Source organism: Meriones unguiculatus, chromosome 20 (genome assembly GCF_030254825.1).
Source record: "Meriones unguiculatus strain TT.TT164.6M chromosome 20, Bangor_MerUng_6.1, whole genome shotgun sequence".
Lineage (NCBI taxonomy): Eukaryota > Metazoa > Chordata > Mammalia > Rodentia > Muridae > Meriones > Meriones unguiculatus.
The window spans coordinates 41,320,339-41,392,427 of NC_083367.1; positions in this window are offsets into that span (position 1 = coordinate 41,320,339).

Consider the following 72,089-nt stretch of genomic DNA (forward strand, 5'->3'; position numbering starts at 1 on the left):
AGATATGTGCCTTGTATCCCTGATCTCTCCAATACTTTAAACATGAATGGATGTTGGATTTTGTCAAATGCTTTTTCAGCATCTAGGGAGATTATCATGTGTTTTTTTTTTTCTTTCATTTTGTTAATATGGTGGATCACATTGATGGATATCCGTATATTGAACCACCCTTGCATACCTGGGATGAAGCCTACTTGGTCATAGTGGATAATATCTTTGATGTGTTCTTGGATTCGGTTTGCAAGTATTTTATTAAGTATTTTTGCATCAATGTTCATAAGGGAGATTGGCCTGAAATTCTCTTTCTTTGTTGCGTCTTTGTGAGGTTTAGGTACCAAGGTGACTGTGGCTTCATAGAATGAGTTTGGTAATGTTCCTTCTGTTTCTATTTTGTGGAATAGTTTGAAGAGAATTGGTGTTAGCTCTTCTTTGAAGGTCTGGTAGAATTCTGCGCTGAAGCCATCTGGTCCTGGGCTTTTTCTGGATGGGAGACTTTTGATGACCACTTCTATTTCTTTGGGGGATATAGGACTATTTAGTTGAATTACCTGGTCCTGATTCAGCTTTGGGAGGTCAAATCAATCAAGAAAATTCCATTTCATTTAGATTTTCAAATTTTGTGGCATATAGACTTTTGAAGTAAGTCCTAATGATTGTTTGGATGTCCTCAGTGTCTGTAGTTATATCCCCCTTTTCATTTCTGATTTTGTTGATTTGGGTGGTGTCTCTCTGCCTTTTAGTTAGCTTGGCTAAGAGTTTGTCTATCTTGTTGATTTTCTCAAAGAACCAGCTCTTGGTTTCATTGATTCTTTGAATTGTTTTATTTGTTTCCAATTGATTGATTTCAGCCCTGAGTTTGATTATTTCCAGCCGTCTACTCCTTCTTGGTGTGTCTGCTTCTTGTTTTTCTAAGGTTTTTAATGGTTTTAAGTGAACCATTAAAAACCCTAGAATTTCCTGTACCCTGGGGTTATCTCTCGACTGAAAATTCCAGTCTCTGATAGTGTGGTGCACACGGGTCAGTCTGGGACCGTGACCAGAGACACTGGCTTGTGGCTTTGGGCTGGGGCTGGGGCTGGGGCTGGCGGCCAGCAGCCAAGCATCTGGCGGAACTGGTATCTCTTCCGCGGTTTAGCCAGGTGAGTTAAAAGCTGATTGAATCCCCCACCGTGGGTTATCCTCTTACCTGGGAAACACAATGACTGTGTTTTATGGCCATGAGTTCTGATTACTGGTCACTGTGCTGATCCTGCTGCTGCTCAGAATGAGAGACCTCCCGGCGCCGCCATCTTGCCCCGTCTCCCCAGACATGTTCTTCTCTGGGTCGAAAGTGGCTGACCCTGAGTGCAGTGCTTAGCCTCACATCCTGAGCGTAACATTTTTAGCTTTTTATGGTATCCAACCATGCTTGGGGAGACTGTTGTCCTACTTCAATGGCTGTAAAGGCCTGAATGATCATGGCTGCATCACACTGTTGTGAGACTCTAATCTTGCATATATACCACAGGCAAACCAAGGAGACCAACACCAGAAGGCCTGCTAACGCTCCCATGCCCGCCCATTCCTTCAGATGATTCATGGCTGCAGCAATCCATGATGATAATCCTGTGGCTAGTCCTGAGTCCACTCTGGTAGAATTTACCGTGACAATGGCCACTCTCAGCTGCTCCATCGTAGTATCAAATTCTCCAGTCCAGTTACCTAAAATATAGCTAGACAATTGTTTAGACAGATTTGCAGCATAGGAAAAATTCTCATGTTGTATGCTAGTGACTCAAAGTCCAGCATACTTCCATTGACAGCCAAGTTGAGCGATTTGCCATATCATATCAATTTGCTCCTGCACGAGGTCAATCTTCTGATTGAACACCATCAAGCCTCCTTTTAGTTGAGCATTATTTCCTCTTTGTACATCTAAGGCATGAGCTACATTGGCTAAAAGATTATTCAGGGTCTGAGCAGTCTGCACAGTATGACTCATGGCTAATGCCGCCTGAACCCCATTTTTTAATTGGATTACTTGGTTTTTTAATGTTTAACTTCTTCAGTTCTTTATTTATTCTGGATATTAGCCATGTGTCAGAGGTAAGATTGGTGAGAATCTTTTCCCAGTCTGTTGGCTGTCATTTTGTTTTGATGACAGTATTCTTTGTTTTACAGATGCTTTTCAATTTTATGAGGTCCCATTTATTAATTGTTGATCTTAGAATCTGCGTTGTGGGCGTTCTGTTCAGGAAGTTGTCTCCTGTAATTCTGGTGAAAGTAATTGAAGAAGATATCAGGAGATGGAAAGATATTTCATGCTCATGGCTTGGCAGGATTAACATGGTGAAAATGGCATCCTACTAAAAGCAATTTACAGATTCAATGCAATTCCCATCAAAATGCCAACACATTTTTTACAGACATTGAAAGAATAATTATTAATTTCATAAGCAAAACCCAAAACCCTAAATAGCTAAAACAATTCTGTAGAATAAAAGATATCCTGGAGGTATCTCTATCCCCGATCTCAAGCTGTGCTATAGAGCAACAGTAATAAAAATGTCATGATACTGGCATAGAAACAGACTGATGTATCAATGGGATTGAATTGAAGGCTCAGAAATAAACCCACACACCTAAGGAAACTTACTTTTTGACAAAGAAGTAAAAAACTATACAATGGAGAAAATCAGCATCTTCAACAATTGGTCTAACTGGATGTCTACATGTAGAAAAATGCAAATTGATCCATATTTATCACACTGCATCCAACAATTTTATTATAAACTAATCATTATTAGCTTCCATGCTCTGTTTATATGAGCAGTAGGCTGAATTTGATCTATAGTGCAACTTCTCCAGGTGGCCTACTAATTCAAAGCATGAATATGTGAAGAAATATGTAAAAATCAATAAAACTTTCTTTCTTATTAGTTGATTTTTTAAATTTCAGTTTATTTTATCTAAACAGCAAGGGTGTCCCCTTCCTCCTCTCTCCCAGTTCTCCCATTCCTTTTCTTTTCCCTTCCCTTGTCCCTTTCCCCCCAGAATAGGGGATCCTACTTCCCCCTTATCAACCCTTCCCAGCACATCAAGTAACATCAGGACTGAGCATATCATCTCCCCTGAGGCAAGGGAGTCCTGCCAGATGGAAGTGATCCAAAAGCAGGCAATAGAGTTCCTGTTAGAAACAGCTGCCTTCCCCACTCCACTCACCAGGCATCCCACATGAAGACCAAGTGCCCGTTGGCCATATAGGGGACCGGGTCCAGATCATGCATGCTCCTTAGTTGATGTCTCAATCTCTGTAAGCCCCCCATGGGTCTGGGTTAGTGGCCTCCCTTGCTCTTCTTGTGAGGTTCCTGGCCCCTCCTGGTCCTTCCATCTTTCCCCCAATACTTCCACAGGATCCCAGAACTCAGCCACAGGCTTGGCTGCATGTGCCAGTATTCTTTTCAATATCCCACTGCCTGGCTGAAGCCTCCCAGACAACAGTCACGTAAGGCTCCTGTCTGCAAGCACAGCACAGCATCATTAATAGTGTTAGGGTCTGGCTCTCTTACTTGGGGTCCCATATTGGGCAAATTATTGGCTGGGTATTTCCTCAAACTTTGTTCCCTCTTTATACCTGCATTTCTTGTAGGCAGAGTAATTTTTGGCTCAAAGGTTTTGTCTGTCCTGGATAAAAGGTGGTTACTTGAGTCTTCATGTGTCCCCCCCCCCATGTAAGGAGTCTCAGCTAGAGTCACACCCATATCTTCCCAGGTGCCTACCCTGTCGCAGTCCTCCATCTTGACAAAGACATGTCTCCCCTCAGCTTCCCTTCTTGTTCCTAACCCTCTCACCTCCCACCTCAGTTCTCCCCACATCTGATTCCCATATTTGTTTCCCTTTCCTGACCAGTTCCCTCTCTTCATCTACTTCTGCTGCCTATTTTATTTTCCCTTCTGAGTGACATCCCAGCACCCTCCCTTTGGGCACTCCTTGTTACTTATCTTCTTTGGTTATGTGGATTATTCTATGTTATTATGAATGATAGGTCTAATATCCACTTATAAGTGAGTACATACCCTGTGCGTCTTTCTGGATCTAGGTTACCTTACTCAGGATGATCTTTTCTAGTTCCATCCATTTCCTTGCAAATTTCATGGTTTCTTTGTTTTTAAAAGCTGAGTATTATTTTATTATGTAAATTTTATACAATTTCTGTATCCATTATTTGGTTGAGGAACATCTAGGTTTTTTCCAGTTTCTGGCTATTACAAATGAAGCTTCCCTGAACATATTTGAGCAAATGCCCTTTTTGTTTGGTAGAGCATCTTTTGGGTATATACCCAGGTGTGGTATAGCTGAGCCTTTAGGCAGAATTCCTCTCAATTTTCTGAGAAAGCACGAGATTGATTTAGAGGGAGTTTGTGCAAGTTTGCACTCCCACTAACAATAGAGGAGGGTTCCCCTTTCTCCACATTCTCTCCAGCATGTGTTGTCATTTGAGTTTTTCATCTTAGTCATTTTGATTTGCATTTCTTTGATGACTAAGAACACGGAGCATTTCTTTACGTGCTTCTCAACCATTTGATACTCTTTCTGTTATGAATTCTTGGTTTAGCACTGTACCCCATTTTTAATTAGATTATTTGATTTGTTGATACTTAATTTCTTAAGTTCTTTGTATGTTTTGGCTATTAGCTCTCTGTCAGATGTAGGATTTGTGAAAATCTTTTCCAGTCTGTAGGCTGCTATGTTATTTCTATTGACAATGTTCTTTGGCATACAGTAGCTTCTCAGTTTCATGAGATCTCTTTTATTAATCGTAGATCTCAGAGCCTGTGCTGTTGATGTTCTGTTCAGGAAGTTGTCTTCTATGTCAATGGGTTCCAGACTTTTCCCAAATTTACCTTCTAATAAATTTAGAGTCTTTGTCAAGGTCTTTGGTCCCCGTAGACTTGAGGTTGGTAGGGGATGATAAAAACGGGTGTGTTTGCATTTTTCTTTTTTTTATTTTTTATTTTTTTATCAGTTACATTTTATTAACTCTGTATCCCAGCCATGTCCCGATCCCTCATTCCCTCCCAGTCCCTCCCTCCCTCCCTCATCTCCACCGTGCCCCTTTCCAAGTCCACTGATGGACCTCCTTCCCATTCATCTGATCCTGTTTTATCAGGTATCTTCAGGACTGGCTGCAAAGCCCTCCTCTGTGGCCTAACAGGACTGCTCCTCCCTTCGGGGGTGGGGAGACCAAAGAGCCAGTCATTGAGTTACTGTTAGAAATAGTCCTTGTTCCCCTCACTTTGGGAAATTGGTTACTGAGCTACCACAGGCTACGTCTGAGTGGAGGTTCTAGGTTATATCCATACATGGTCCTTGGTTGAATGTCAGTCTCAGAAAAGACCCTGTGCCCAGATATATTTGGTCCTTGTGGAGCTCCTATCCTTTCCCTATCAGACTAACTCCCCTTCTTTCTTATGATTCCCTGTACTCTGCCAAAGGTTTGGTCATGAGTCTTTGCTTTGAAAACACTGCTAGTTAGAGTCTTTCAGATGCGCTCAGTAGACTCCTGTCATACGTTCAATGCACATCCCATCTGTCTTTCTAAACGAGGATTGATCATCTTACCCCATGTCCACTCAATTGATTATCTTTTTTAGGTGTATAGATTTCATTATGTTTATCATATCTTATAGGTAGCATTTTTCTACATGCAGACATGCCGTTAGATCAGCAACATTTGCAGAAGATGCTTTATTTTTTCCATTGTATGGTTTCGGCTTCTTTATCAAAAATCAAATGCCTGTAGGAGTATGGGTTTATTTCTGGTTCTTCAGTTTGGTTCCATTGATAATCCTGTCTGCTTCTTTGCCAATACAATAAAGTTTTTATTATAATTGCTCTGTAGTATAGCTTGAACTCAGGGATGTTGATACCACCAGAAGTTCTTTTATTGAACAGAATTGTTTTGGGTGCCCTGGATCTTTTATTTTCCCATATGAAGTTAATGGTTGTTCTTTCCAAGACTGTAAAGAACTGTGTTGGAATTTTAGTGGGAATTGTGTTTAATATGTGGATGGCTCTTGGTAGGTTGTCCAATTTTACTAAGTTATTCTTACCGATCAATGAGAAGTGGAGATCTTTCCATCTTCAAAATCTTCAATTTCTTTCTTCAAAGACTTGAAGTTATTGCCATACAGGCCCTTCACTTGCTTGGTTAGACATCAAGATACTCAGTATTATATGTGGCTATTGTGAAGGGTGTTGTTTCCTGATTTCTTTCTCAGCCCTTTTGTCACTTGTCTAAAATAGGGCTACAGACTTTTCTGCTTTAATTTTGTATCCAGACACATTGCTGAAAGTGTTTATCAGCCATAGAAGTTCTCTGGTAGAATCTTGGGGGTCACTTATGTATCATCTGTTAATAGCAATACTTTGAGTTCTCTTCCAATGTTTATACCCTTGATCTCCTTTAGTTGTTTTATCACTCTAACTAGAACTTCACATAATCTATTGAAGAGATACAGTGAAATTCATTGGCCTTGTGTTGTCCCTGATTTTAGTTGGATTGCTTTGAGTTTCTCTCCATTTAACTTGATGTTGGCTATTGGCTTACTCTATATTGCCTTTATTGTGTTTAGGTATGTATCCTTGATTTCTCCAAGGCTTTAAACATGAAAATGTGTGGGATTTTGTCAAAGGCCTTTCAGCATCTAATTAAATGCTGAAAATAATCTGGCCATGTGTCGTTGTTGTTTTCTTTCAGTTAGTTTATATGATGTATTATATTGATGGATTTTCATATGCTGAACCATCCCTGCATTCCTGGGATGAGGCCTAGTGGATCATGGTGGATGATATTTTTGATGTGTTCCCGGATTTTGTTTGTAAGAATTTTATTGAATTGTTTTCTGTGTCAATGTTCATTAGGAAGGTTGGTCTGAAATTCTTTTTAATTCTCTTTAATTGGGTTTAGGTATTTTATTGTGGTTTAGGTATCAGGGTGACTGTGGCCTCATAGAATGAATTTGGCAATGTTCCTTCTGTTTCTATTTTGTAGAATAGTTTGAGGAGTATTGGTAATTAATTCTTCTTTGGAAGTCTGGTAGAATTCTGTGCTAAAACTACCTTGCCCAGGGCTCTTTTTTGTTGGGATGACTTGATGACTGCTTCTATAACCTTAGGTTTATTTAAATTATTAACTTGATCTTGACTTAACTTTGGTAAGTGGTTACCAATTAAGAAAATCTTCCATTTCATTTAGATTTTCCAATTTTGTGGCATAAAGGTTTTTGAAGTAAGACCTAATGATTCTTTGGAATTTTTTGGTGTCTGCTGTTGTATTCCACTTTTCATTTGTGATTTTACTAATTTGGATACCCTCCCCCAGTCTTTTAGTTAATTTTGCTAAGGGTTTGTCTATACTGTTGATTTTCTCAAAAAGCCAACTCTTGGTTTGTTCTCTTTGTTTCAAGGTTATTGATTTCAGCTGAGTTTGATTATTTCCTGCCGTCAACTCCTCTTGGGTATTTGTTTCTTATTTTTCTCAAACTTACAGGTTATCTGTTAAGTTTCTAGCATGAGTTCTCCTCACTTTCTTTGTAAAGGCAGTCAGTGCTATGAACTTTCCTTTTAGCACTGCCCCATGATTTAGCACTGCCCCATGATTTTGGGTGTGCTGTGCCTTCATTTTCCCTGAATTCTAGAATGTCTTTAATTCTTTCTTTATTTTCTCCCTAAGCCAGTGGTCACTAGGTAGAAAGTTATTCAGTTTCCATGAGTTTGTAGGCCTTATATTGTTTCTGTTGTTGAAGTATAGCAATGGTCTGATAGAATACAAGGTATTATTTCAATTTTCTTGCTTCGAGTCCGAGGACTTGGTCATTTTTTTGGAGAAGGTTCCATGAGGTGCTGATAAAAAGTACATTCTTTTGTGTTTGGATAGAATGTAGATATCTGTTAGGTCCAATTGACTCATAATATCTGTTAGTGTCATTATTTCTGTTTAGTTTCAATGATCTGTCTGTTGATGAGAGCAGTGTGTTAAAGTCTCCTACTATTAATGTGTGGGATTAGATGTGTGATTTAAGCTATAGTAATGTTTCTTTTACAGATATTGATGCCCTTGCATTTGGGGCATATATGTTCAGAATTGAGACATCATCTTGGTCAATTTTTCCTTTGATGAGTATGAAGTGTCCTTCTTAATTTATTTTGATTAATCTTGGTTGAAAGTCTATTTTATTAGATATTAGAATAACTACTTCAGCTTGCTTCTTGTGTCTGTTTGCTTGGAAAACCTTTTTCCAGCCCTTTATCCTGAGGTAATGTCTATCATTATTGCTGAGTTATGTTGTATATGCAATTGAATGATCTATCTGTTTATGCACCCATTCAGTTAGCCTCTGTCAACGGTCTAGTGAGTTGAGGCCATTGATGTTGAGAGAGATTAATGACCAGTAGTTGTTAATTCCTGTTATTTTGATGTTGGTGGTGGTAGAGTGAGTGTATGTGCTTCCTTTCTTTTAGTTTTGTGGCTATGGGGTTATTTGTTTCCTGTGTTTTCTTGGGTGTAGTTTGCCTCTTTGAGTTGTAGTTTTCTTCCTAGTATTTTCTGTAGGGCTGGGTTTGTGGCTATGTACTGTTTAAAATTGGTTTTTTTCAAGGAGTATCTTGTTTTTGCCATCTAAGGTGATTGGAAGTTTTACTGGGTATAGTAATCTCGGTTGACATTTGTGCTCTCTTAGTGTCTGCATGACATCTGACCAGGCCCTTCTGACTTTCATAGTCTCTGTTGAGAAGTCAGATGTAATTCTGATAGGTTTGCCATTATATGGTACTTGACCTTTTTCTCGTGAAGCTTTTAGTATTCTTTCTTTGTTCTGTACGTTTATAGTTTTATTATTATGTGACAGAAAGATTTTCTTTTGTGGCCCAATCTATTTGGTATTCTGTAGGCTTCTTCTATGTTTATAGGCATTTCTTTCTTTCGTTGGGAAGTTTTTTCCTATGATTTTGTTGAAAATGTTTTCTGGGCCTCTGAGTTTGGAGTCTTCTTTATCTCCTATTTGTATTATTCTTAGGTTTGGTCTTTCCATATTTTCCTATATTTCTTGTAGGTTTTGTGTCAGGAACTTATTAGATTTAACATTTTCTTTGACTGCTATATGGATTTCTTCGATCATATCTTCTACACCTGAGATTTTTCTCTTCCATCTTTTGTTTTCTGTCATTGATGCTTGTGTCTTTAGTACCTGTTCTCTTGACTAGGTTTTCCTTCTCCAGGATTGCCTCAGATTGTGTTTTCTTTATTGCTTCTAATTCCATGTATAGGTCCTAGACTGTTTTGTTCATTTCCTTCTCCTATTTTGTTGTATCTTCCTGTATTTTTCTAAGTGATTTATTCAATTCCTTTACCTATTGCTTTTTCCTGTTTTTCTTTAAGAGATTTATTTAATTCCTTCACCTGTTTCATTATATTTCCTGAAGTTCTTTGAGGGGTTTATTTTCTTCTTTTATGGTTTCTATCATTTTCATAACCTCCGATTTAAGATCTTTTTCTTGTGATTCAGTGTTACATCAGGGCTTGCTGTGGTAGGATAGCTGGGTTTTGATGGTGTCATATAGTGCTGTTTTGTTTGTTTGTTTATTTGTTTGTTTGTTTTCTGGTAATTTTTCACTGACCTCTAGCCATTTAGTTGACTTTATTAGTAGCAAGCATATTTGTCTTTGATTGTAATAGATCTCTTTGACTGTAGGAAGAGCTTGTGGCCACAGATGGCCACAGTCCTCTGGTTTTCCTGTTGCTCCCTGATCCATGCTGGTCCCAGGCCTCAGGTGGACATTGGTCATGGGAAACGGCCTAGGCCCAAGAAAGGGGGTGTGGGGTAGAGAGGGCCCTGGGCAAACCTTTCTACTAGCTAGCAGGCTGTGGCAGTCTAGTTGATTGGGAGTGTAATGGGGTCTCTCACTGGGAACTGGGATTGCGGCATGAGGAGAAGTGAAGAGCAGAGGTTCCTCAGAAGACTTTGCCATTCTTGCTGGCTGGCTGGCTGTGGCAGGGCAGTAGATGGGCAGGGAGGCTCTCACCTGCTGCTCCCTGGATTCCTGGATTCCAGGGATGATGATCAGGGTTGGTCCATGGAAATGGTGTAGGCCTGAGAACTGGAGGTGTGGGGTGTGCAGGCAAACTCAAAAATTTTAGCCATAAAAAAAGAACAAACCTTCAAGTGACTTTTGAAAAACAATTCAATACCATTGACAAATCAAAAAACAAGTGAAAAAGATAAATCTAAATATCATGAATGAGAGTATGCAACTACTAACCCTAAAATATTTTGAAATAATGAGAAACATGGCTACCTTTATGGAATTAATTCTGTAGTATAGAAGAAACAGAAGTTGTATAAAAGGAAGAGGTGTCAAAACAAAACTCATTTTGCCAAATTTTCAACACAGAGTTCTTTTGACTTTAGTTATAGTTTTACAAAAGTATGTAGGGAATAAATTTATTATAATTATTTCTATTTCTGACAATGAAGAGATATTTTTCCCAGTTTATCTGTCCATCAATAGCCTCATTTTCAAATACTTTAAAACTGCAGTGCTCAGTGAGGTAATTCAGCAGGTGAAGACAAAGAAAGATGCTTGCTAATAAACCTTGTCACCAGTGTTTATTCACCTAAACCCCTATGATGGAAAGAAACAAAGACATGCTAAATATTAGCAATATCCAGGGTCTTGAACTTCATTATTCTGACAACTATGAAACTTAACTGAATAAAATATTATAAGATAAGTATATATAGTAATATCTTGTGAACAGATGTAAATATGATTATTTCTTCAGATCCATTGATATATTCAGAGTAATAATTGAGATTGACAAAAGGTTTATTATACAAATTCCAGACTAAATTTGAAATGAAAATACAAATCAATATTGTAAGACCTGTGCCTCTTTTAGTTGCCATAAAACCTGTAAAATTAACACAACAAATCTTGATAAACAATATTATACATTTAAAAGAATGCTCTCCTTTCAGATACCACTTGGTCAATATTTGGATAATAGATAAAAATGAACTCATAATAAACAGAATTACACTATCCTCAAAAACTTATAAATAATTAGCTATTATGCAAAGTATTGTTAGGAAATGTGTCTAAAAGGTCATAACTATTCACAGTCTTAAAGTAGGATTTTAATAAGTGTGACAATCTGGTGTTTCAAGTGGAAGAAATAATTTGAGAAAATCTGGAGCTAAATGGGAAGGCACCTAGCCAAAGACTTGGAAGGAAATTTTAGATGACCTTTTGTAGATGTCATTTGTAGGATGACATTTTGTATACCCCATTGCTAACATAATATTAATCAAATAACTGGAGAATCATGGCAGTGGTGACTTTCATATCTTGAAATTCAAAGCTTACTTAGTTCTCTGTAACTTTATTTTTATCCTAACCAGAGTTTGAAATTTGCCCTGTGAAATCTGAGTGTTCAACTGAGTTTATTAGCATATATGCTTCCAGCATTCTTAAAATGCATAGCCTCTTTACAAGCTATTTAAACCCTATTTTAAAATGGCCATTTGGACATTCTCCCTTTACTCTTCTTCCATTGAGAAATACATTTTCCAAATAATTTTCTTGATAAGATAAATAAATTAATAATGTTTTATCCATTCTATTAAAAATTAGCAATGTCCTCATTTTGGTATCAGGATTCACTGCCTGGAACATGAATACACAAGCTAGTTTTCATCCAAATGAAAGAAAAGTGGCAAAGGAAACAGAGCTTGAGAGTTTCTATTACACAGATGCTGGTTGTTCAGAAGTGCCCAGGGTCAGGAGAGCCCACTGGCCTGCGACAACTGAAGATGGAATGCTTTAATTTGCAGAAAACCATTACATTGTCCGTATTACAAAGCAAAAGAATAACCCAGAATAAAAAGTACTGACGGCCACAGCCTGGGCTTCTCCTCAGAACACAAGCTGTCTCCTAATCACTGTGTGACTGCAGGTTACTCATCTGTCTTCCTAACCAGGCAAGCAGTCTCACTATGAAAGGCAGCAACTTAAAAAAAAATAAACATTGGTGCTGTATTTTACCTGAAAGCAGGTACTCTCCGTAAATATCTAAGTTTCTACATCTGGTGAGGCCATGATCTTCTGGTTATACCAATAACCAAGGTGTTTTCTACCCTTTGGCTTCCCAGCTTAGCCTACTGGGCTTTTACCTCAAAACAACAACACCCTTAAAAGCTTATCTCTGAGAACCAATTATTCTTATTTCCTCACAATGTATTTAGCATTCATGGTGAAAAAACATGCCATAGCAGCATGAACCCATTTGGAATAGAAGTTTGATATTTATTATTATTTAATGACAAGGTAGAGCTTTGTGAAGATGCATTTGTTATGGTGTTTGTTCATTTGCTTGTTTGTTTTGTTTTGTTTTCCCAAGAAGGTTTAAGCAATTCTACAACCAAGCTTCAGTCTTCCATTAGGAAAAATAAAATAAAACAACAAATAACAACAGCAAAAACCCACTTTTGTAGATTTGGAGAAGAGGCATTTCCATAGTGGTTTCAATTTAACTTTGTCAATAATGATATAAACTCCAGCAGAACACAAATGATAATGAGCTTCTAGAGCCTTCCCTAAAACCACATTGAATTAGATCTTACTATCCTCAACCTACAACCCAACATTCTACTGGACATAGGAAAAATTTTAAGTGACAAACATACATAGATATAAAATATTAAAATTATTATATTGTAGACATTTACGTCACAAATTTTGACAAACCACTGCCATGGAACACACATCCCCTGTAGCATACGCTTTAATTATGCATTTCATGACTAATGCATTTCTTTAGGTAAATATAGTGAGCCAATTGTCAGTTCAAAACTTTCACATGCTGAGGAATTAAAAATCTCTCCCAAATGGAAATTTCTCATAAAAAGTGAAGTGTAAATCCTCCTTGAAGCATTTGAAAATAAAGTTTAACTTTCTGTTACTTGAAATGTTTTTTAAATTAATTTATTTTTTATTAATTACATTTTATTCATTTTGTATCCCAACTGTAGCTCCCATCCTCGCCCTCTCTTAATGCCACTCTCCCTCCCTAATCTCTTCCCATGCCCCTCCCCCAGTCCACTGACAGGGGAGGACCTCCTCTCCTTCCATCTGACCTTACCCGATCAGGTCTCATCAAGACCAGCTGCATTGTCCTGGTTGAAGCATCATTCTAAGAAAAGAGCCCTTTGCCCAGATTTTTTGGTTCTGTTGCTCTCCTTATGGAGCTCCTGTCCCCTCCAAGTCTTTCTTTCTGCCCCTTTTTTCATAAGATTCCCCGCACTCTGCCCAAAGTTTGGCTATGAGTCTCAGCATCTGCTTTTATACCCACCTGGTTAGAGTCCTTCAGAGGATCTGTGTGGTGGCTCCTGTCCTGTTTTCTGCCCTCTCCCTTTTCAGATGTCCATGACATTTGCCTTTTTGAGTGAGGATTGATCCTCTTACCCAGGGTCCTCTTTCTTGCTTTGCTTCTTTAGGTGTACAGATTTGAGTGTGTTTATCCTATATTATATGTCTAAAATCCACTTATAAGTGAATATATACTGTATGTGTTTCTGCCTCTGGGATACCTAACTCAGGATGATCTTTTCTAGATCCCACCATTTGCCTGCAAATTTCATGATTTCTTTGTTTTTAATAGCTAAGTAGTATCCCATTGTGTAAATATACCACAATTTCTGTATCCATTTCTCAGTTGAGGGACATCTGAGTTGTGTAATTTGAAAAGCAATAAATAAAAATGGGGTACAGAGCTAAACAAAATTCTCCTTAGAAGAATATTGAATGACAGAGAAACACATAAAAAAATGCTCAGTGTTCTTATGTTCATCAGGAAAATGCAAATTAAAGAGATCCTGAGATTTCACCTTACAACCATCAGAATGGCGAAGATCAAAAACTCAAGTGACAATTCATGCTGGAGAGGATGTGGAGAAAGATGAACCTTCCTCCATTGCTGGTGGGAATGTCAACTTGTAGAACCACTTTGGAAATCAATCTGGCACTTTCTCAGACAATTAGGAATAGTGCTTCCTCAAGATCCAGCCATACCACTCCTAGGAATATACCCAAAAGATGCTTAAGTACAAAACAAGGACATTTGCTCAATCATGTTCATAGCAGCTTTATTCGTAATAGCTGCTACTTGAAATGTTAAATTGTAAGTCATTTTTTTTGAAATCTTAAATAATTACTTATTTTTTACTAAAAATCAAATCTAATTTAATTAGCTTCCGCAGTGTTTTACAGTGAAACAAGAACCTCCCCCATAGCATCTTTGGTATGTATTGCAGATCAGAATGTGCTGTGTGTTTAATTCCGGTTGAATGTTCCTGATTTAAAGCAGCAAGTCAGTTCTGATTTTTCTCTAATATCTTCCAAGTTTCCTTCTTCAACTACTTCCCTAGCTTTCTACCGCTATTAATCTTCCCACACTCTACAGTCTTAATTTCCTAAATGGTGTGTGTGGATGTGTATATGTATAAATAATGGGAAGGGAACAAAACACCAAAGTCAGCTATGTCATAGTCCCCATCTTATGTGCCTATTTTCCTGTCAAAGCCCACAGGGTAGTACATATTCAACTGATCTTCCATAGCACTACTTTATGATATGTCCCTGCAAACTGCTTTCCTCTGCACAGAGGGGTCTCTTCTTCTTTCACATGCAGATCAGATGTGGCTTCTCCTGTGAACTTTCTCTGGCCATGCTATACCAGTGGAAGAGGCTCCCTCAGTGCCATGAGCACCCCTTGTTGGCTCAGCACACCTGGCATTCTGTGGCTCCGTGCTAGTCAATCATATATGCAAACAATAATCACATCACATTTTAGGACAAGGTTGCCTGCTACAACTGCCACTATCAGTCTTCCCGACTACAGCACAATCCTGGAAGCAGAAGCTTTACTCCATGGCCAAACAACGATGAAAAAGTTAATGCATAATTTTCCCTCTTTCCATTCCTTTCCTTTCTTAAAACCGTCATTGTCAGCCACTCTTTATTTGCATTATTGCCATTAGTCTCTAAACTCAGTTCCTCTCAACAGCTATAGATATTCCCCATAGCCAAAGAAGAAATTGAGAACACTGACACTTTTCTCACTGCCTCCTGCCAAAATATTGACTATCTGTCAGTGTTGGATTATGTTGCATTGGTTGAGTAATCTTCCCACCAGGGGCTATTTCTCTGTGTTTTGTAGTACAGATAGTGTACTGCAAGCATGGAGGATTATGATTATTATCATAACAAAAGGAGTGCAGTCTTGTATTATTGCAGCAAAATTGAGAAGCAATGGAAAATCATGTCTGGCCAAGATCAAACTGGGAACCATTTTTCTAGGTATTCAATAAATCAAAATCACATGAATGGGTATTAGCAAACATTTGTCTAATAGAGTGTCATTTCTAGCATAACACCATAAGCCTTTGGTAGTAACATATCCAGAGAAAAAACAATCATGACACAATGATAATGATCAAGAAAAGTGTTCAAAAACTATACACCGCAGGGATTGAAACTGGATGAACATGGAGGAAACAAGAAACAATCCAAATCATATAAGAGGATTGTCTCTGGTTCAGAAGGGTGTCTTACCAAGGGAACACCAAGGACAGGGGAAGGAAAGGATTGTACAAGCCAGAGGGGTTGAGAACAGAGAGTACAGGGCCCACCAAATCAACAAAGCAGTGGTCTTGGGACCCTTTCCCTCTTGGTGGGTTGCCTAGTCTGGCTTTTACAAGGGTTGTGTGTCTAGTTTCATTGTAACTTGTTATTCTGTGTTCGGTTGATATCCCCGGGAGGCTTGTTTTTTGTTTTGTTTTGTTTTTTGTTTGTTTGTTTGTTTGTTTTGTGAAACAGAGGAGGTTGTATCTGGGAAAAGAGGAGGTGGGGAAGGGCACTGGAAAGAGTAAGGAAAGAGGAAACTGCAATCCAGATATAATGTATGAGAGAGAGAAAAAAGGTGTCTATGATAATTGAAGGTTTAAGTTGTTACAAATCTCTTCATATTTTCTAAACTTTTCTTCAATAATCATGGTTTGCCATGGAATAAAGAAGAGAAGTCATGATATAGGTATAATAGGGGTTATTTCATTGCTTTCTGTTTCTTCTTCCACCCTCCTTTTTGTCTTTCTTTTCTTTTTTTTTTTTCATGGTTCTGGTGATTGAACATAGGGGCTTGAGCTTGGCTTGAGCTATATCTCTAGCCCAGGGCTTTTCTCATGCAAAGAGCCACAGACACCAGGACTACCTCATAATGGGGTTGTCCAGTTTATTCTCAGGACTGGCTTAGTACTGGAAATACTCTGCTGCCCCAAACACTGTCAACATCTTCATGCTAAGTCAGCCTAGAATATTGCTCAGTGTTATAGATTCCATTAATCAAGGACTTGTTGCTTTAATTTCTTGTCTTTAAAACACTGAGAAAAATAAGCTAGGAACAATTTTTAAAACAAATAGAAGGTAGCAAGAAGGTGAAAACAAAGTGTCAGATTCAGTTCAGTTTATATTTCCACATGATTTCTTTTTCTTTCCCATATAGACAAGAACAAAGGAAACTGTGAGGAAGACAGGAAAGGGAAAAGAGCAGCTGCTGATTTGCATAATTTGAACTCTTAGACAAGGCAAATGTAGGTGGACCTCCACTGCCTGAGTAGATTCTGTAGACAGTGTGGTGGCTGAGGTACTGGCCTGACAAGTTTCAACAGTAAAATATCCCATATGGCATCAATGTCAGGATTCCCCCCTGGATGAAATCAACACATGCTGGAACACACATATAGTCACAAAGACAGACTTCTGAGGGACTAAAATATCAATGAGCTAGGAAAGGATACCACCATAACACTTAGGGATAGGATTTTGATCTCCTAAGCAAACCATGAAGGGAAGGAGAGATGGATAACAGGGAGGTTATGTAAAGTATATGGTTATCTACACTGGATATAACCCTTTGAACTTCAAATAACTGATTTTTCCTGTGACTCCAGTCTGTTGGTTTCATTCTGTGTGCTTTATGAACTGAGTCACGATCCTTTTGAAGCTCTGTAAAGATGTAAGACATTGAACCATTTTCCTTAGCTCATGTAGGACATTGGACCATTTTCCTCAGCTCACCTAGTTTCTCTAGCACGAACAAGTGTTTTATTAAAAGGAAATAGAAATGATAGTCCTCTTTAGGATATGGGCACACTTGCATAGAATTTCTTCTATCCACTGCTAAAACGTTAAATCAGTACTAGAACATATTCAGATTCAAATAAGATAGCCAACAAAATTCTTTTAATGAAAGAATAAGAGTTCCTATAGTCACCATTGTTCCATCAAAGATGGGAAAGTAACTAGAAGAGAGACTATAACAAAAATAAAAAATTAGTTGAACAGCACCCCTTCTCAAGACAGATCTTTCCCTTCTTTTTCTCTTCTCTTCTCTTCTCTTCTCTTCTCTTCTCTTCTCTTCTCTTCTCTTCTCTTCTCTTCTCTTCTCTTCTCTTCTTTTTTCTCTTTAGACAAGATCTTATTGCATAACCCAGGCTGGCCTGGAATCCACTGTGTAGGTCATTATAGCCTTTAAATCACGTTGATCTGCCTGTTTCTGCCTCCCTAGTGTTCTGATCAAACATTTAGCTCAACACAGAGCCTTAAGGTAAGACAAAACAGTGTCAGGTAAATAATTCTCCATTCCACATGAAATTGGAATTTAAATCAGATAAGTTTAGATTGCACAGGATTTTTTTTATACTTGAATTCATTTAAATAGGGAGCTCTGACATTGGGACACCTAAGGATAGAAATATATGGAATCATTATGTATCTGAACCAAGAAGTATTAGTACATCTCAACAAAAATGCTTATGTCAAATGTTAATTGAGCTCACATGATCATATATGTATGTGTGTGTGTGTGTGTGTGTGTGTGTGTGTGTGTGTGTAACTTTGAAAATAGCCTGGTTTCAGGCTAGGAAGAAGGCTCTTTTGTCTGCTAAGCCATTGCTCTAAATCAGTTTTCAAGTTTTAGCCATCTTGCTAGGTATAAAGACTGTGGCTATCTGTGTGCCTTTGTGTATGTCCATGTCCCTGTGTGTGTGTGTCTAGCAGAGTTGATATTTCCACACAACATGTTTCCCTGAGAAAGGCCTCTCTCAGCAAAGACCTAAAATTTTAACTCTATTGCAGAGTTTTGTAAGGTTTCCTTTACATAACTTCAAAAAAGTATGATTGAAGTGAAATATACTTATGACCTGATGAAACCAGTTTTCTCTTTAAGAAAAACATAAAATACCATATGTTGCATTGAACAGACAGATAACCAGCACCAATATGTTAACACAAGTAAAATAGTGAGAACACAGGCATCCTTTAACACAAGTGAAATAGTGAGAACACAGGCATCCTTTGTAGTGCTAATTAGAATTCCTTCTCTAAAACATTTGTAATCTCTGAAAATAAAACAATAATTTAAGTCCTAAAGAAATTTTCAATCGTTATGGTAAAATTTATCTGTAATAAAAAGAAAGATATGCATACATATAAGCCAGTTTAGTTATAAAAACATTTTGTTTCTTAAAACACTTTTTGATCTGCCTTTCATCAAAGAAGGAAAATCATAATATTTGCCATTGTATGATATAGTATGTAAGTGATAAAATTACAGTTTTTTTTTTCCTACTACATCTTATTTTTCAAGAGATTCATGTTAGAATAATATAGTTCCTAAAAACTAAAATTAAACTCTCAAGGAATTTTCAAATGAAATACTTGTATATCATTAAAATATTTAATGGTTTTTTAACAGCAATAAATGAAGGTTTTGCTGTCCTACTATTTTTTTTCTTTGAAAAGAAAGAATCACTTTTGGATGCATTCTTGAAATGAAAAATATAAACATACAATTAAACATTCCTACAGGAAGTATGTACATAATTTAAGAAAAATTGGAGAAAGGAAAATTAAGCAGAAAAACTTGACAAACATAACTAAGATTTCTCATTTTTTTAACTTTTATTAGTTACACTTTATTTACTTTGTATCTCCCCATAAACTCCTTCCTCCTCCCCTCCTAATCACACCTTCCCTCCCACTTCTTCATGCATGCCCCTCCCCAAGTCCACTGATAGGGGAGGTCCCCCTCTCCTTCCTTCTGATCTTAGTCTATCATATCTCATCAGGAGTGGCTGCATTATCATCTTCTGTGGCCTGGTAAGGCTGCTCTCCCCTCAAGGGAAGAAGAAAACAGGAAACAAGTTAGGAACCTGCCACAGAGGGCCTCTGAAAGGCTCATTTGTTTTAAAACACAGCAAGACAGTCTGGGAAAAGAATGGCGGTAACACAGTCCATTAGGAACAGAAAGACTAGTGACCATCTAACTACATATGTGACACCAGATGCATCAGGAGCCTTTTCAGGTTGGCTTGTGATATATTTTTTAAATATAATAAAATATTTTATTACAATTTATTTACTTTGTATCCCAGCTGTAGTCCCCTCTCTCACCCCCATTCAATCCCACTTTCCATTCCTCTTTTCCTCCCATGCCCCTCCTCCAGTCCACTGATAAGGGAGGTCCTCCTCCCCTTCTATCTGAGCCTAGCTTATCAGTTCTCATCAGGACTGGCTACATTGTCTTACTCTGTGGCCTGGTAAGGATGACCCCCCCCCACACACACACACACACTCTGGGGGAAGTGATCAAAGAGCCAGCCACTGAGTTCATGTCAGAGACAGTCCCTGTTCCTCTTACTAGGATACCCACTTGGACAGTGAACTGCCATGGGATACATCTATACAGGGGTTCTTCATCATCTCCAGGCATGGTCCCTGGTTAGAGTATCAGTCTCAGAAAAGACCTCTGTGCCCAGATTTTTTGGTTCTCTTGCTCTCCTTAGAGTGAGGTATTCCAGAAGCAGAAAGACACACATGTTACATACTCATTTATAGGTAGATATTAGATATATAAATAGGATAAACATACTAAAATCTATAGTCCTAAAGAAGCTAAGCAAGAAGGCGGATGCTGAGTAAGATGCTCAATCTTCATTCAGAAAGGTAAACAGGATAGAAATTGGAAGAGGGAGAAAACAGGGAACAGGACAGGAGCCTTCCACAGAGGCTTCCTAAAGACTCTACCCAGTAGAGTATCAAAACAGATGCTGAGACTCACAGCCAAATTTTGGGCAGAGTACAGGGAATCTTAGGAAAGAAGGGGGAGATAGAAATATAATAAAATTTTAATTGAAAAGAAGAGAAAGAAGAAAGCAAATTGAGCACAGCATTCTCTGCTGTCTGTTTCTTGGATCCATTGAGATGTAAAGAGTCTTAGCCACATGAATTCCTTATTGGCATAAACTCCAGCATGTCCTTTCTGCCAAGGAGTCTTTACCTTCTCAAACTTGTACCAAAAAAAGCCACTTCTCCTGCGGTTGCTTTTTGTCAGAAGTTTAGTCACTGTTATAGGAAAACAACACAAAGGCGAAGAGAAATGGAAGTTTATATTTACATCAAATAACTTCCAAATATTAGCCAATAACATCGTAGGACTAAAATGTCCTTCAGTAGATAAATAGCTAAATGAATGATGGTCCATCCATGCAATGGGCTCTAAAAATAAATGTTTGGTAAATCTCCAGGAACTACACTGAGTAGAAGACTAATCATATATGGTTATATTCTATATGACTCAGTATAATTTTGAATGTTATATAATTATAGATATGATCACCAAACAAAAAAATGTGTGTGTGTTGGGGGGAATCAGGAGTGGGAAGAAGCAAAGTGAGTGTCACAGTAAAAGTACCCCTACAAGAGATCATGGTCTATTCTACATCTTGATGCCTTCAGAAACAAGCCTACACATATAAAATTGTGTAAAAGCCTTCCTCCTGCCAGGCAGTGCTGGCCCTTGCCTTTAATTCTAGCACTTGGGAAGCAGAGGCAGGTGGATCTCTGATAACAGCAATACTCGATTTTAAAGTCAGCAAGACGCAATTAGTTAATATGCTGCAAATTGTCTAGTATGCCATAACATTATAACAATTCACAACACATTTCATAACAGCTGAACTCATACCTATTTTGTTAGATTATATACATAAACATATCATTTTGGAAGTACAACTATAAGTGCTGTGTTTTAAATTTAAATTCCACTTGCTCTTTTTCCTATGAGAAAGAGACATTTGGGATTTTTTTTTTTTTTTTTGGTGGGAGGGGTGGCAGGTAGAGGTTAAGACAGGGTTTCTCTGTATAGTCCTGGCTATCCTGGAACATTTTATATATTCCAGGCTGGCCTCAAACTTGGCTTTGGATTTTCAAGACACTGTGCTGTTTATTTCTGAACCAAAGACACTAATCAGAAGACAGTTGCCATTAGCTAATTCCAATCAGTGAATAATTTGGGTGTGGTGAAAATTACTCAAGATGAGGCTTGGTATATATAAGTAAGCTGTTCTCAGGTTTTCTATGGGACTATGCAGTATAAGAGAAAGGTAATTGTCCAGAACTCAGCAAACAAGCATATTAGAATTGGAAAAGCTAAATGCAACCTCAAGGATAAAAGCACATTTGCAACATGAAATAAATTTTCTCACTCTTGTTTTTTTCTCCTGTGTTTCAGAAAGAGAATGTCCTTACAGGTATCTGATAAAGTTTATAATTTAATGGGAACAAACCAGTCTAGGTTGAAAATGGCTTTCCAAAATTGTGCTCCTCTAAAGCTGCTGTATCTTTTTGATAACATAAATTGGAGTCAGGAATGTCTGGCTCGTTGTCTTTTGACAAAAACCTACCTGTGCGAATCAAACTTTTTACTATTGTCCTTTTCAGTTCTAACTGTAAAAGTACCACAATAGACATTATTAAGGCAAAAATTACTCTTATACATAATGAGCACATGATGTCACATCCAAGTAACTGCACAGAAAATTACTTTTCTACTTCAGACTTTATTGTATCTCAGGAGCAAACCATGAAGTCAACACATGATGTGCAGAACATTGTGTAGCCTGAGTTTTTCCTCTTCAGCCTGAAGTAATTCTCTGAGAACCAAACTGCACCAGACTGTGACTAATGAAGTGGCACTAGCTATCTCAATCTGTAACAACTCTGGAAAGATGACAGTCAGTTTGACTCCATCGTTGGCGAAGTGTAGGAGAGTAACAAATACAACTGATAATAAATCCCTTCTTGAGGTCCTTTTCTGTCTCATTTTCTCTCAATGGCCAGGCCCATTCCAGAATACATAAATTCATAAACAGCAGAACCAACCAATCTTGATGTAGACAGTTTGTATAGAGCTGTTTTTGAAGTACATATGAATTGGAAATATTATTCCTATTTTTTCAAATAAGTAATTCTCTGTAGCTCATTACACAGCTGTCTTTACATTTTTATTTTCTTCAATCTTGGCATATCATCATATATAATGAACACAATAGCAATATTGCTGTATTGTTGCTTTTTTAAAATAAATTATTTTAGATTAAAACTGAATTATACCTACGGTGTAAATTGCCTATTAATACAGTTAGTTAAATAATCTTTTTCTGCAAATAAGTATATTACTACTGACTGCCTCCCCCACAAACAAAAGGGAATCTAATAAAATTTTGTATCACTATGAAACGAGATCAATTCTGCCTTATTCTGTATTTTCAGAATCCACACTCTACCAAGGATATTGTTTCTTAAACACCTTAGAAACTCATGTGTCCATCTAAGGAGTTCTGATTGGTTACCTTTCCATGGCAGAATAATCATTTCCCTCTGTGGCACCTATTAGACATGCCACTAGCCACCATTATCTAACCTTTGAACTACCTCCCCCCATCTTTGTCTGGGAACATCAAAATGACTTAACATAAATTCTAGGTTGTATAGTCTCAGCGGAGACACCTGCAACCCCTTCTCACTAATTCTTCCCAGCTCATCATCAGAATCAAAACAGAAGACACAAACATTGTTAGAGTCCTGTTCTGAATAATTGCAAATTGCCCACAACTACCATACTCACAGAAGTGATACTTATCAAATAAATATTTGTATAAAATAGTAATAAACACAATAAATTCATGTACAGATATTTGGAAGATTTAAATATCATAAGCAAATAAATGGTGCATTTTTGAGCATGTATCTCCATACATCAGCAAGTATAAACCCTCCATTATCTATGCAAAGTATTCCCTGGATACATAAAACTTGAACTAAAAATATTATACATAAAATATTGTTAAGATAACATTAATCTTAAAATAGTCCAATTGTTGATCTTAAAATAGTCCAGTTGTTGAATTCTAAACTCATTGAGTCTTTGGTTTGATTTGTTTGACTCTCTGAGGATCTTAGCAGTAAATAAGTGGTACATTCATATAGTTCCCTGAAAAGTGCTTAATTGCCATGTTTTCACAGTTGGAAAATGTCAATAAACTCAAAAGCTAAGAGTGGTCTCATGAGAGTCCAATCTTCCAGCTGCAAAGATCCTCACAATGGCATGCCATGGGTTTAGCTTATCATTTTGCTTTCAACCTTTAAGTCCTTATTGTGTTTATAATGCAAGGGTTACATATTTATCTTCATGCTAGATGGACCTCAGAAAAGACAGAGCCATTATTTTCAAAAAGATGTTGAATTATGTTAAGAAATTCTGCTTCAGACTACTCTCAGACTCATGACTAAAGACTGGAATATCATCTCTTTCTGGGTCTCTAAATGTAGTGTCCAAATGAGACAGCCTGAATGTCTTTAAATAAAACCCAAATAATAAAAAACTCAAATAAATATATTTCCCTAGTTAAAATTTTATATCAGCATACTTGTATGTGCACATATATAAAATATTGAAGAAAAAATAGAGATGCTGAGTGTTTGTGTGATTGTGTGGAGAGACAGAGTGGAGGGAGAGTGAACCTTATCATCTTGAACATTAGGGAAATAGTTGTCCCCAACTTTACTCTCCTTAACTAGAATTTTTTTTAAACTAAATTTTGTCTTTCCCTCATCTATTAGAAGCTAGAGGGAATGGAAGTGTTCATACAGATCACAATTTCCCGACCACTGAGAAACAAAATTATATGGAAAGAAGTTAGAATATAACCAGAGGCACAGCAGCAGGAACATATGTAATTTTCTAGATATGAAGTTCTAAATACAATTGCTGCCCTGTGCAATGCATAGTGATGTGGACATCATATATATATGTGTGTGTGTGTGTGTGTGTGTGTGTGATATGATTTCTTATGCAGCAACACTTGTTATGTTTTGTATCTGAAATGCTCAAAATCTCATAACAACCACTAAATATTCCTCAGTCTAGCAGTATTTAAAGGTGAGGAGGCCTTTTGAGAAAATTTGGATTTTTAGTGACCCAGGCATGAAAGAATCCAATGGTGGATATGTGACGTAATGTGTTTGGCGAAGAGGGTTTCAGGATACATGCAAGTTATTTCTTTTCTACCATTAAGACAGCAGCTCTACTCCCCTGTGTTTTCTGACATGCAGTTCTGGTTTACCACAGGCTCAGACTACTGAAATGAACTGAACGCTCTGAAGTTGTACCAAACAGATCTGTCTTGCTTCAAGTCTATTTGTCAGGTTTTTTTGCCACAACATAATTGTGGTTATCTTATCACAGAGGAAACAGGGACTTAAAAATTTTACTGAATAGTATGCAGTGAAGCTAAGATTTTAAACAGTTTTTATGAGGCCAAAGAGAGCAGTCTTGATTATTTAACTTGATATGGCACAGCATTCATCCATTGCACAAAGACTCACTCTGAGTATTAAAACACCTCCAATATTTACTTTTATATTCATGGCTATTAATATATTACTTTTATAATCTTAAATTTCCAGGTAATTTTCTTGATAAAAAAGTATGTATGCTGAAATATCACCTGACAATTATACCTTCAAATGTGAGTACAGATGTTTGCAAATTTCAAACATCTGCTGAAACTGGAACTAATTGCAAAATAACTGTATTTTCTGACATTTTATGCCTACTCTGCTTATCTTAATATGGTTTTGGAGCATTTCTTGGAAAGAAAAATGAATGAAAGGTTTTCCCACACTTCTTTCAAGTCTGACAGAATAAATAGTCTGTAAAAATAGCCTGATTCAACAATTCAACTGGCCTGACCTTCTTTTAAAGATTTTTAGAAGAATTTTAGTTCAGCAACATGGCTACTCTAGCAAGGGATCACATTCAAAGACCTAGGTGTGTATGACCGGCTAGAATACAGACACTACCTTTGTCTACATCTTTAATCCCTCTGGCTCAATACAGACATACCTTTAGTACACATCATTAATCTCAAACAATGATATCTAATTAAAGAGAATACAAAGTGACTAGCCAGAGAAAGAGTTGACAGAATGAGTCAAAGATAGGATATGTCCAAATCTCATGAGAACAGGCAGGAAAGAGAAGCTATTTAAGAGAAGTGCAGATCCTTCTAGCTCTCCCTTCTTTCATAAGATTCCCTGAACTCTGCCCAAAGTTTGGCTATGGGTCTCTTGCTTTGATACCCTGCTGGGTAGAGTCTTTCAGAGGCCATCTGTGGTAGGCTGAGAGGACAAACAGCCTTACCAGGCACAGAGGAAGACAACACAGCCAGTATGGATGAAACCTGATAGGCTAGAGTCAGAGGGAAGGGGAGGAGGACCTCCCCTATCAGTGAACTTGGGGAAGAGTATGGAAGAAGATGAGGGAGGGATGGTGGGATTGGAAGGGGACAATGAGGAGGGGACTACAGCAGGGATACAAAGTGAAGAAACTGTAATTAATAAAAAATAAAATTTAAAAAAGAGAGAGAGAAGTGCAGAAAATGAGTAGGGGTGAGTCGAGTTTGGTTGAGTTCAGCTGAGAGTACAACTGAGTATGTGCAATCAATGCAGTTCAGTTTGTGGTTCAGAGGCAGGTTTTCCAAGCAGAGCTATTCAGTCAGAAGCAAAACAAGCCAGTTAGAACCAGTTGTCTTGGAGAGGAGTTTGAGCCAGAACAGCTGAGTTGAACCAGCCAGTCAGCATTCAGAATGAGCTAGAAAGGGTGAATTTATTCAGTAGTAAGTCTCAGAGGCTGGAAACATTCTAGATTCTAGGCGCAGGTTAGTAGACAGCAACTGAAAGATGAAGCCTTCGAGATCTGGGTTTATGGAAGATTAGACTTTACAGAGGCTGGAAGCTTCCATATCTATTCCTAGGAAAAGACAGAACAAAGATAGAAATGTTCTGGGCTCAGCCCAAGCCATGTAGTCACAAAGCTTGGGTGTGGCTCTCATCTCATTCCCTCATGTGGGGAAATAAAAACATTTACATTTGGAGCCTAATGTGGTTGGCAGAAAAACACAATGTGATTGAAGAACAAGAAAGCCCAGCAACTTTGCACAAAGCAGAGGACATCTGGAGAAACAGCAGAGAGGACAGGAGGCATCTGACAGAAGCCACAGAAAAATTGAGCTAGGATAGTCTCCAGAGGAACTGTCAGTCCTTAGAATTTGGTTGGATGTCGAGGGAGCCTTGGGAGACTCCGTAGCCATGGGAATCTCGAGCCCAGAGCAAGGAATGATGCAGAAGCCTCCCCAGCAAATCACAGTTAGCCACCCCAAGAGACAATTTTAATTACATAGTAAAAGTTTCCATGTATTAAAAATGAGAAACTCCCATTTCAGATCTCTTAAGACCAAAGGAAGAAGTTGAGGGGATAGAGACATTACTTTAAAAAGCCATTACAGCACTTATTACTATGGTGACCACTGGAGTAAACTTCTTTTCTACTTAAAAATTGCAATCTTTATATATTTCCTCTCAAAAACATAAAAAAAATAATTGTAAAACAAAAAACAATATCAAACAAGATTGAAAAAATAGCTGCACAGTTTCAAAAATAGTTGTACAACAAGAGAAACTAGCTATGATAATAGAAAAGCTTGAAAAACGAGAGACAAAGAAAGTACCTAATTGTGAGCCTATGATACCTAATGAAATTAAGGATCAAGATAGACAGCCCACTGACACTACAGCACCACCTCTTAACGAAACTGAGAAAAGGTGAACACCCCTACTAGCTTTCCCAGTTACCTGTTACAAATACCATAAAATGGTGAAAAAAAAATTTAAAAAAACAACTAGTCTGGAATCCTGTTAAAATAGACCTTAAACATTTTAAAGAATCAATAATAATTTGTAAAATGCATTTACCTTATGTGAGACAGATGTTAAATACTTGGACTATCCAAAACAGGATTACCCCTCCAAACTTGAAACATTTATCAGCAGCTGTACAGGAAGCTGGTTCTCAATTAAAATGACTGACTTGGTGTCAAGAAGAAGCAGCAATTATGAAAATTTTTAATTGTTCTAAAAGTATTATTATTATTGTGAAAGACCAATTGTTAGGTGAAAGTCAATTGAATGATTAAAAACAGCAGATACAATTTGATGATTCTACTATTACACAATGAACTTCAGAAGATTAAAGAGCCTGGGATAAGGTGGAAAACAAGTAAAATGGTCTGTATCATTCACAAAGCTCCACAGAAACTTTTACTGACTTCTTACATAGATTAACATCCACTATAAACACGGAAATATCATATCAAGGTGTGAAAATGGTATTAATTGAAACTTTAGCTTTCAGAAACACAAAATCCAGAGTGTAAAGGTATTCTTAGATTTTTAAATCTTGATCAGCACAAATGAATGAGCAGATTAGAACTACAGCTGATATTGACTCTAATGACTATGTAATTGAAAAAACAAAACCATTAATTATAGATATCATAATGTCTGTTGTTTTGACTGTGGTTAGAAGATCATTTCAAAGGAAACTGTAGACAAAGAATGTCTAGAGACTTCTCTAGAATACCTCAGCCTTCTGAGATTTGGTAAGGGTAGGTACTGAACTAATGAATGAAGATCAGCAAGATATATTTGAAGTAATCCATTAACACTGAATGAAAATTCAGTGAAAAATCCCTATGAGATAATCCTGTAAATATAAGAAACTACCTAAATAAACAACTAACTAAATAAACAACAGGTGACAGGCATTTTCTGTCAGTGGACTAGCTCACCCACACACAGTATTGGAGATATAATCCATGCTACAGGAGGAAGCAGCACCCTAGACCTAATCATAAGTATAAATCTCACACTATCAGCAAAATCAATGCTATATGATAACCACTGAATTTAATAGAATTCTACCCCTAAAGAGAGGAGGAATGATTTTAAAAAGTACCCTAACATCTCAAGGATGTATTTTGTATTCAGTAACTATAGACGAAGAAGGAGAGATTGAGTTTATATAAGGCTTATGTAAAGAAAACTAGGCAGTTTAAAATAGGAGACAGGATTGTCTACCTTTTACTGCTTCCATATGTCAAAGGCAAAGAAGCTCTAATTGAAAGAACAAAAGATTCTGGAAGTACAGGGATTTTTTTTTTGGCAAAAAAAATCTTTCATCTGAAAAATAAAAGCAACATTTATAATAAGGTCAAAGGAAATAAAAGAGTTTGAGAAAAGTTGTCTAAAACATAACATTGAATCCAGGTGCTTCTGACAATTTTTATTCTTTAATTTCTCAGAAATTTTAAATTTCAAATGATTTCTGAAGTTTAGATATTTTATTAGCTCTGCCATGAATCAGTGTGGCCATGTATCTGCTGGACTTAAGTAGGAGAGCCTTACCAAAGTCTAAGTAATAAAATTTGATTTATTCACTTAGATGTCATCAATTAAACATCAATTTAAACACCCAGATTTTGGTTTGGGTATTCTATAATTATTTATGAGAGATTTTGATATAAATTATACTAGTGGCAAAGAAGGTAGTATTGAAATTCTGTAACGATTGAAAGAGAAATAGTATACTCTTTGAACAGAACATGAAACACTAGGCTACATGAATCTTAAAATTCTCAATATTAAATTTTTAAAGGTTTTCAAGGTCCATAGATGACATTTACTCTTCTTTGATTGCTTTCTCTAGTTAAGACTTTGTAATTTTAATATTTGTATTTGCTAATAATTTTAGTAGAATATTATAAAGGTATGCAGACAAACAGACAAAAAAAAAAAACCTCTTCCAAATCAGTTGGTAGACAACTGTTGTTTACTCAAGCCTCAGTCCTCACACTAACAAACAAACACACCAAAGAGTTCACACTGTAAAAGAAACAGACTTCATAATGATTACTAAGCAAACCACTAAACAAATATGCAAGCAAACAACAGCATATGCCTCAGAGTAGTTTGGGAGATAATCCCAGCTGGTAAACTATATTACCAATATGTCCAGTTTGGGTAAATATAAGCAGACACAGTAGCTCAAACATGAGAGGAAATAAAAATAAAAATAAAATATGAGGAAAAATTAAAAGAATATGTAGCACACAGGAAAAAATACTAGACAATATAAACTACCCCAGAACACATAGGCATATTACATAACATGTAGATTTCAAACCAGCCAATACAAGTGTCTTCTACAATTTTTTTTTTTTTAGTCTTTAAGACAAAATTACATTATTTTCCATTTCCCTTTTTTAGCCTCAATCATCCTTATACACCTGCCTTGCTCTCTTTCAAATTCATGGCCTCTGTTTTCTTCAATTGTTGCTAATTTATGTGTGCGCTTGTGTGTGTGTGTGTGTGTGTGTGTGTGTGTGTGTATGTGTATGTGTGTTACTAAATATATAATTACTGCCTACTTAGTCTGTAAAATGATATTCTTATATATGTTTTCAGAGCTGACTATTTGGTATTGATAACCAGATGGTCTGTTATTTCCTGGGAAAGAAGATTTCTCCCACTTTAATTGTTCCTTTGTTGCCTAGCTGTCTGTTGTTCTTTGTTAAAGGTTGGGGACCATGAGATGTTTCCCTTCCCACATTAGCATGGTTGTTGGTGTTATCCTTGTTCAGTTCATGTTTGATCATTCACGTTCTTGAGACTTTATTGGTGTATTTTTGGACTTTTGTATAAGACACAATCTCACATCAAACTCCCTGTTCCTCAGGCTCTTAAAAACTTCCTGACTCTTCATCACCCATGCTTACAAAATGAAAGCTGCGCACATATAAAGCTTAAACTCTAATATAATATAGACCTTTCTTTAGATAATAAAGAACCAAATTAACATATTGGAATAATATACAGGGTCTCAAGATGTGAAATAGAAAAAGAAGACCTGAAAAACTTGAAAGAGCAATAGATTAGATTACGCAAAGAGTAGGCAAAAGGAGAATGAAGCAAACAACGAGCAGGATATTTCAGAAAACCATTACTGTGCTGGTAGACTGTATCTGGAGCAGTAAAGAAAACGGGAATAGATATGAAAGTGTATTTGAAGAAAGATCATCTCGAATTTCCCCCAAATGTGATGAAAATATTAATCTCTACTTGAATCAGCACATTCTTCTATGAAACTAAGTAGCCTGGCACATTCAAGGTCAGATATCAGCACACCACCAAAGTAAGAGCTGATACCTGTAGGCAGAAAGACAATTTTCAAGGGAAAAAAAAGGATCATCTATAAGGAACTCAAAACCAATAACTGTTTCATGTCAGAATACAATGTCAAAGTGCTGAGAGAGAAATAGCTACTACACAGGAATCTCAAATCTTACAGTTATTTTTCAAGAATTGAGCCAAATGTGAGTATTCATATATTCTCTTGAAAGTGGAAAAGTTTACTGTAAGCAGAGGTAAGAAATAAGCAAACAAAGTTTCCAAGACAAAGTTTTAGCGATCCCAAATAGTAATTTAAACACATACATTCCAAACAGCAAGGCTAAAGATGGTCAGAGAGCTGAAAAGGGGAGAATAAGCACAGAGAATAAGCACACACACACACACACACACACACAAAAAAAAAAAAAAACAGTTTAAGCAGAATGAAAAACAGTGCAATAAAACAATGCCCACATTCTGTATGAAGCAGAATTGTATAAAACAATGTACACGAGAACATATATTCTGACACACATGGGATTTAAATAAATTCAAAAACAGCCTCACAGAGAAGGCACTCATAATAGAGTACAAAAATGATGCTCCATGGTAACTGAAAATCAGAGGAAAAAATAAGAGATTTATATAAATTCTGAAAATAAATAGTCATTTAATTGATAGAGAATAATATATCTAAACTAATAATTAAAATGTACCTTCATATTGAGGACCTGATATTACTTATGGTTGGGCTTTGTATGATTCTTGATATTTGTTTGCCCAGGCTGAATCACACTTGCTCTTCCTTGTCCTCACCTCCTGAAATATAAGATTAGAAGAATATGCCGAACTGGCTAGCAACATATTTAATACAACATTATTAATAATAACAGTGATAACATAAGCATAACTGAAACAGATGAAGGAATAGAGCTGTACTGAAGAAAAATGTTTTGATATCTTCCTAAGATTGAGTTGGTATTAACTTAATGCAGATTATGATAAAATATGGATTTTTTTCCATTGTAATGAAACACTTCATAATAAAGAAAAAAACTGTTGTTGGTAATATGAATATGAGGGGGGTTAGTGTCCTATTTGTTTGAATGTTGGTACATGAATGACTTCAAACAGGAGGATATCAAAGAATTTTCCAGTTGAACTTCACATTTCACCTTGTTTTTTGATAGGCTGGGGATTCTTGGCAGAGTTATATCTAATGGGAACAGTGAAAATCATAAAGCCAGCACGGATGCTTGATAAAGATCCAGCAAAACCAAGCCTAGTAATGCAATCGCTATGGTGCAATCTCCAACTCTTTTGGATTTGATGTCTACATATTGCATGCTTGGGGGTCTTTTTATTATTTGTACAAATTGGAGATACTGGATCAATAAAAATTTTCTTATGAATCACGTATGCCTCCTCCCAGGAATACTGCTTCTAAGCTTTCCCAGGAATGTCTTGACTAAACTACCCCTCCAGCTTTTAGAGAGATAGTCCTATCTGGGCCTACTTGAAGGACTTCCTTACTGTATGGAGGTTGTGACTCAAATAATTATGCTGGAGACATTCTTATGAGGCTCTGACTCAAGATAGTGCTGGCACATCTGCCCCTGCACTTACTTAAGAACAAAATAAGCAAAACAAAATAATCTTTAAAAAAGTAAACAATATTTGGTGGGCTAGAAAAGATGGAAGCAGATAAAATTAAAAGTCTCCTCCTACTACTGAGGGACAAATAAGGGTGTGGATAAGTGATAAAAGAATAAAGTATTAAGACCTCCCTTTCATAGAAAAAGGAAAGTCATACAGGGCCACTATGGTGTCATACAACAGAGGAATAAAAATTACCAAGATTAGATATATAAATAAGTTCTTCGAATATACAAAATGCAAACATTGTATTTTGCAGAAATTAAATAAGAACTTCCAACAATTTTGGCTGAAGACCTTTCTTGGGCCTAGTGACAATTAGCACTTTGACTATTAAAATTTGATAATACACTGCTTGGGACATGACAATCTGCCCAGTCTGGCTTGGATGTTTTCTTTCTGTCTAGTACTCTTGAAATTGCAAGAGCTGAGAATAGGCTGTCATGCTTTGTCAAAATATGCCTTTGAAACAGTAATACTGTTAAAAGTTGGGTTATGGGACTGATGAGGAAAATTGACTATTCTTTCATGGTTTATCAATGATTACTATACTTAAAACCAAACGGAACTGAAAAGACATATCCAGGGACAAAAAATATATGATCTATGTTTTGGAACGCATGCATGTATCTCTGTCTACTATCTTCTGTATAAATCAGGAAGCACCAAGAATGAAGATGGCAACTAGCATGCACAGTTTCTGAGTTGCAGAGGAACTGAACCGCCTGAGTAGATGAGTGGAAGGACTACCGAAGCCAGGAAAATGACAGCGAGGCTTTCTAAATGAGAGGAAACATCGCACGAGGTAAGTGAGACCTTTGGTCTCAGGTCACCCATGGAGTTTTTAGGGAAGGATAGAAACAATCCTTTGATCTCCTGGATCTTCCATTTTTTGGGGGCCTCCCTCCTCAGCACAGCCAGCTGACCGAGATTCTCAGCTCAGAGCTCATCGCATGGGGACTACAGCAGCTGAGGCAGGGCTCCTAGCCTCTTAGCCACAACTGCCAGTTGTACCTGCCTTAGAGTCCCAGATCTGCGGCACCATCCTCCCAGGGTCCCAGGTCTACTAGCAGCCATACTAACTATGCATGGTCTCTCAGCCACTGACTGTGTGGCCCGCAGAAACCCTCTGTGACAGTTAATATGCTATATAGCCACCAAAGCCCAGCAGACCTGCCATACAAGCTAGGCACACCAGGCGCTGGGCCTCCCAGGCCTGGAGAGCACAGTGGAGGGTCCTCAGGGCTTCCCATAAGGCATCTGAACCAGCATCCCAGTCTCCAGCTGTAGATGGACTTCCTAACCTGGTGGCTGCAGCAGCACTGAGCTGGCAGAGTATGTCAGTCCTCCTGCATAAGACCAAGCAGGGCCAAACCAAAGAGTAAAGAGCCCAGATACCCAGATCCTTGCCAATGTGACCTGCTTGAGAGTGAGTATGCCCTTGAGTGTCTGCAGAGCCCCAGATCCAGGGTCCTTCTAAACTAGAAGCCAGGCATCGGACCCCTCCCACCCACTTACCCAGTGTGGGAAACAGAGGGTCACTTGGGACATTGAAGCCCCTGCTCTGAAGGTCCAACTGAGGAGTTAAGGCAGATAATGCTGAAAATTGCACCTCAACTGTCACCAGTGCCTGCTACATCGACAGCGCATGGACAAGTAACTCCCTAGAAGCCTGCAAGCCTCCCACACACTCAAGGGTTCAACATTCTCTATCACTTTGTCCCTCTCGGCACACTTCCACGCACACTTCCACACACACACACACACACACACACACACACACACACACACACACACACAGGAGCCTGCATTTGCCCTTTTGCACCTGTGTACTTTCCTCCCACAAGTATAGCTAATGTACCAACACACATGCTGAGGCTATGGGACCTCTCTCAGCTTCCCGAAGAACTCTCCAGATGCCTGAGAGAGACAGTACCAGTCTGAACTGCAGAATACAGAAACAAACAGGGAAGGTTACAGCTAAGCCAATGGCCAGGGGTAGGCAAAAGAACACATCCAACATAAATCAGGACATCATGGCTTCACCAGCAACCACCAAAATTGATGGATACTCCAATTTATCTGAAGCACAGGAAAATGACTTTAAAGCTATGCTTACCCAATTATTTGAGGCTCATAAAGAGGAAAGAAACAATTCTCTCAGAGCAATAGGCATACAAATTCAGACAGTTAAAGAGGAAATGAACAAATCTATAAAATAGATTTGACCAATCAATTGGAGGCAAAGAAAGAGCAAATGAACAAAATTCTCAAAGAAACACAGGCAAATATAGCCAAATGGGTAGAGGCACAAGTAGAGATACAATTATTGGCATATAAAGAGAAAATGAACAAAAAAATAGAGACCATCATAGAGAGACAGGAATCCACATTCAAACAGGTGAAGGAAATGGTGCAAGGAATGAAAACAGAATTAGAATCAATAAAGAAAACACAAACTGAGAAAACCCTGGAGCTGGAGAACTTGGAGAAAAGATCAGGAACAAGGGTAAGCGTCACCAACAGAATACAAGAGATGGAAGAATCTCTGGTGCTGAAGATACACTCACAGAAATTGATACTTCTCTCAAAGAAAAGGTAAAATCAGAAAAGTCCCAAACATAAAATATCCAAGAAATCAAGGATGCCATGAAAAGACAAAATCTAAGAATAATAGGAATTGATGAAAAAGAAGACTCCAGGCTCCAAGGTAGATCTATCAGAAAGAAGCACCAAGACTGCCAGTCAGTCAGGAGGTAAAACTCCTGATCCTTGTGCCTGACTCATTCCTCTCTCTCTCTCTGTTCTTGTATCCACTGTTCTTCAGGCCCCGACCTAGGGCAAGACCCTGGCAAATTCTATTGTCTCTGTGTCCCACATCCAATAGAGACGGAGATTATAAATGCAAACTAACCAATCTAGAACTTCATTTTAATTCAGGAGTTTGAAATCAGATGTTCTCCCTGAGCCATGTTTCCTGCCCCGGGGGAAGGGACTTATCTATGTAGCTAAAATGTATGCTCGAGCATATTAATGAAAAAGAAGTAGATAATTTAAACAAGAATAATTAAATGGTAAAATATACAAAGCCAAAAGTAACAGCAGACCAAAATATAAATGGAACTACTTACACAAAACATGAGTATATTGATTCCTTTGAAGCATGGACAAAACAAGTTATGATCTCTCTAAAAAGATGTATCTATGGAAGCTGAAAACAGCCAACACTCAGGATGCACATGTGTAATTTTCTAATCACCACTTTACACTGCATGTCTTAAGACAAGTTGAAACTGACTCAGTTTCCTCAGTAGCAAAAAGAGTTGGTAATAAGAGTGCCAACCTGCACTCTGCCGAGGGTTTGGTTATGAGTCTTAGTGTCCTTTGAAACACTGCTAGGTAGAGTCTTTCAGATGCCTTTTGCGGTAGACTCCTGTCATATGTTCAATGCACATCCCATTTGTCTTTCTAAATGAGGATTGATCATCTTCACCCATGTCTGCTGCAAGGAATCATATGAAAGAAGGGGATTTAGTATGATATGGAAAGGATAGGAGCTCTACAAGGACCAAATATATCCGGGCACAGGGTCTTTTCTGAGACTGACACTCAACCAAGGACCATCTATGGATATAACCTAGAACTTCTGCTCAGATGTGGCCCGTGGTAGCTCAGTAACCAAGTAGTTTTCCAAAGTAAGGGGAACAAGAACTATTTCTAACAGAATCTCAAGGGCAGGCTCTTTGACTTCCCACCCCAGCCCCCACCCCCAGGGGAGGAGCAGTCTTGTTAGGCCACAGAGGAGGACTTTGCAGCCAGCCCTGAAGATACCTGATAAAACAGGGTCAAACCTCCTCCCCTATCAGTGACTTGGAAAGGGGCAAGGAGGAGACCAGGGAGGGAGTGTGGGGTTGGGTAGGGAATGAGGGAGCGGGATACAGCTGGGACACAGAGTTAACAAAATGTAACTAATAAGAAAAATAAAATTAAAAAAAAAAAAGAGTGCCAACCTTGTAAGACCCTTGAGAATGCTGCATGAGAGAATTATACTTCTGTGTGGTACCAGTAAGAAGAAAACATATTAATTTTTTGAATAATGTTATTATATTTTGGTGATGGGTAATAATGCCAATGAAATCAATGGACACTAACATTTCCATGCTTTGTAGAGGCACTACTTTTAACAAATTGCATATTGAAAAGCAATTATTGATGATGCCTATGAAATATCTTGAAGAGAAATTTACAGACATCATTTATATTCCCGTTCCACGAGGTAGGGCTAACACAAGAGTCAGCACCTATAAGCAAACCCCAATTTCTCTCACTTTTGATGTATTTCTCCAACATGCTTCCAACTTTTAATTAGACCACTGAATTTACAACCTATATAATACCATTTTATGAAAGAGATTATATGTCTTCAAATGAGTGACACTACATACTTCAAAAGAAGTTACACAAAACCCAAATGTGGAAAGAAATGTCAAAAATAGTCATCAAGAGTTTTCAAATCCAAAACACACACGGAAGAATTCATGATTAGTGAAATAGTTGCTGAATTATCACTTTCTGTTTTCTTGCTGAGGTGTGAGAGAAAGAAATATACTCGTGACCACTTCAGTTTACTCTAAGTTGCTGCAGTTTAGTAGATAGGTACACTGCCAAAAATTGAAGTCACTTTCTAAAAGACCAAATTTGAAGGCTAATTTTATGTCAACCTTACAGAGACTCGCATCAGTGAAGAAAAAAAATATAGCCCAATTGAAAAAAAAAAAAAAAGCTTCAATAAGACTAGACTGTACACAAGCAAGCTGATAGAGTATATTCTTAATTAGTGATTGATGGGGAGGACTCAGCCCATTGTGGATAGTTCCATCACTGGGCTGGTGGTCCTGGGTTCTAAAAGAAAACCGCCTGAGCAAGCCATCAGGAACAAGCCAGTATGCAGAGCCCCTCAATGACCTTTGCAGTAACTCCTGACTCCAAGTTTCTGTCCCGTTTGAGTTCCTGTCCTGAGTTATTTTCATGATGAATAGTGATTTGAAAGAATAAGCCAAATAAACCTTTTCCTCCCCAACTTGCTTTGATCTTGTTTCAGCACAACAGTGGTAACCCCAAGACACCAAACTTTAAAGTACTAAACAAAAACAAGCAACACTGTCTCTTGGTAATGCAAAGTAAATACTTCCTTTAGATGTCATTTAATATTTAATTAATTGAAGATGCTCATCTCTTACTTTCAGCAATCTGTAAGTAAAGGTCTGAACTGTGTGAAGTTTTTCAGTACTTAGATGGAATGATTAGTTTTTACTAGAATTATAGACAGACTTGACCATTGATACCTATGCTACTAGAAACATTAGAAAAGGTGAATTAGAACTAATTCTCAGATAAAATTAGAATATGCTTAATATCTTGGGATGCCAGATTCATATAGACGATGTGAACCTAATAATGAATACTGGAAGAGACACTGACAATTCATGACTCAGGTCTTACAAACCCTAACATAAGATGCATGAATCAATTGTATAAACGTTATATAAAATATATATACTATTAAAAATTAATAAGATATATAAATTTAGGCATATTGTTATGGAAACATAATCCAACACCTCTAAAAAACAAAAACTAGTCAGTAAAATGACTGGAAAAAAATGTACAGCCAGGAGATTTTTACCTCTATCAATAAAAATAAACAATTGATATATAACAGTAATGTTGTCAAAACAGAAGATCTTTATAAAAATATTAAGATATAAGTATATATGTCATTTACATAAAGTGAGTAGTTATATCTTATTTTTCCGTTTTTGAGAATATGATTTATTTATAGCATTTCTCCCTTCCTCTTTCTCTCTCCTAACCCTCCAGTGTACCCCTCCCCACTCTCCTTCAAATCTATGGCCACTGATTTTTAACTTATTGTTATTTTGTATATAACTGATGTAACATATATATATATATATATATATATATATATATATATATATATATATGTCTGAGAATAACCTGTCCAATGTCCAATGTGCATAATACTACCTGTGATTATGTCCAGTCTATTTGGATCTGGACAACAAATTGATTACATCAGCCTTCCTGTCAAAAATAGAAATAAAATTAGAAACAAATGTAAAATATGATCTTATTTAACAGTATTAAGTGATAAAAGCAAATAAAACTAAATTTGAGAAAAAATAAATATAAAACCTTAAAACTCATAACAGTTATCATAAAATAAGACAATTGTATTATCAAAGCCATGCCAGATAGAATTAACTGGAAACAGTATAAACACAAAAACAGTCATGTAGTTGTCTTCTTTTTCCTAAGAAACTGAAGTTAAGAGCAGAACTAAAAAAGAAACCCACAATGATGACAAGGAATCCTCAGCGACGTCCTCTTCATTTCCCAGACTGCTAAAGACATGTTTTACATCGAGGGAATGACCAGATAACATAAAAAGCAAATAGTAATAAGGCAGAAAAACATTTCTTCAAACTTTCTAAAACTAGTTTTTGACTGAGCCTGAGACAGTTAGAAAGTGAGGCTCCTAAGACTCTCTAACCATATCCAAAGATGATGTAACTAAAGCTCGTAATGTCAGTTTTATATGTTCAGAGCAGAGAGAATTCATCCTTTAAAATTGTTCACTGCATCGTTTGAGTCAACAACAGAAGTCTATCAAGGGAATAACTGATATCTTCACTGGGGAGGAAGCATATGGGTTTAAACACATTTAGCAAAATGTTGATAAGTCTTGAAGCTGGTAACTGGAAGATGAGCGCTCACTATGTCCTCACCATTTATGTTTATATATGAGAAGTTTCAATATAAATGTTTTTGAAAGCCAAATTATGTCAAAAGTATAGTTCTATATACAATTATCAATTACAAAAAGGAAAGATTTAAATGATTTGAATTGGGTAAAATTAAAATATAAAATCTGGTATTTACTTTAATTTTTCAACACATAATTTGAGAAGCATACACTACTTTAAAATTTTGTCTTCAAAAGATCATGAAGCAAGCATTTTTCCTTTAAAAATGACAAAACTGTGTACATATATATAATTAAGTATTTCTCTTTTTTAAAATCTTCATTTACCTGAATGACAAAAATGTCAAGAGCAATAACAATAAATTTTAAAAAAGTAAGACTATTAAAGTTCTCTGTGTTTCTTGATAAACAGGATATACATAAATATTTTTTAATTTCCCTTGGTGATAGAGCTTTTGCTTCTATTAATTGTTTTTCAAATATTAAGCTAAAGTTAAAAATCATTACACAGGATATGGGTAGACATGTTGACAAATGATTTCCATCATAAAAAGAATACATATTCTCTTTAAAAATTTTATATAGCCTGAATTGAAGAACACTTTAATAATATCAATATTATGATGAAAATATGTTGTGGTAAAGATGTAAAGATATGTACTCAATTCTACAAGTGTAGTGCAATACCTAAATAAATTTCAGATCAACAAACACAAGATCAGTGCTTGTGTATATGTGTGGCAAAGAAAAGAGAGAAGGTGTACTGAAATGTCTCAGTAGAATGTTTGCCACCAACCCTGAGGACCTGAATTTGCCACCTAAAACACAAATGGTGGAAGGAGAAAACCAACTCATTCATGTTGACCTCCACACATACTGTGGCCCCTGTACATACAGTAAAGTAAAACAAATCCAAAATGAAAAACAATAACAACAACAAAAAGAAACAAAAAAATAAAGGAAAGAAAGAAAGAATGAAAAGAAATAGAGAGAAAGAAAGAAAGAAAGAAAGAAAGAAAGAAAGAAAGAAAGAAATGCTGATATTGAAAAAAGTGCTAGGACATTTTTCTTCCTTCCCTTATTTTTGTATTCTTACATTAGTTATACATAAAGTACATTTAAAAGACTTTTTAACCTCAAAATCAAGATAAGTAAAACAGCAAAAGACTTGTTGCAGACCTCTGTATTTCCCAAACTAATTAAAGACTCAAAGAAAAAAATGAGAATATATGATGATTCCTCATTTAAGAAATCATAGAGAACTGTCATGTGGAAATAATAAGACTAGAAGCTTTCTCCATGTGACACAGTGAAGGAGAATTGTCAACATAAAAATATAGGCTCCATTCAAATGAAAATGATAACACAATTCATCAGAGCCTTTATGCTGACGCTTAGGCAGTTTTAAGAGGGAAGTTTCTTGTTGTGAGTGATGTACCTTCAAAAATTGAAAAACAAGAACAACTTAAATCAAAGTAGACAGCAAGAAATGAAGATCATAGTCAAAATTAATGAAATAGATACTAAGAAAGTTTTCCATAAAATCCATCAATGAAAACATCAGTTGTCTAAAAAATAAACAAGACTGACAAATCCTCACAAATAAAAAAAGAAAGTATTTCTTAGTACACTAATTTGTTAAAAAGATGTGAAATAGAGATTGTTTTGTAAATTTTTGGGTCAAAATATGCAAGGTCCAGAATACTGAAAAACATGTTCACGTTATGTTAGAATCTCTGGGTTGATTTTCATTATTGTTAAGTTCAGTTTAAATCATGTAGACTGAATAGCATACATTTAATTGCGAATCAGCAATACCGTTTAAGATGATGGAATGATGCTCCATGATACTGTTGGGCCAGATTTATGAGACCACAAACGACCCCCAGGAGTCGAGCTCGTTGCAGGACACATGAGGATCTTTTTATTACAAGTGAGCTTAGGCTCACACACCCTCACAGCCAAAGCACTCAAGAGCAGAGAGCCTTGGACTCAGGTTAGGTGGGTGATTTTTAAAGAGTACCGTCCTGCCCAGCTCCCCCAAAGCAGGGGGATTCCTGCCTGGCAAGAGTCTATTGCTTGAAACACATAGTGAAACCTTGTCTCAAAAAGTAAAGCAAAACAAGCAATAATCAACTTTTGCTATGTTCTGTCTCACAAATTCAGGTAGAGTTGGTAACAGTATTTGAAAATTTGGAGAATAAAACTTCTCTTCTTCTATGAAGTAGGAAGTTTTCAAAAGTATCAAAGGTCTCTTCAAGCATAATTTGGCACTCTGCACTGTACTTGGCTGATTTTGTGTAAACTTGATACCAAGCTAGATTCAGCGGAGAGGAAGGAGCCTCATTTAAGGAAATGACTTTGTGAGCTCCAATTTTAAGACACGTCTTGATTAATGATCAATGAGGGAGGGCCCAGTCCATTTTGGTTGTTCCATCGCTGGGCTGGTGGTGCTGGGTTTTATAAGAAAGCAGGCTGACCAATCTATGAGAAGCAATCCAGTAAGCAGCACCCCTGCATGGCCTCTGCGTCACCTCCTGGTTTCTGATCTGTTTGAGTTTCTGTTCTGACTTTCTTCAGTAACACAAGCAATACGGAAGTATAAGCGAAATAATCCCTTTTATTTCTAACTTTCTTTTTGGTTATGGTGTCTAGTTGAAGCAATAGAAACACTAACTAAGAATGGAAGATGAAGTTTCCAAGTACAATTCAGGAAGATGAGGTCACTTTAAGGCTCATTTTAACAAACAATACCTTTAGGGTATTAACACTTAGAAAACTTCTCTCCTTTTTTCCTCTAAATCTAATCAATTGATCTTAGATATGAGTTGTTTCTGACCTGCCATTTATTTCACTGATCTAAATGTCTGTCCTTAGGCCAGGCAGGTTTTTGTTTTGTTTTGTTTTTTAGTGCAGCTTTCTTGTAAATTTTGGATTTGGAATATTTTTCTCCTCAAGTTTCAGGTTTCTCCTTCATGAGCATTTTAGCTGATCTCCATTCTTTCTAGTTTCAAACAAATTTGGGGATTAGCTTGGTGGTCCCAGATCGGCAGCTGGGATCTTAACAGAAACAGGGTGTACCAGGGATTAGAAATCTGTGCACATATCTGAGGATGACACTAAACTAACAATCTCACTTTTTCCTTTAACAGAAAAATCTGCCTTGGGGATAGAGTGTCACTTTCACTGTACTGAGCTTCTAAGTCCTAGAGGCTGTGACGAAGTCATTAGTCCTTACAACAGATCGCTGGAGATGGGGAAAAACAGCATGACAGAATGAAAGGCTTCTGGATTGAGCAGACATTAGGGCTTTAGATGCGTAAGGGAAAGAGGAGGGCAAGGGATAGAAATAAAACAATGCTGAGTGGGGGGGAAGACAAGAAATGGATTTTCCCTCAGAGTCTCTCGGAAGAAATGCAAACTGCAAATTGATTTCAGATTCTGGCTTCTAGATTGGGGAAATATTAAATTTGCTGTGCTTTAATGGAATTTATTGTTACATAAGGCATGTGAACCAGATAAAACACTTTTTTCTTATCTCTTTAGGTCCTATCTAACTTCTTTTCATGATATATTATAGCTTTCATATAACAAAGGTTAACTTTTTCTGTAAAATATCTATTTCTAGTCTTTTGATACTTTAAAAAGAAAGGCATTTTCTTAATTTTATTTTTAATATTTATTTTTATGAAATTACTACAATGTAAATACAATTGTTATTCAAATATTAATCATATATCTTGTGATTGTGGGAATTGTGTATATAATATTATGTCACCTGTGAACAATAAATTTTTACTTTTTTCATTCCTATCTAGAAAGGGAGGTTTTTCTTTTAAGGAATTGTTTCATGATCTTGTATCAGAAATTTGTTGTTATGTCTTATTTTGGACTTTGAACATTTGGTGCCCATCTTGTGGTGCTATTTGTAGGGCTAGAACCTGGCTTAAAAAAGTATGTTACAGATCCTAAGAGATGCTTTATTAATTTCTACTTCTTATGTGACTCTTTGCTTTGCTTAGTGGCCTGAACTATCCCATATATCCACACAATGATGCACTGAATCCATCAAAACTGTGTGCTAATAAATATAATTTGAAGATTTATTTTATTAGTTATTTTTGTCACAAATAAAAAGTAATGAATACATAGTCTAAGATTCCTTTCCAGCCAGAAAAATGCTTCTTGTGTAATTGTCATTCACCTTAGTGATTCCAAAAATTATTTTCTAGGAAAGAAATCAAGGATGACGCAGATGGAATGTAGACAGAAATAAATTTCCTAAGATGAAGAAAATGCTTCCAAACAAGAAAGAGAGAAGACAATACAGCAAACAGTGAGGTGAGTTCCCAGAGTTTTTATAAAGTTTAAGGGGTTCAGGAAAGTGTTATGCTAATCCTCTGCATATAACTACGTGGTTTTCTAGGAATTTGGGAGGATTTCCTCAGAAAGTAGGTGCATGGTTTGATGAAATAAGGAACACTTAAGGAAACAATGTGGTAACTGAGTGGAGACTTCATTCATGAAACTGTAAACAGAATGGGACTCCTGACTCCAACTGAGACTGGCTGGTGCTTATGGAGGCTACCTAACTCTGGTCAGGACATAAGTGCTTTTGTCAGGACAATGGGCAGTTAAGCTACCTTATCATCCCCAGGCCAAGTGTCTTGGCTGTTTCTGATTGGTAGCCTTTTTTCTGTGTTTTATTTTCCTAGAACTCTTTTTTTTATTAAATTTTTATTTTTTTATATTAATTACAGTTTATTCCCTTTGTATCCCAACTGTAGCCCCTTTCCTCCCTCCTTCCCAATCCCACCCTTTCTCATCTCCTCTCATTACTCTCTCCAAGTCCACTGATAGTGGAGGTCCTCCTCCCCGTCCATCTGACCCTAGCCTATCAGATCTCATCAGGACTGGTTGCACTGTCTTACTTTGTGGGCTGGTAAGGCTACTCCCCCTTCGGGGAAGGTGATCAAAGAGCCAGCTACTGAGTTTATTTCAGAGACAGTCCCTGTTCCCCTCACCAGGAAACCCACTTGTATACTTCCTGGAACTCTTAGGACTGTTCTGTCTACCAAGAAAATGAAGCCTGTCATGAAGTCGGTCAGGCTTATTTAGCCAAGGCTGTCTCAAGCACTTTGAATTTTTTCTTCTAAAGCCTCTGTTAAGAACTACTTTTACTGCTGAAAGCTTGTATTTGATGGTTCACTTTTTCCTTGCTGCTTTTAAGATTCTGTGTTTGTCATCCACTTTGCATCTAGGAAGAGATCTCTTTGATTGCAACCTATGAAAATACAGCCATTATTTTTTCAAATAATGCTTCCTGACTGCTTTCTTTTTTGTTTGTTTCTAGAATTTCATTTAATACCCTATTACTTATTTCTCCATTGCTTTCTGTTAGTTTCTGATTTCATTATCTCTATTCATTTTACTCTAAAGCTGCAGATACTCTGCTTTCTACAACTTCAAATTTGCTTTTATCCCTCCAGGAAAAATTTTTTATCACAATTAATTTACTTTAAAATTCTGTAAGTTTTTATTAAGTCCCTTAAAAATAGCATACAGCTATTGCTCAGCTTTATTTTATGAGTATTCATTGGATGAACATTCTGTTACTTTCCTTTAACATTTTAGGCATTTTTCTCCAGTTCTTTGCACGTTTTTTAAAAATTAATGTAAAATTTCACAAATTAAGTATCTGTACGTCAGCTAGCTGATTTTTTTTTTTTTTTTTTTTGCCTGACATATGAGTCTCATATCCTGCTTGCTTAATTTTCTTAATTGTTTTTGTTGCTGCTGTTGTTGAAATCTGGGCATCTACAAAAAAATCCCACGGAATTCCTCTGCATAGATTTTATATTTGTTAATATTCTATCGTTACTGTAATTACTGATGATTTTGCTTTCTTAGTCACTTTTCTTGGTTTGCTTCTGTGAATTCTCTATTCTCTATCTACTAAAATATTTTTGTTATGTTACATCTATGGTATATAAAGTGAATACAAATTCCTCAAATGATGTACAGCATTAAACTGTCCAGACCTGCTGAAGGAATGCAGACTGTAGCATGCTCTCAGCACTGAGGTGGGCAGTTTGTAAGTCTCCCTCAGTATTTCTGAATGCACAGAGCCTCAAACAGGTCTCCCAGAAGATGAGAGGTAAAGGTGTTCACACATCTCTCACGAACATGTCGACAGCTGTGCTCATTTCCACAGCATGCAAAGCCTCTACAAACATTCTAGTCATCACTTTTGCCTATGGGATTCTTTTTCAGGTTCTTATTAGTCCCCACAGATAATGGTACTGTGAGTTGGTGTCATGTTTAACACCTACCACTGACTTTCGATAAACGCCTTCCAGCAGAACGGCTTGTACATAACAAGTAGTGAACTGAGCCAAATAAAGACAAATTGAGAAGACAGCTTTTCACCAAACTACTGGACACATGAAGTACTGATAGATCTATCACACTGTGGCTTGGGGGAGACCCAACGCTCATGTGTCCTCTCAGGTACCTGCCATTCCAGTGGCTTTCAAAGGGCTGAAGGACCATGAGACCATTGTTTCTTCAAGTCTTCTAAGCAGATGGTGAGAAAAATGGGAACAGAATAAATTAAAACACAATCCCCACCTGCTTGCTGAGCTTGCATTACTGTTCAGTAATAACAGTGAACTGAAAGCCTTTAATTGGTGTCCAGAGTTGGAAAAACGTTGGTTTTTGACAGTTTTGAAGTATTCTTCTCACTTTTATTTGAGACCAAGTTTCCCTCTCTTTAATTTTTCAATTACTTTCCAAATATTAAGTAAAATCATACTGCAAGAAAAAGAAAGTTTGAATTCTCTGTGTAATGGCCAAAACTGTCAAAGACTACAAGTTGTAAATAAAAAGGAAGAAAGACTTATGCAAAAGATCTCAGAAAGTAGATGGATTTTCTGTGATTATTTATAGCTTTGGATACTTCATTTTCATCCTTCCATCTTTTAAAAATTGATAAATGAAACTGAATTTCCTCATGATATAAAATATGAAATGAAAAAAATATGAAATGACAAAATATAATTAACATTATGCTATATCTTACATTTTTAAAAATTTATTTGTTATATTAATTACAGTTTTTTCACTTTGTATCCCAGATGTAGCCTCCTCCCTCCTCCCTCCTCCCTCTCAACCCCACCTTTCCTATGCCCCTCTCCAAGGAGTTCTTCATCCCCTTCCATCTGACCGTAGCTTATCCAGTCTCATCAGAACTGGCTGCATTTTCCTTGTCTCTGGCCTGGCAAGGCTGCTCCCATCATCATTTTTGTAGTAAGGACTGTTAACACCCCCATCCGCCCTATCTGTATGCTTAATAGGGAATATATTGCTATGAACAATTCTTACCACTTACAATAGATTTTTATCTGCATTTTAGTGTTACTTAGAGATTCACTCAGGAATTCGAACTAGTGGAAGTCTCTATGCAAATAAATTCTTCTTCTCTAAGACTAAACTCTCCAACTGTATTTGGAGTGAGCAATAGTTTACTAATTCAGATTCTTTTTGTACTTTTGTGATGATAATAGATCCTACAGATATTATATCACACGAACAGTGGGAAGTAATGGCAATAATTTTATCAAGTACAATAACTAAAGCAATTTTCTCTAAAAGAAGCACTGTCATTTTCCCAAGTTTCTCACACAGCTTATAACAAATTTTATTCTGTGAACAATGAGGGCACCCCATAAAATGCAATGATTTTAAAGTTTATTTTATTCTCAATAAAGTAGCCAGCACTGCTTCAGCATGAAATAGCATATGTTGAAAATAATGTGCTGAGAGAAAATACAAAGGAGATACTGGGAAAGGCTTTAATTTGCCTGTTGCATATGAGGGTTTTCAGATTTGACTTAATGAAAAATAGCAGACATAGGGTAGTCTGTAACAAACATAAGAAATAGCATCTGCTGTAGATAGATATATATCTCATCAATAAGAGTTAACCAGAGATAGGGTCAGTATTCAAGCGGTGATGCATGCATTTGACATATTCCTACACAGTCTCACTTCCTCTTACCCTAAGTACATGCTTGTTTTTGTTTCATGCTGAATTCACCTAACTCTTGATTACAGAAGCAACTGCACTCAGAAGTGGCATTGTGTCCCTTCTTTAGCATGTCTATCTGATATGGGTCTGAGTGTGGCATGCCCCACCACAGACTTCCATGTTTTAACAGTGTTGGTGACACTATTTTGGAAGGTTGTGGAACCTTTGAGTTATGGGGCCACACTGGAGTAGGCGAATCACTGTGTTCAAACCCTGAGGCTAATGGTGCAGTCAGTCCTCTTCCAGCTTCAGATTTCTCAGCTTCTTATTTCACTCATAAGTGTGTAAGCTTCTGTCAGTAGGCCTCAGTCGCTTCTGATATGAGTGACTGTATTACCTGAAACCATGAAGCACAAGGTCTTAGGGAATGCCTCATTAGCTGTTTCCTCACAAAGATGAGGGGAATATCAATTGAACGTTACCACAGAACAAATTTAAAATTTTAGAATGAGCTCCAACTAACTGGATTGCCATGCATTCAAACTAAGAACTGAAGGTATAGACCTAAAAACAGACCTTGAAACAAAATTCATGTAGGAGAATCAGTGTTCTCCTAGGATGAATTCCCTAATAGGCTAGAAGTCTTAACATACACTGTTGTGGGGTATCCACCAGTAGAGACTCTAGAACATGGGTTAAAACCAGTAGAAAGTCTTTATTAGCTGGCAAGCAACTACACTGGATACTCCATGAGCTAGTGCAGCCTCAAGACTTTCTCAGGATGAGATTTTAAGCTCAAGAAAAAAAAAAAAAAAAAAAAAAAAAAAAACCAACCATATCCTGGACTTTCATACTTCAGTTAACAAAACAGTTAGCCTGGAGCAGAACTACAGAAGCCAAAAAGCAAGTATAGTACATTTGGAAACTTTCCCAGAACTATGTGCTATGATGGATTTTGTCGTTGTTTTCATCTTTGCAGGTGGTACTAAGTGCTGGGCTGTATGGCCTGAATACTATGTCCGTCATGATTGTGCTAAGGTCTGGAAAGGTGCTAAGGCCTGGGAGCCTGTTACAGTATGTGTAACGCTAACCTCAACATGTTACATTTATAAATATGTACGGATCTATATATGTGACAACTATTATTAAAGAGAAAGAGGCCATGAGTTTGACAAAGAGTGGAAATACTTGGGAAGATTTGGAAGCAGGACAAGAATAGGCAGAATGATGTAAATGTACTACCCCTGTTAAAAAAAAATCTTTAGATGGATAGATAGGTAGATAGTTAGATAGATGAAAGATAGCTAAAAAGATATGTACTCACCCTTGCTATATGTTTGAGTAAAGATATTGAACAAATCATCCTTTTCCTCCTTTGCTGTCTGAAGGCAAGATGAGTGACCAGCGGCTGGATTCATCCGAAGAAGTTGGGCCAGGATTCTCGCTCCTGCCCTCTCTGCTCTAGCTTACACAGTCTGGTCCAGAAATATGGGCTGAATGTTTGCTGTCAGTGTTTCCATCAGTATGGAAGGACATAGGCTTCATTAAGTTGGACTAAGGAACCTTGAATATATTATTCAAGAATGACTACCCATTGAGACTGATCATGCTAGTCTTTGTACATAAAGAATAAAAAAAAAATGGAGACATTCAAAAAATATATTGAACAAATCAATTTACCCTTTATAGCTGACAGTCCAGGGGGTTATGGGAAAATGACTTGTTCTGCCACAGTCTAGATGGCATGGATGTATGGTGGATCTGTTGGAAAACTAAAAATGTGGTACCTAAGAGGAAAAGCAGTAATTCTATGAGCCTGAGGGAAGTAGCTACCCACCAGCTTTATAATACACCCATTGAAGTACCATGTTGACACACAAGATGGACAAAGTGCAGTTCTCCCAAACACTGTGAATTTAAATGTCCTCTATGTTAAAATAAAAATACAGAGCTCTTCCTTAAGCTCTCTCACAGTATAATTTAAGGAAACCCGATTTGATGTTTGTTCCTTTATCCTATTAGGGGATGTAATACGTTCAACTCTATATAACCTTCATAACAGTTTAAAGAAAATGTCAAGAGTTTTAAAGTTAAAAGTAGGCATGAAGTCTTCCCATGGATAATTTCATCCTTAAAAATTTTTTACAGAGTAAAATAATATATACATTTATATAAGTAGGTTATAATCACATTAATTGTTTTAAAATATTTATTTTGAAGGCTTATGTATACGATTCTAGACTTCTTAATTTCTACCTTGTTTTATGTATATATCATTGTGTTAGTAAATTCATCATTTGTAGCTGATATTTTTAAATTTTTATTGGTATTTGGAAAAAGCTATAAGATGTTTCTTATGCTCTATCATTCCCACAGTCTTTTTTACACTCTGTTGTTCCAAATCTTTGCCCACAATAATTTTTACATCTTATCTGTGTGTAAGAGCTGAATATATGATTATTTTACAAAGAAGTAGAGTAGTTGTTCTGCCATCTAGAATTGATTGCTACCGAGTCTCTGTATGGTTAGAAAAGAGAGAAATTATTTTATAGATTCAATATTCATTGAAATATAATGAAACATTTATATATTTTATCATTAAAGCATATACACCTAATTAAAAAGATTTGAGATAGTGATACTTTTCTATGTTTTGACAGTGACCTTTATAGAAGTAAAATTTTGTAACAGTAAATTTGCAAATGTTTTAATGTGCTCATTATCTAAGGAATGAAGAAAAATTTAAAAACTTACAAAGCTTCTTATTTAGATTTTATAGGTTTCCAAACCTAGAACAGTGCTATTTTCCCTGCAGTTCCTTGGAATTTGAAGTGAATGTGGTAATTGTATGGTACTTGGTGTCAGGCGGCCAGATATACCTGCCAGTCACCCTTTCTTTTCTTTATTAAACTTCAAACAGAGGGAATTACTCACAGCTTATTCTATAATCACTCTTGGGTAGTTTCTGCTCGTGCATTAGATTTGTAGGTAAAATTGCAGGTGCAGGCATTCTCTGGGTGTTTTGTTCTCCTTTGTAATCTATGATTATAGCTGGCCTTAGACTTTACTCAGTCTTATTAGAACAGGTTAAATTATACTATCAAATAGCCTATCAGTGACCTCATCGGATTAGCACAATAGCACTATATTCCTTGATATTCATTTTAAACGTATATACTTTACGTTAAAAATGGATTTCCAACAGAACTTTACCTTTTTAAAACAACATTTTACTTTGCCAGACTTTTAAATCTTTTTCAATTTATATCTTGTCCACTAAATTTGGAATTCTGTTTTACATTTTAATTCTTAAATTACTACTGTATCCTACTTTGGCAATATTCAAAAATGTTGCCTAAGTGATTTCAGAGATCTTTTTTGGTTTCATAATTTCAGATTTTTTAGAGCTTTTCTCATACAAATTCTCTAGGATTGTGGTGAATTTTTTGACTTCCATTGTTTAATTTTCAGGTAACTGCTTAAAGGATTATTCAACTGCTATGTATTGCTCCTCAGGTTGATGCAGAGATTTTTTTTTCTTCAAATATATTCGACTTTTGATTTAAATTTTGTTAATGTAAAAATCTAGAGTATGTGTTCATTCAATTAATTAAACAAAGGAGATGATATCATAAGACCATCTGTTATGATTTGTTAAATGATTCCATAAAAATAAATAACAGAAAATAGTGATAACAAAAGTCTTCTGTGAAAGGAGAAACCTCAGAGAAATTAATGCAACATTTCAGAACGTAGACTACCAAAGAGTTCAACAACATTTTAAATTTAGTTTTGAACAAACATTGACAAATTTTCATACTCCAAACTATTTTCAAGTTTTGTAACCTATTGTTGGGCACAACTATCCACTAGATGTTATGTTCCCTAAGGTACTTACACTTTTTCATAAACAAAGTGAAATATAATTTAATTTCATTATTATTTTAGGCAAAAAAAAACAAAAGATAATATTTCTAAGAATATATTTTGAGTTACATTTTGTGTAATTTTTCTATAAAACTTCATATTTGATTTTCTTTACTTAAAAGTAATATCTGTTCCCTCATTATTTGTATTAACTACGTCTGCCAATTTTCTAATAAAAAGTCAACAAAAATTTGTTTGCCAATGTTATACTTCTTACCTCCTAGACAACTTGGTTTTCAAGTTCCTGGTTATTACACTTTCTACCTAGCATTTCGTTCATTGCACATCAACACTGAAAAATGCTGGCTTGGTAGCTCCAGTGTAGAAGGTAAATAATAGCATAAATGCTAGAAATCAGCAAGGTTGAGTGACTGATTTCAAAATACTCCAAGGGGCAATGAGTCAAATATAGGTAGAGATGATACATGTTAAGACAAATGTAAACCTGAGAAAATACGTGTCTTCTGGAATAAACACACTTAGTTAAGTCTGGAATGTGGTGAAATTTAGCTATGTGGAAAAAAAAAGGAAAAATTAGCATAAAGTAGAAGACATTTCATAAGCAAAAAACTTGGGGTACAAACACCTATTAAACACTTCTCATTCCAATTCTTAATGCATGACCACAAAACATATTTGATTTTAGAAAGAAGAAAAATGAAACTCAGAAAAACCAATACAAGTGTTGTAGACAGAAGGTAATCATTGTTCTGAAGAAAGAAGATTCGTAGAATAGGCCCTCTACACATACTTAGTCGATGGGCAGATTGGTTTTATATGGGTCCCCCTAGAAAGGGGAGAGGAGACTGTCTCTGACATGCACTCTCTTGCCTGGTTTGTGATCATTTATTTCCCTGTGACCAGCTACCTCTTCAGGCTACAAGAGAAGAGGATATGCTCAATCCTGATGTCACTTGCAGTGCTGATTTGTTTTGGTGGGTGTGGTGGAGACTCCCCTTATCTGAGAAGTAGGGGAGGAGAGACAGGGAGAATTGGAGGGACAGTATTATCAGGAGGAGAGGAGGGAGGGGTGCAGATCAGGATATAGAGAGAATAAATAAATAAGGAAGTAAAAGAAACTCTCAAAAAAATAACGATAGCATATATATATATATATATATTTCCCTTTTCAATTTCTTTTTCTTATTCTCTTGATAGGTACATACATGATAGATACCAGATTCATAAACTTATGAAAACACATTGCTAAAAATATATTAAACAGAAAAATGCCATCATTCTATTGGTATGGATATTGTTTGAAAAAATTTTTACTAAAGGACCAAATGTTTTTGGTGAGATCACAAGATAAAAATATCTGACACACTGAGATCTCATCATTTTCCTTTGCTTGTTTTTTAGTGGCCCTTGCTTTGATTTGGACAGTATCTATCATTAGAGCACCTTAGCTGCAGACATTTTTAATGTCTGGTTCATTCTTTTCTTCATAGAGAACACTTTTGTGAACTAAAACAGTAATGCAAATGTATGTATGGCATCCTCTATCCTACTGACAACATTTCTTTCTTTTCTTTTTGTAAAATGAAACAGAAACAAAGAGAAAGACAAAGAGTGAATGGTGAGCCTGTTTGTTTCTGAAATACAATTTCAATTTGTTTTTCCTGGTCAGCACATACTTGGTAAGGATATCAGTGACGGAGAACTGGTGTTCTGTTTCATGAAAATAGAGAAAGAAAGAATAAAAATATCTCATACTCAAGGAAAGGGACAAATGATCGGAACAAACTGAAGAAAACACAAATAAATATGTACGTACATGAAATTTTGAAAAAGTATTGTTTTTTCAGCTAGAAAAAAATGTCACTGTGGTTATTAGAAATCTACTGGAACAGATATAGCATTACTTAATGCAAAGATTGAAAGACAAAATCATTTAAAGTTTTCAAATTAGAGTAATAGACACTAATGAAATTGCAACACTGCAAACAAAATATTTTAATATTTTTCTTAATACATGGCCTCAATGTGCCACAAAAAAAAAAAAAAAAACAAATCATTTGTAAGAATGAATAAGTTGAAGTGATGGATCAGCCATTTAGAGTATTTTTGCTCTTGCAGAGGAACTTTGTCCAAATCCCAGTACCGACATAATTGACAATCATTTATAATTCCAGATCCAAAGGATTCAATATTCTTTTATGGCCTCTGCATGCACCAGGAACACATATTCTTCACATACATCCATGCAGAAAACACTCAAAAAATAAAAATAAATCTTAAAGATTTCAAATAGAAATAAATAAGTGTCTATACCCCAGATAGAAAGGTTAAGGAATATTACTGGGCAACTTTTAGAATGAAGAAAATCCTTCAAATTTCATCATTAAACAAGACCTCCCCTTTCAGTGGATTTGGAGAGGGGCATGGGAGGAGATGAAGGAGGGAAGGTGGAATTGGGAGGGAACGAAGAAGGGGGCTACAGCTGGGATACAAAGTGAATGAACTGTAATTAATATAAAAAAAGAAAAAGAAAAATCAAAAAACAACAACCAACAAACGAATGTGAGTTTAATGAGTTATAATTCTCCTCCCAACACATGGGAGAAAAAGAAACAAACAAAAAAAGAACCCTGAGAATGTTTGCTAGTTGTTCTTTAGGAAATGGCCAATCTTATACAGGCGTACCTCATTTTATTATGCTTTGTTGTGCAATTTGTATACACTGAGGCTTATTCTCCCCCAATGTCCCTTCCCTAGTCCAATGATAGGGGAGGTCCTCCTCCTTTTCTGTCTGACCCTAGTCTATCAGGTCTCATCAGGACTGGCTACACTGTCTTCCCCTGTGGCCTGGCAAGATTGTCCCCACCACCACCAGGGGAAAGTGATCAAAGAATCAGCCACTGAGTCCATGTTAGAGACAGTCCCCGCTCCCATCACCAGGGAACCCATTTGTAGACTGAGCTGCCATGGACTACATCTGTGCAGGGTTTCTAGGTTATATCCATGCTTGGTCCTTGGTCGACGCATCAGTCTTTAAAAGCCCTCTGGGCCCATGATATGTGGTTCTGTTGTTCTGCTTGTGGAACTCCTGTCCCCTCCAGGTCTTTCTGTCTACCCCTTCTTCCTTTCATGGAGTTAAGAGTCTTGCGAAGTCCTGTTAGGCCACAGAGGAGGGCTTTGCAGCCAGTCCTGAAGATACCTGATAAAACAGGATCGGATGAATGGGGAGGAGGTCCCCCCATCAGTGGGCTTGGAAAGGGGCACGGGGGAGATGAGGGAGGGAGGGTGGGATTGGGAGGGAATGAGGGACCGGGACACGGCTGGGATACAGAGTTAATAAAATGTAACTGATAAGAAAAAAATAAAGTTTCTCTCCATTGAGTTTGATGTTAGCTATAGGCTTGCTATATATTGCCTTTACTATGTTTAGGTATGTGCCTTGTATCCCTGATCTCTCCAAGACTTTAAACATGAATGGGTGTTGGACTTTGTCAAATGCTTTTTCGGCGTCTAAGGAGATGATCATGTGGTTTTTCTCCTTCAGTTTGTTTATGTAGTGGATTACATTGATGGATTTCCGTATGTTGAACCACCCTTGCATGCCTGGGATGAAGCCTACTTGGTCATGGTGGATGATATCTTTGATGTGTTCTTGGATTCGGTTTGCAAGTATTTTATTGAGTATTTTTGCGTCAATGTTCATAAGGGAGATAGGCCTAAAGTTCTCTTTTTTTGTTGGGTCTTTGTGTGGTTTAGGTATTAAGGTGACTGTGGCTTCATAGAATGAGTTTGGTAGTGTTCCTTCTGTTTCTATTTTGTGGAATAGCTTGAGGAGAATTGGAGTTAGCACTTCTTTGAAGGTCTTGTAGAATTCTGCGCTGAAGCCATCTGGTCCAGGGCTTTTTTTGGAGGGGAGACTGTTAATGACTGCTTCGATTTCCTTGGGAGATATAGGGCTATTCAGTCTTTCTACCTGATCTTGACTTAGTTTTATACAATGGAATACTACTCAGCAATCAAAAAGGAGGAAATCATGAAATTTGCAGGCAAATGGTGGGATCTAGAAAAGATCATTCTGAGTGAAATATCCCAGAAGGAGAAAGACAAACATGGGATATACTCACTTATATAAACCTATAAGATATGATAAACATAATGAAATCTATATACCTTAAAAAGAATCAATTGAGTGGACATGGGGCAAGATGATCAATCCTCGTTTAGAAAGACAGATGGGATGTGCATTGAACGTATGACAGGAGTCTACTGAGCACATCTGAAAGACTCTAACTAGCAGTGTTTTCAAAGCAAAGACTCATGACCAAACCTTTGGCAGAGTACAGGGAATCATAAGAAAGAAGGGGAGTTAGTCTGATGGGGAAAGGATAGGAGCTCCACAAGGACCAAATATATCTGGGCACAGGGTCTTTTCTGAGACTGACATTCAACCAAGGACCATGTATGGATATAACCTAGAACCTCCACTCAGATGTAGCCTGTGGTAGCTCAGTAACCAATTGGTTTCCCAAAGTGAGGGGAACAGGGACTATTTCTAACAGGAACTCGATGACTGGCTCTTTGGTCTCCCCACCCCCAAAGGGAGGAGCAGTCCTGTTAGGCCACAGAGGAGGGCTTTGCAGCCAGTCCTGAAGATACCTGATAAAACAGGATCAGATGAATGGGGAGGAGGTCCCCCCCATCAGTGGACTTGGAAAGGGGCACGGTGGAGATGAGGGAGGGAGGGAGGGACTGGGAGGGAATGAGGGATCGGGACACGGCTGGGATACAGAGTTAATAAAATGTAACTGATAAAAATAAAATAAAATAAAAAAAAAGAAAAAAATAAAATAAAATAAAGAGTCTTGCGAAATAGAGAATTAAAAATATTTAAAGAAAAAATTAGGCCAAATAAATTCCTAGGACCTTTGAACATCCACACTGCTCTAACTTGGACACTGCAGAAAAACACAAAGTATTTCATTTATCTTCCCTCTGCTCTGACAAGCTTTTTGTAAACTGTTTTCCATCAAGTGTGTTAGCAGTTGCCAATTATTTACATGCTGTAGTAGCTATTTCCATGAATTGTGTTGCATAAGCCACTAAGTCAGTCATCTTCCATTACTGAGCACATCTACTTGGGGCATGAAGAACGTATCCAAGTTATTAAAATACAATCATTTAGTTTCTTACCAAGCAATACCTGCTATTAAATATAAGTTAAAAAAATATGGTATTGATGTCCAGCATACTCTTGCCTTAATTAAGCATTTAAGCCATTCAGTTCATTAAACGTGAACATTCATAGCTTCTGGTTCAATTCTATTCTCTTTTCAGAACAGTGAATCTGTGAGTTTATGTATTGATAAAGAAAAGTTGGAAAGCTAAAAAACCTGAGCCCAGGGGATCCTACGGAGACTGATGCACCAAATAAGAACTATGTATGGAGAGGAGCTAGACACCCTTCTCAGATGTAGCCCATAAACAGCTCAGTCTCCATGTGAGTTCTTGAGTAAGGGGAGCAGGGTCTGCCTCTGTCATGAACTCAATTGTCTGCTCTTTAATCACTTGCCGATTGTGATGCAGCCTTCCCAGGCCACAGAGGAAGCAGATCCAGGCAGCCCTGATGATATTTGGTAAGCTTTGGGGCAGATGGCAGAGGAGGAGAACCCCCCTTTCAGTGGACTAGTGGAAGGGGATGGGAGAAAGAGGAAGGAAGGGGAGGACTGGGAGGTGTTGAGGGAGGGGTCATCAATCAGGATATATTATGAATAAATTGTAAAGAAAGAAAGAAGGAAGGAAGGAAGGAAAGAAAGAAAGAAAGAAAGAAAGAAAGAAAGAAAGAAAGAAAGAAAGAAAGAAAGAAAGAAAGATGTTGAGGATTTTAACCCCAAATGAATATCAAATCAAAAGTAAAATATTTAGTCTTGGAATTCTTTGTAAAATTCTTACTTCTAAAAATTTCAAATGAAATTCTGGTTTGTTTTGGTGGGTGTGGTGGAGACTCCCCTTATCTGAGAAGTAGGGGAGGAGAGACAGGGAGAATTGGAGGGACAGTATTATCAGGAGGAGCAGAGGGAAGGGGCACAGATCAGGATAGAGAGAGAACAAATAAATTCCAAGCCACAAAAATTTTTCACAAATAATGATCACAGGATGGTGGAAAATTTCAGAGAAATATCCAAAGAAAGAGGTATAATATGTATTTATATTTTCCATTCTTTGTTGCCCTGGTGAGTGTATTTCTACTCATAACACCAACTAACTAAACAACACTAAGTCATCTTTGCAAGGAAAGTATTAAAATTTTACTATACAAAGAATCTTTTTTTTTCTTTCATGTCTTTCACACTTAAATTCAATTTTTCTCTAAGAAACTAATTTTATCTGTGACCCATATATCTGTAAAAATTATTTCAAAGGCAGAAATTCTGTACATATAATAAGTCATCATGATATTTACATAATAAAATATTAGAAACAATTTGAATGTCAAATGGTACATTGATTATAAAACTGATTAAATAAACCGTACATTAAAAACTACAAATGAAAGAGGATCAGCAATAGAATTAGTAACTGAACAATAAATATTAATGTCAAATTTTTACATTTTTGCATTTGCTTTATAAATTTTAAACATCCAAGAAACAGGCAAACCTTTACATCATAGCTTATGAAAATTGTTATACATGCTCTGTAGGCTTTTATAAAGGTTTTTAAAAGATTGTATCGTATCACCTCTAGCTATCTATTCTCTTCATGCATAGCAGAACTTGTCTACTTGAGTTATTTTTCATTTCAATATCAATAATAACCAGGCCAGAGCACTCTAGTCTTTGTGAAAGCACTGTGTAACAGACTACACAGAGAGTAACAGTAAATTGGATCTGGACCCAAGGCATTTCTCACAACACATCTCCATGTGTTTCTCAGACTTTTTGTATTGTCAGTAGCAGAATGAACAGACAGACGGCTTATCCTACAGAAAACCTCCCCAAGTGGTATTAACTGTTATTTCCACAGTAAAAATATTTAATGGTTGTCTTTCCAGCTGGCTGAATTAATTATAATCTAAATGAAGCTTTTATGTAGAAAAATAAGTCCCACTAAGGGGAGTTTCAAACTTTTCCTAAAATCAGTCTAAATTTCCTAGTCACCAGACAATAATAAGAGGAAGGCGCACAGAACATTGGATTCAAAATAAAGGTGTGATTTCTGCTTAAAACTCTCATGCCTTAGAAGCTTCAAAGATCGCTCATGGTGGGAAACTCCATGGGTAGACATGGCTAGCTGTCACAAGCCAGGCATTTGGAGGAACACACTTTTACATGTTTTGGTAACTCTCATCTTCTATGAGATTTACATTTAAATCAATGGACTTTGAGTACAATGGACTGCTTTCCACTGTGCAAGTGAATTTTATCCAAAATAATCAAAACTCACGACTCCAAGGAGGCCCAGAACTCTGTCACAGACTGCCTCAGACCTGAACTGCAAGCTCTCCTCTGGGAATCCAGCCTGTGGATCTATTCTCCATGCTGCAGACTTTTCGCTGTCCCTAATTACATGACCAAACAACTTAAAATGTTCTCCTTTCCTTTTCTCTTCTCCCTTTTCCTCCCTTCCCCTCCTCTCCTCTCCCAACTCTCTCTTTTTTCTTGTCCTATCATCCTTTCCAATCTCTCTCTCCCTTCAAACATATCACACACACACACACACACACACACACACACACACACACACACACCTAAGTGCATTTGAATTGTGTGCTATATGTTTGTGTTATTTTCACTGAGACCCTGTCAGGACAAAGGGCCCCTAAGTTATCTAAAAGTCCTGTGGTTAAGAGCAGAGTAACAGTGTTGTCCATCTTGCTTTCTTTCAGAGTAGCATAGTTATTTTAAATAATCTTACATTTAAAAAAGAAGAAAAGAGTATAATAGTCCCATAGGGTAACAAAAAAATAAACTTATACTCATCATTTTCATTTGTGCCTAATACCCTCCATGAAAAAAATGCATTAAATTGAAAAAAAATCAAAATCAAAAAATGCATTAAATTGAAAAAAAAAATCAAAATCAATGTGTCTGACTTCATGAAGTGCAGTAAAAATTGAGAACTATGACTTCCATTTTTGCATCTTTCCATATTATTTATATAACAACTATTTAGAAAAGCCTCTCCCCTATTTAATCCACGGTACACATTCAAGCAGACATGCCTCCTTTACTGCCAAATTGTGTTCTTGCCACAATGAAGTGGATTTGATATGTATTATTGTGTTATGTTTAAGCAGTTATCTGGATTTTCAAAGTGTTGATAGCATCCAAGTCACAAGGACAATAGAATAACTCACCAGAAAAATAACTTTGTGGGATTGATTCAACTACTTTTCTACAGTGAAGCAACTATATTTTAATAAAATATCATTTGAGTTAAGAGTTAATGTAATTTCATCATTGTCAATAGTAATGTCACTTCGTTTCTTTAAAACCATGTTTCTTACGAAGTAAATAAACTGTAATTAATATAAAAATACTTAATAAAAAAACAGAAACAAAAACCAGGTTTCTTAGTAAATGTTTCCAAGTCTACAGGACTTCCACTGACCAAGAACTTGCTTCCCTAGTGGTTGTGGGAAGCTCAAACTGTTGATCAAGTATGTATATTTAATTTATAATTTGCCTTGAGAAACTTGCTGATGGGCTATGGTGTCTACTGATTTAGAAAGAACATCATTTATATTTAAGAAATTTTGACACTGTACTCCTAAAACAAATATTTTATGTTTATAAGAGCTAACATGAGAAGGTGTGATGAACTGCTCTTCTACCATAAGCATCTCTTGCAATAGAATATTTTCAGGAACGTGGAGAGACAAGACCAACTTCCTGTTTGAGAAAACCTTTTTTTTTCTGAGACCACAAAACTACCTCCCATTTCACTGACTAGCTCTAGAGCATAAGCATTTTCTCTTGAAATTAGTGAGTGTTTCTAACATAAAAGTGAAAAAGAATTAGATTAAGGAAAATAGCACTTACTGAATCTAGTCTTCGAAAGTAAGGTTTAGCATTAAATATAAATGCCAATATTTCTAGACATCATTAAAAATAAATGATCTGTCCTGATTTGACATCACTTAAATACTTCAAATGGTTAATGGTGGCAGCATGCAAGCTAAATTCTGAGTAAAAAGCTAAAAATGTGTATTTGTGTCAGAATGTCATTTCACCTTCCAACTTAAGAAGCCTTCAGTGAAAGCTCACAGAGAGGAGGGGAGCTGTCTTCCACTGAATATATGAGCTCCCTGTGTGGACTCAAAATGTTTTACTAGGCTCTTCGTGCAGGATAAGGCATTCAGGAAAGAATTCTGCAGTATATTTTCCTCCTTAGATGTCTTATTGGGAAGATGTTGCATTTTTTAAGCCTCCTTATCTGTCAGAATCCAGTGAAAAGATGATTCACTCCAGTAAGTTCAAAAAGGCTACTGGCTATTAACAATAATGAAAATGGAAAGAAAACTGAGAATAATAGAAGAAAGTGACTTGAGCATTTATATCTGAGATTAATAATAATAAAAAAAAAAAACAACTTCAGAATGTTATTAGACCTAAAATGCTGTTTAGGTAACCATACTTTAAAAAATTTGGAACTCTTTAGAATCATAAGGGCCTAGGTAATTTAAGGGCCTTTCATTCGACAGTAATCAGGAAAGATTTATAATGGTGGACACGGGTTTATCCTACAAACATTAGATTCTCATAGGCTGGTAGATATTATATCAATAGAAGCAATAACTAGTAGCTTCAATGTACTAAGAGCACTGCATAAAATTATCGGTGACATTCTTTTGTAAGATCCAGGTATCTGCAGAGCTTTTCTGTATTGACTTGGAGATATTAGTGAGTCTGGAAAGGGGTTAAACTTTTTTCCTTTCAGGATAGCCCTAATCTTAACAGTGAGCCATCTGGTCTCTGAAATGCCCTGTGCTCCTTTTAGCATGAGGCTTTGTTGTTCATAGTTTTCTTGAGCCAATTAAAACTTGACATTTTCTACCTCTGTAATTAAAATGTAAATGAAAGGATATATTTTGATTTTACAAACAGATTAGACTGTTTAATTAATTGAACATTTACCTGGACCTAGGTTTGTGCAAAAAAAAAAATACAGTAGCAAAGAGCTACTTAGAGTGGCAAATGAATTCTGAGCCTGTGTTCTACATAATGGAGAAGATGCCTGATCTCCCTTCTAAAGCAGAGGAAAAGAGTATTAAGTGTAAAAATATGATTATTAAGTGTAATCTCTAAAGTTGTGGTAAATAGAGAAATATTTGCCAGTTTCTCTAAGGTGAACCTCTCTATTTATTCATTTCCCCTTGAATTGGAAATGCCAACTTTAAAAAGTACCTGACGGTGAATGCAGAGACTCCTGGTTGTATAGCATGCTCAGAATAAGGGACGGCTGAGTGATTAGTCTTATAAGGCATTTCCATCCCCTCTAAGACTCAAACAGAACTGAGGAAGGAGGCGCAGCCAAAATGTAAAAGTGGAAAGGTAAGGAGAAGCTCACGAAAACCCTGCTATCATCTAAAGAGGATACAGCTATAGCAATCACTAAGTCACGGCAGCTGCATTAGGGCTTTCTGTTGATACAATGAACACCATGGCCAAAAGAAACTTAGGCAAGGTTCATTTTATTTATTTATTTATTTTCTTTTGTCTCTTCTCTTTTTTTTTTTCATTTAAACCTCTTTTATTTTTTTTTAATTTTTCATCAATTACACTTTATTCATTCTGCATCCCCCCATAAGCCCCTCCCTCCTCCCCTCCCAATCCCACCCTCCCTCCTCCCTCTGCTTGCATGCCACTCCCCAAGTCCACTAATAGGGGAGGTTCTCCTCTCCTTTCTGATCTTAGTCTGTCAGTTCACATCAAAAGTGGCTGCATTGTCCTCTACTATGGCCTGGTAAGGCTGCTCCCCTCCAAAGGGAGGTGATCAAAGAGCAGGCCAATCAGATTATGTCAGAGGCAGTCCCTCTTCACATTACTATGTAACCCAATTGGACTCTGAACTGCCCTGGGCTACATCTGTACAGGGGTTCTGGGTTATCTCCATGAATAGTCCTTGGTTGGAGTATGAGTCTCTAGGAAGTTCCCTGTGTTCAAATTTTCTTGTTCTGTTGCTCTCCTTGTGGAGACCCTGTCCTCTCCAGCTCTTACTATTTCCCAGTTCTTACCTAAAATTCCATTCACTCTGCCCAATACTTCCATGTCACAGTCCATCACCAAATAATGTCAGAAGACAAACTGAAGCAGGGAGCATGGAAGAGTGGTGCTTGCTGGCCTGTTCCTTGTGATTTGTTCAGCCTACTATTTTTATCTACCTTAGGACCACCTATCCAGAGTTGACCCCACCAACATTGGACTGGGCTCTCTTATATGAGTTATTAATCAAGAAAATTCATCAAGAAAGTTAATCAAGAAAATTCTGTGAGCTAGAGGCATTTTCTCAATTTAGATCCCCTATTATCAAATGGCTGTAGCTTGTATAAAATTGAAAATAAACAACAAAAACAACCAGGAGAGCAGTGTAAGACCATCAAAAGAATGAGTAGATAAACTGTCAGGTGTAGATGTTGGAGATGATCAGTGAACCCTATTCCTCACTGGTGAATTATTTTCTACTGATAGATTAAGGCAGAGAAGGGGAAATCACTTTCAGTTGTGTATTCACAAGTGACTGTGCCAGACTCCAGAAGACAGCTCAATTTAATGGTTACCCAGATGGGTCTGGTTAGACTAAATGGGTTAAAATCCAAACCAAAAATCATGAATCTTGAAGCACTGATAAGAAGGAGAGAGATTGATAAGGACAGGAGTGACGTAATAGAGTGTAAGATAGAGTACTCAGAATGTGTTATACACATCTATGAAACTGTCAAAGAACAAAATTGATCAATAAAAAAGTACTTAGCTCTCAGATGGCATGGATAATGAAAATGGCTACAATGAATACATTTGTGGAAACCATAAACTTTTGTGCACTCTATTTTTATCTGTCCACTGAGTAATTGACAGGCAGCTTCTTTCTACACCACAACACAACTGAAACACAAGGAGGAAAGGTAGACAAAGCAAAGCGGAGAAGGCACTTCAGAGATGACCTTGCATGAAGCTTGGTGCTATGGCACAAGGACATAATTCTAAAGGTGAAGATGGGAAGGAGAAAAAATGCAACATTTATTTTCCAAGCTGAAAAGGCAAATAATGCTCTGTTAGAGGTTTTTTTTTTTTCTCCTCACTAGGGAGCGTTTTCAAGTTCTAGCCACTTAATCATAGCTGAACCTCTTACACACAGAGAACACAATGTCACACTTAATTTTTAGCCATTAGAAAGATGGATGCTATGTAGGTGGTGAGAGCAGTGAAGATAAAGAAACAATTACATGATGTCTATGGCATGGGAAATAAACTATTCCTAGCAATCGTTGATCGTAACTATTACAAAAACTGAAAGATATAACACTAACTTTAAAATTAGGGAATGAGGTAATTAATGTTGGAATTTGATAATGTCATCATAGCTACCTGGAAAATAAAACTGTTGCCACAATATAAATTAGGCTGTTAAACGTGGAGAGTAGGATTCAGCCAGCATGTGTGATACAGCACCCCAGAACATCTCATTAAATACACTGAATTGATGAAGTGCATTAACAGCCTTATGTGCTTTATTTATTGATTTAAATTCGGTCCAATAAAGCAGAAGCAGAGAGTATTCCAAAGCCCCCAAAAAAGTAAAAATGGAAGATATATTTTTCCTGAGGCCTCAGAATATATTTGCTTTTTGAACAAGTTACTTCACTGGGCTTTTTAGGTCACAGTTTCTCAGGAGAGAACAAGGACTGGGAATTTTCTCTTCTTTAGAAGTCTAGACTTTCATACTCTTATGATATTTTTGACAACCCAAACACCTAATTCCTGAAATTTTATTTTGAAACTTGAATATAGCCAGACATTTGAAAATGTTTGCTAATGAAATTTGTATAGTTTTATTTATAAAACAGCAAATGAGCTGTTCAAAGACACTGCTTATCTTTGTCACTGTGCAGTCCCTGTGTTAGTCATTCCTCCATGTTTTTATCTGTTTTGTATACACAGGAACCATTTAATGTATTACTCTTTGCAAACAGTTTCTCCTGAGCCTTATAAACATCAGCAAGCTCCCAAGAGTCTTTGATCTCAAGTATGTGATTAGCTTCTTGTCTTTGTAAGCCTTCTTCAAACCTAGCTTTGAATCTTTAGTTTACCTTTTTCCACTCTGCATTTTAATCACATGGTTCCGTAAAGAATTACCAATGGGCCCTACAGAACAGGTAAAATGTCTTGCTTTAGGGTTTCTGGGAACTAACAGCAATGGCCCTGATGATTTTGGAAATTCAACATTTTCATCCACTCTGAGGACATGAACTTATAACCCCAAATCAGAGCCAGATCAAATCATAGGAAAGGAAGCGGTTGTGCCCCTAAAACCAGCTCACACCTGTTTACCTCCAGGTGCACTTAAGTCCTTTAGAGAAGCTTCTGGGCACCTGAGTTCTGCAAGGAGAAATGCCACCAGCCAGGGAGCAAACAGCACTTCTTAGGGAGAAACAGGGGTGATATATAGAGCCAGCCTGGCTTCCTGCTCATTAACTTTCCACTTAGATAGAGTTTGCATCTCTCCTCTCTCTTTCTCTCTGTCTCTCTGTCTCTGTCTCTCTCTCCCCTGTGTGTGTCTATTTGATTCTGTCTCTCTGTCTCTCTCTTTCTGTCCTGTCCTCCCCTCCCCTCCCCTCCCCACCTCCTCTCCTCTCCCTCTCCCCCTCCCCCTCCCCCTCCCCACCTCCTCTCCTCTCCCTCTCCCCCTCCCCCTCCCCCTCCCTCTCCCTCTCCTCTCCTCTGCAATGGATCATTACCCTGGAGTAGCTCTGAGTTCTCTCACTGCCTTTGTCAAACTGAGGTTTAAGTTTTCTAGCTTTTATACATTGCCATAATTCCTAAGAAAAATGTGCATGCTAGGAACTGAATTCTTCCCCCTTCTGACTTCTGCCTGAAATTCTTTGGGAGGGATTATAACCAAACCTTAGTAGTGTACATACTACTGAAAACAATCCAGCTACTGCATATGAAAGATATACTTCCACCTGAAACCCAGCCGTAACTCACAGCTCAAATAACTCAACCACATAGGCATTTTGCTAATTGACGGGATTAATATAGCCCGGGATTATATCCCATTATCTTCTCTTCTGTACAGATTCCTGCATCAATTTTCCTGCTTAAGTCTTACTGGTATTTCCTCCCCCAAAATTTAATTCCTTGTGTCTACAGTTCTTTTTCTCCATGGTAAATGGAATAAAACAACCCCCTCCCCCCATCTCCTTCACCTTCTCAGCCTTTATCAAATGCTCCTTCTGGTTATTCTTTTACTTTGACATTGCCTTTTCTTTTTCCACTAATTTTCTGCCTGTCTGGGATATGCAGGTGGTCACCAAACCGGGAAGCCTACTCCCAAGGTATCAGTTTTGGTTGGCCCATGTACTCCATGTTGTACCACATCTTGTTCCCTTCAGCTCTCAAGCACATCTTGTCTCCTTGTACAGCTTTTGGCTTCACAATCTCCAAACATTTTTTTTTCTCATTAATTGAAGAACTAGCACGAATATCATGACTTTCTTCTTCATTCAAAGTCTTTCCAATATCTTTTGCTAATTCAATGTCTCTGAGAAGACATCATTTTCTTGATGGTGCCATGGTTCTTCAACTCTGGCGACTTTCACACACACCTTGTCTCACCTCAGACCCCTAAGTTTTACATTGGAACTTCTGATCAGTTCCTAGTGAGTTGGTGGACCAGGATGAATTCCCTTTCTGAAGTTTTCATCTGGGAACTCTTAATTGTCTTTCCACCTAGCATTCCAAATTTCAGTGTGTTTGTTCCTAGAACAATTATAATTGTACCCCTATAAACCTATGTCCTGCTCTCTTTTAACTTTCTCCAATCCAAGATTAGCTAGCATTCCTTCCTTATCCTAACAAGGCCCATGAGTACGGCTCTCCATACTCTTCACTATATCTGCAGCTTTGCTCCACCAATCTTCTGCACATACCTCACTGAAATGTAACCTGACTAACCCATAACTCTCCCCTCTACTCTTCTACCACAGTTACTTGAGTGCTAATGAAGACAATTACATGCTGAGGCTACACAGCAAATTCCCAATTTCCAGTCTTAAGTACTTGTTTAATTACAAGTATCAGCTACTGTAGTCATCTTTTGAGCCTCAAATCTTGCTACAAGTACATAGGACTTGCATGTTAAAGCACAACATGCCATAACAAAAAGGGTCCTAACTTTTCAGTTTACTGAGCTTTCAAAATCTTGATATACCTGTATATACTGATGTCACAACAGGAAAAAAAATGTGATTAACAACCCACTAACACTTTTGTGCTTTCCAGACTCCCACACTCATCAGTAAAAACAATACAAACTGTACTGCATTTTCTTTTTATTTCTCAGGATCTTATGCTTAAAAAAATGCATTATATACCCATGTCTACGGCTTCTTCCATTTGACACTCTATTGGTGAAACTCATCCATGCTGTTTAGTGCAGCATTGTCCTTCCTATTGCTGTGTAGTATTGGATTTTATAGTTTATTCATCTATTGTACTATTAACAAAAATTTGGCTAACTTCAGAATTTGAAAATACATAAAAATGCATTGTTGTGAAGATGTAGGACAGGTCGTAATGAGCATGGTTGAGTGTTTCTGGTTGATGTACACTTGACAGTAAAATTGCTATATTTCAATGTGTAATGTGTATGACTTTAAAAATATATTATATATTTATATATTATATTTATATATATTATATATAACATATGCATAGAAAGTTCGGGTTCATCATGACTACAGAGTGACAAAACACTTCCTGAAATGAAAGCACCAGTTGATACAATTTGACCCAATGACTAATACACTTTACCCTGCTGCAGAGATACATATGTGCTGTTCTGACTCTGCTTCCCCAGACCTTCCAGGTGGTGTCAGAACACTCCCACAAGAGGCAAGAGAGATGGCGATCTCAGGGGCAGTGGCTAAATGCTAGAGGATCAGACTCTCCAGAGGCACGCTTTCACTGAGTAGCCCATTTAATTGGGGGAAAACAAAGGCTATTTAAACCTTTGGGGAGTGGGTAGAGGCTTTTAGGGTGAGTGTACATCATTGAGAGGGGCTGAGGTGCTGGGAGTGCCTCATTTGCATGAAGAGGAATTACAGGTGCTTGCTGGACATAACCTCATGAGAAGAGGGAAAATTTAACCTGGCTGCAACTGCATTACCTCTTCTGGTGGGCAAAGGTGGAGGTATAATTGTACTGGGGCAGGCAGGCCCTGAGCAGGGAAGGGAGTGTTCCCACTCCTACTGCTCTTAAGAGGAGATTTCCAGGATTAGATAGGACTTGACCCACTCCTGCTCCAGACCAGCTCCTCCATTTTCCATGGCACCTTCTGTCCCACATATGTGAGCCTGCATAATTTATGAAGAATAGACTTTTATTTCTCAAAGTTTTCTTTCCTTTTTTCCTTTCTCCCTTTTTCTTTCTTTCTTTCTTTCTTTCTTTCTTTCTTTCTTTCTTTCTTTTTTTCTTTCTCTATTTCTCTATTTCTTTCTTTTTTTTTTCTTTCTCTATTTTGACGGGGTCTTCCAATATAGCACAGGTGTCGCAGAACTCATTGTGTACAAGAAAGGACTGTGGCTGCTCCATACTGAGAGCTTTCTGCCTGTTACTTCTGCAGTCTAGAGAGGACGGTATTGCATTACTTTTGGGTCTTTCTTTGCACTGACATATGCTGTACATTTTCACATTTCCTTGCTGAATGTGATTAAGTACATTTTCATGGAGAGTAACTAGATGAGTGTCTTCTCTTTGGATGTGTGTGTACTTAAGACTTTTCCTTGAATTTTTACATAGCTATGTTCTTAGTGATTTTAGAACTTCTCTACATAAAGTGACATATAAATTTTATTTCTTCCATTTTCTGTCATCCTTTGATGAAAGTGATTTCTGACGTACCACAATATTTAATTTTCAATGATTTATAAGAAAAAGAAAATAGTGCTTTCTTCAATGTCATGGGTGACTACCATATGTTTTATTTAGTAGAGGCACCTTCTCTTTCACTTAAATTTCCTTGTTGACTTTGTGCAAGTTTTTCACCTGTGTTTACCTAATTCACCACAATTTAATAAAAAAAAACAACACCTCTCCCACTGTGTGTCATTCATTGGGTGGTTACAATATGTGTACATCTTCTTAAACTATTCAGTCTATACCACATAACTGCTAGATAAGCTTTTCTTTGACTTAGAGTCCATCACATCCCCTTTGTCTGCATGACACCCATGAAAATTTGCATGTATATCTATCCAATAAAAGCATGCATTAAGTATTACCTGCAGATATTACATTAAAGAGTGAGACAATGAACTTGATTTAATGAAATCACTCTCCAGCAAAATAAAGTAATCAAGAATCAATGATAAAATAAATATAATAAATGTAAATTGTGGAAAGTGCTATAAAGGATGTAAATAGGTGACAATAGTGTTTGAAGGGTTAGAAATATTGTTCTTTCATAATGATAGGAACCATGATAAGGTGATGAAATTTGAGGTAAAATGTGTCTGGAAGACCAAAATTGCCCTAGGAGTAGCCAAAAACATCATTGGTACACAAAAAAAAAGAAAGAAAGAAAGAAAGAAAGAAAAAGCCCAAATGCTCTACTCAAAGAAAAAAACAGAAAAACAGACATGATTTAGAAAAAGAAAATGAGGGGCTAGAGAGATGGCTCAGAGGTTGGGAGTACTGACTGTTTTTCCAAAGGACCCAGGTTCAATTCCTAGCATCCACTTGGTAGCTCAAAATGTCTGTAATTGCAAGATCTGACAGCCTCAAACATACAGACAGACATGCAATACACCAATGTATATTTTATATACAGCGATGTGTATAAAATAAAAATAAATTATTAAAAAGAAGGCAATGCTTATTAAAAAGAAAGAAAGGAGAGGAGGACCTCTCCTATCAGTGGTCTTGGGGAGGAGCATGCATGCAGAAAGGGGAGGAAGGGTGGGATGTGGAGGGGAGGAGGGAGGGGCTTATGGGGGGATACAAAATGAATAAAGTGTAATAAATAATAATAATAATAAAAGAAAGGAAGAAAGAAAGGAAAGAGCAAAGGAGACCAGAAACTCATAGCTGGTTGCTTATAAAAAAGAAAAAGGAAATTAGTGCCTAACTTCTGATTTGACTTGAGAAAGTCAATCAAGGTTCAACTTAGGCTATTGGCCACGCTTATTTTTAAATATATGTTCAGAAGTCTTCAAAATACTTGAAATTTGTCTGGAGAGAGGGATGACAGGTATTATCATTGGTTCCAATTTGTTTCTCATTTATTTGTCAATGATACTAAGAACAGATGTCTGTGTAGGCAGAGGTGGGAATAGGGTGTGGTTAGGGGAAGCGTTGTAACAATTAAAAGAATAGCATTCCCCATAGGAACCTTGTAATGCAATTTACCTTAGTATAATCATCTGTTTTACAAGTTTCAAATAATTTACTATAAAATGACTAATTGTTTTATGGATTACTTCAGTTTGGATACAGAAGAAAAATATGGCTGGCCTAAACTGGATGAGTGATGTTCAGTCAGGATTGAACAAATTTAATCTCCACTCTGAGGGAGACACTGAAGGGTGTGCTGAAGGATTACAAATACATGGTAGTTCTTGGGTGGAGGTTTGTTTTGATATTTTTTTGTGAGTTTATTTATTATGGTAGTGCATAGTAAGGATTTGAATGGAGAAGGTCAATCTGTCAAAATTGACTTAAAACAACAAACACAGGGGAAAAAAATCCAGAGAAAAGTGGAAAGATGGCTAATTGCCTCTTATTTTGGTAGAGGAAGGAATTTTTTCTGATGCAAACAGATCCATTCCTTTGCTGGATCATCCATTTCTTGTCTCACTCAAATTCTTTTTAATCTTTTTTTAAAAAATTCTGTTTCTATTTATTCTCACTGTTTTCTTTGCTACTTTCGGTTCTTCCCTGGTTTTGTTCTGATGAAAATGTACTCACTCCTAAGAAGGCGAAGTGTCTCCCATTATGGTGATTTCTTGAAACCCCAAGTCATGCCATTAGGTAGCAACCGGAATGCCTCAGGTTTTATAATACCAGTGCTGTGGATTATGGAGAGTTTTGTACATCCTGGCTTTGTTTAGCTTGTGATGAAATCACCCGTTTGTGGACCCACAGACACTGCATTGCTAAGTAAGATGTCACTATTCTAAAACTACAAATCATGGGGCAGAGAAATACATCTCTCTTCCTAACTCAGATAGAAAGTAAAGCCTAGAATATAATTCCAGAGCTACCATTCTGAATTAACTGACATTGTCCAATGTAGCTCTAGTAAGAATCAAAGGGAAGGTGGAGCTGACAGTTCACTGAGAAGTTCAGTCTCTGTGTTCAGTCTTGCTTCTCCTCTGCTTATGTACTTCAGCATAAACTTTCACCTTTATAAATGGGTCATCAGACTTGGCTGTCAGTAAGACTTGCCCTGGGAAACTTTCAGCTGGCGACTCCATATAACACCTCACCTACTCTTCCCAAGTTGCTTTCAACATTGGCATGACAATGTTTAATAATATTTGAGTGCTGATGGTTAGTAACTAATAGCTGCTACATGCCTTCCTTTGTCTCTCAGTTTATTAAACACAATTTCGACAAAGTTTATACAAAGTTATCCTAAATTATCTCCCCAGATCAGTGGTCATCATTTTATTTGGTCAAATGCACATATTTGTAAAAATGACCACATCAAAAGAAATATAAGTAATAAATTTGAGACCACAATTTTACATGCTTTTGATTTGTATGAACATTACATGTATGAATCCATGTACTATCATTAGTCAAATTCTAACATATGTTTAGAATGAGATTTTTTATATCAACATAATGCATAAAATTTTATATTCAATTGTTTAGGATCCATTCTATCAGACTTAATTAGATTATCATTAATTTTGCCACAAAATGTTATTGGCAAAGAACTGAAGAAGAATCTAGAATAGACACAGAGATTTCAACAGTATCTTTACTTGAAGAACGAGAAGTATGGTTGTTCTTTACCATCTTCAATCCAAGATAATTTTGCTGGATTAGTTTTGATCATTTGCTTATGTGGAGAAGTTTGGTGTAGTTAAAAGTAGGTAACATACATGACAGGGTGGAGGAGTATTGTGTGCCTATTGTCTGGATGCGGGAGAATGAAGCAGAAGTTCCAGGAGTTCCAAGCCAGCCAGGAGTTGGGGTCCAAATTAGCCTGGGCTACAAAGTAAGGTCCTATATCAAACTAACTATAACAAACCAACATAAAGGTAAACAGCATAACATTTAATGCCACCCAGTGAGATGTGTTGAGTGTAAACTATAACAAAATTCTGAAAGCCAATACCCCATGGCTGTCGGTCCACTATCCTCGTTCCCTGGCAATAAATTTATTACCTGACAGATTATTCATGAAAAAAGGATGTATCGTAATAAACTAGTGAAGCATGAAGTACCAATTCACATTCTCTTTTATCATGTGGGTGTTTATGTATGCATGTGTGCTCATGTTCATGTGTCTGCACATTTATATGGATGCCAGAGTGACAATCTCTAGTGTTCCCTTTTTGTTGTTGTTTGAGACAGGGTCCCATATTAGTCTAGAACTGATAAAGCAGGTGACTTCTTGCTGGCCAGCAAGCCAGCCCCACTGTCAGCAACTGTCTTTGCTCCCTAGTGTGCAAATTAGAAGCATATAATCCCACAGCAGCATTTTGTATGTGAGTTCAGAGATAAATTTCTGGCCATGATAATTATAAGGCAACCACTTCACCAAAAGATTCACCTCCCTGGCACCCAAAGTCCATTTCATATTTTAGTAAGACTTAGTTTTTATCTTTTTCAAGAAGTGAATAAATATCACTTCTAATATTTTCACCTCACATTGGAGCATAATGCCTTTTTTTTTCAATGCAGTTTATTCAGGAACCTTGAACAATCCTTGGACCCTGGGGAAAGCCAGCCCACAGCTTAAATAGCCTCTGGGTAGCCAACCCAGGCGTGC